The 72,089-nt window shown below is 42.5% G+C and overlaps 1 protein-coding gene across 1 annotated transcript; it reads right to left on the reverse strand.

Moving 5' to 3' along the window:
• Nucleotides 1-19,258: 19,258 nt before the first annotated feature.
• LOC129547371 (uncharacterized) lies at nucleotides 19,259-47,119 on the reverse strand. The gene is made up of 2 exons (XM_088830915.1): nucleotides 46,839-47,119; nucleotides 19,259-25,244 (listed from the first exon to the last, which is right to left on the reverse strand). Exons 1-2 carry the CDS (start codon nucleotides 46,912-46,914, stop codon nucleotides 24,850-24,852), a joined length of 471 nt encoding a protein of 156 aa, XP_088687041.1. The 5' UTR covers nucleotides 46,915-47,119; the 3' UTR covers nucleotides 19,259-24,849.
• Between the last annotated feature and the right edge of the window lie 24,970 nt (nucleotides 47,120-72,089).

The raw sequence follows: 72,089 nt of genomic DNA on the forward strand, positions 1-72,089 counted from the left end.
TATTCCATGACCACTGAGAGGGTGATCATAATAAATGATTTACAATAGGAAGATCTGAATATTTATTCAAAACTTCGCATTTTGTGATGTTACTACATTGGTTAATTTTTATAACTAATCAGGCTTGAAATACTCTTGACCTCAATGTGAAACAACTGGAGACCAAAATCCTTCCTGTTAACAAAGCTCTTTGTTAATCCCAAGTCCCACCTTGGTCCATTAATCCTAAATCCCACCTAGGTCCATTTTATTGTTGCAACAGCTCATTTGGGATGAAAATGAATGGGGAAGGGATAAAGGAGCATGTCTGTCTACAGGACTTCAGGCATCTTCTTTTTTTCACTTCACTAAAAAGTAGGCAAATTTCCATTCAATATAATAAAGAGCTTTTAAATATGCAGAGCTGTCTATCAATGGAATTAATTGCGTCAGCATATAGTAAGCTTTCTCATATGAGGAGTCTGCAAACTGTGGAAGATATGCAATAGCTACCATCCGAGGTGTCTTTCTATTCAGTAATGCTTTATTTCCTTTAAGCAGCTCTGGATGCAACAACTAATCTGTCTTGGGGAGAAATAAAGACAAACATTAATTGAAGACCTGTTTTGTGATAAGCATTGTGGTAGGCACGGACCAGGGATGACAACCACAGAGCCTCAGGCTTCAAGAGTATGACAAACAGCTGGGAAATTTTATTTTCCTCTTGATAAGCAGAGAGTGGGTACTAACCTTTCTTGACTTCTAGGATCCTTACCTTCTTCAGCAACTTCTGTCCACAGCTCTTATTTCATGTGTCACCAGGAATGCACCTGGTTTCGGTTCACAGCAGGCTACGTGCCTGAGTCTCAGCATCCAGCTGGTGCAGCAAGGGTCAAAGGGCACCAGACAAATTCATGTCAGCAGGAAGTAGCATCATCCTTTCAGAGTAAAAACTTAAAAACTACTTCACTGTAGGTCAAAGCACTTGTCCCAGTCAGGAAAGCCGGTCAATTTCCTCAACTCTGTTCCCTAGCAGAGTATTCTGGCCTTTGATTTTTCTCTCATGTTTGGGAAAAGACTGTGAGCTAACTTTCTGCTAACAACTGTGTTAATTCCTAGATGGCAATCTGGTCACAACCACAAATCCCTATGGTCTATCTTCTCCAGGCTCAAATGCATTTCTTTCTTTCTTGTTCATTTCCTTATATTTAAAATTTTAAGGTCCTGATATGTTAAGGCCCTGGCACCAAAGGAATCCAGTTTTAAAGAAAAGTCACTTATGTTTCAAGAGAAAATCTCATTCTTTAGCCAGAGAACCATTAATTTTTTCAATTAGCAGGAAAAAATAAGCCAAGACTGTTAATGCTTTACATTATTCCCCTAGGCTACAAAAAGATGATAACAAATTAATAAATAGTATTTATTGAACACTTATGTATGCCAAGTGTTCAACGGAATTAATTGCGTCAGCATATAGTAAGCTTTCTCATATGAGGAGTCTGCAAACTGTGGAATATAAATACTTACATTTATAAGTATTATTTCATTTAATCTTCATATCATTTGTATGATGTTGGGAGAATCCCCTGGAGAAGGGAAAGACTACCGACTCCAGTATTCTTGCCTAGAGAATTTCATAGACAGAGGAGCCTGGCAGATTACAGTCACAAATAATCGGACATGACTGAGTAACTAACATGCCCCATATATCTCTTTATTCTGGGAGTAATGGCTAGCTGGGATATACTCTTTTCACATGTGAGTTCAAGAGTGGAAAATGATGACCAGAAACCCCACAAAACAAAACATTTAAAGCCTCTGGCATGTATCTGTTCCTATCACATTAGCCAAGAATGTCATAAGAACAAGTTATAGTCTGTGGAGTGGGGATGTATGTTTTTCATTCAATAAACTAAAGCAGGCAAAGGGTGGGGAGAGGAAGAACTGTCAGTAAATATTACCAATCAATCCAGGGAAAAATGTGCTTTCCTTACAAGGTTGTGAAAGTCACAGAAGAAAAGTGCTTAGTTTAGTGCCTGGCACAGAGTGAGTGCTCAAAAACAGTGAACTAATAATATTAATTTGTTATTTTAACCTCCACGACAGAAAGGAAAAAAGGGACATTGACATTAACTTAGGGAAAACTTCATCTCTGCTTGACAAACTCTCTTTGCAAGAGGGAGCAGAAATATTTTATGCTATGTATGGTGGGCCAATGCCTTATTTTGTATGAAAGCAATTTGGTGATTTGTAATATGTTCACCCTTTGACACAGTTATTTTTAGAATCTTCTAGGAGACTATTTTAATAATATAGACAGAAATATAGGAAAATATTTATGTGTGAAGATGTTCATCAATGCCTTTTCAATCATAACAAAAATAAGAACAATATGCCCAGAAATAGAATATTTAAATCCACTTGAGGGAAGGAGAATTGCAAAGTTAACTTTCAAAGTGTCTAAGAAGATTTAATGAGATAGGAAAATGTACCTAAAATAAGGCTAAATGAATAAAGAAAAATATACAAATACACAATATAATCTTAGTTTTGTAAAACATTTGGATCTGTATCATTGAGAAATAACTGGATGAAAGTTTGAAAATTGCTAACACTGGCTAGATATAGACAATGGACAGATGATGTAGTCTGAGTACTTTTTATTTTCTTATTTTTTCCTTCTATATTTTCCAAATTTCCTACAGGAAACAAATAAACAAATGTTTTTAAGTTGCTAAGCTGATCATGGAGGTGCTTTGATGATGGAGGTTCCTAACCAAACTGCAGTAAGAGTTTGGATCATGTTTCCTAGAACTGAGATTCCTGGAAAGCTCTGCCTCGGTTCATTGCCATTTATCTTGTTGCCCTCTAATTATAAACAGTTGATGCAAATGACATCCACATCCATAGTTGAATCAATTCTTCTTCACTGACTACACTAAAGACTTTGACTGTGTGGGTCACCACTAACTAGAAAATTCTTCAAGAGATGGGAAAACCAGGCCATCTTACCTGCTTCCTGAGAAATCTGTATGAAGGTCAAAAAGCAATAGTTAGAACTGACCATGTTCTAAAATTGGAAAAGGAGCACATCAAGGCTGTATATTGTCAACCTGCTTATTTAACTCATATGCAGAGTACATCATTTGAAATGCTGGAGTGGATGAAGCACATACTATAATCACGATTTCAGGGAAAAATATCAATAAACTCAGATATGCAGATGGTATCACCCTTATGGGAACAAAGAGTGAACTAAAGAGCCTCTTGATGAAAGTGAAAGAGGAGACTGAAAAAGCTGGTTTAAAACTCAACATTCAAAAACCGAAGATCACAGCATCTGGTCCCATCACTTTGTGGCAAATAGGAAACAACAGAAATGCTGACAGACTATTTTGGGGTGCTCTGAAATCACTGCAGATGGTGAATGCAGCCATGAAATCAAGAAGAAAAGTTATGGCCAACCTAGACAGCTTATTAAAAAACAGAGACATTATTTCACCAACAAAGGTCTATCTACTCAAAGCTATGGTTTTCCATTAGTCATGTATGGAAGTGAGAGCTGCGCCATAAAGAAAGCTGAGTGCCAAAGAATTGATGCTTTTGAACTATGGTGCTGGAGAAGACTCTTGAGAGTCCCTTGGACTGCAAGGAGATCCAACCAGTCCATCCTAAAGGAGATCAGTCCTGAATATTCATTGGAAGGACTGATGCTGAAGCTGAAGCTCCAATACTTTGGCCACCTGATGCAAAGAACTGACTCATTTGAAAAGTCCCTGATCCTGGGAAAGCTTGAGGGGAGGAGGAGAAGGGGAGGATGGAGGATTAGATGGTGGATGACATCACTGACTCAATGGACCTGAGTCTGAGCAAGCTCTGGGTGTTAGTGATGGACAGGGGGGCCAGGCCTGCTGCCGTCCATGGGGTCGCAAAGAGTTGGACACGACTGAGTTACTGAACTGAACTGACCAGAAAAACACCTCTGACCCTACCAGCAGTATTAAAGAGGACAAGACTTCATTTCATTTGATTATTTCATAGACCTTGAAAATTACATCTGGAAAGGAATGTAGCTAATGTTACTGAGGTCTTTGGGAAATAGAGATAAAATATCTAATGTTGGAAAACTAGGGTTCTCTGTTTTGTTGCTGATTTATAATTCTAAATGATTATTTTAAGGCCTGCTTGACTTAGAAGAATGAATTTGGCTCATGACTTCGGAAAGACAGCCTTTAGAAGCCAGGCTCAAAAAATCCCTTCTAGTCACAAACTCACACACAGATCTTAGATATTTTGAGCTCTTCTTAGTGGGGAAGGCATCTAGTCCCTTACTCTCCAACAGTTATTGGAGTTATCTGCCCTCAGGATTCAACTCACCTATTGGTACCACCAGGTAAACAGTACCAGGCAAGTACTTTCTGGACAAAGTTTTCCCTAACTTCTCTCTCAACAGACTGGTTCCAAATAGGAAAAGGTGTACGTCAAGGTTGTATATTGTCACCTTGCTTATTTAACTTATATGCAGAGTACATCATGAGGAACGCTGGGCTGGAAGAAGCACAAGCTGGAATCAAGATTGCTGGGAGAAATATCAATAACCTCAGATATGCAGATGACACTACCCTTATGGCAGAAAGTGAAGAGGAACTCAAAAGCCTCTTGATGAAAGTGAAAGAGGAGAGTGAAAAGGTTGGCTTGAAGCTCAACATTCAGAAAACAAAGATCATGGCATCTGGTCCCATCACTTCATGGGAAATAGACGGAAAAACAGTGGAAACAGTGTCAGACTTTGTTTTTTTGGGCTCCAAAATCACTGCAGATGCTGATTGCAGCCATGAAATTAAAAGACGCTTGCTCCTTGGAAGGAAAGTTATGACCAACCTTGATAGTATATTAAAAAGCAGAGACATTACTTTGCCGACCAAGGTCCGTCTAGTCAAGGCAATGGTTTTTCCCGTGGTCATGTATGGATGTGAGAGTTGGACTGTGAAGAAAGCTGATCGCCGAAGAATCGATGCTTTTGAACTGTGGTGTTGGAGAAGACTCTTGAGAGTCCCTTATACTGCAAGGAGATCCAACCAGTCCATTCTAAAGGAGATCAATCCTGGATGTTCATTGGAGGGACTGATGCTAAAGCTGAAACTGCAATACTTTGGCCACCTCATGCGACGAGTTGACTCATTGGAAAAGACTCTGATGCTGGGAAAGGTTGGGGGCGGGAGGAGAAGGGGACGACGGAGAATGAGATGGCTGGATGGCATCACCGACTCTGTGGACATGAGTTTGAGTGTACTCCGGGAGTTGGTGATGGACAGGGAGGCCTGGCGTGCTGTGATTCATGGGGTCGCGGAGAGTCGGACACGACTGAGCGACTGAACTGAACTGAACTGAACTGAACTTCTCTCTCAGCACCAGCTTTCTTGCAGTCAAAATTGGACAGTTTATCTCAGCACTGGATTCATCAGCATGCCAAGAAGTTTCCCTTTACCACTCCCAAACTGATGTGAGTAAGTCTGCTCAAGTGCCCTTCCTAGACATAGATCTCCTATGCCAGGTTTCTGACTGGAGCACATTCTTATTTCCAGGTTACAAACTCCGAAATATTGGTTTCATATTGGAAAGGCTGACATAGTCTCAGTCATCGAGACTCAAGCAGTCTCCAACCAGCCTTATGTTGCCAAAAATATTTATTATCATTTCTTCATATAATCACTATTTCATACCAGTCATGGATTTCCCCAATGGCTCAGAGGGTAAAGAATCTGCCTGCAGGATGTGTGGGTTCAATCCCTGGGTCGGGAAGATCCCCTGGAGGAGGAAATGGCAACTTACTCCTGTATTCTTGCCTGAAAAATCCCATGGAGAGAGGAACCTACTGGGCTATAGTCCATGGGGTGGCAGAGTCAGACAGGACTGAGCGACTCACTTTCATTTTCCTTTGTACCAGAGCATTCCACTAAGGGCCAGGTTGGGTACTGTAAGCAGACACAGAAGAAAACTGGCCAATTGTCAGACACACAGAAGCCAACCAGCCTTCCTAGCCTGATTTTATCTTCAGTACAGTTCAGTCGCTCAGTCGTGTCCAACTCTCCGCGACCCCATGAATCACAGCATGCCAGGCCTCCCTGTCCATCGCCAACTCCCGGAGTTCACTCAAACTCATGTCCACAGAGTCGGTGATGCCATCCAGTCATCTCATTCTCCATCGTCCCCTTCTCCTCCCGCCCCCAAACTTTCCCAGCATCAGAGTCTTTTCCAGTGAGTCAACTCGTCGCATGAGGTGGGCAAAGTATTGCAGTATCAGCGTTAGCATCAGACCTTCCAATGAACACCCAGGAATGATCTCCTTTAGAATGGAAAGGTTGGATCTCCTGGCAGTCCGAGGGACTCTCAAGAGTCTTCTCCAACACCACAGTTTAAAAGCATAAATTCTTCGGCAATTAACTTTCTTCACTGTCCAACTCTCACATCCATACATGACCACGGAAAAAACCATAGCCTTGACTAGACGGACCTTGGTTGGCAAAGTAATGTCTCTGCTTTTTAATATACTCTCTAGGTTGGTCATAACTTTCCTTCCAAGGAGCAAGCGTCTTTTAATTTCATGGCTGCAATCAGCATCCGCTGTGATTTTGGAGCCCCTCCAAAATAAAGTCCGACACTATTTCCACTGTTTTTCCATCTATTTCCCATGGAGTGATGGGACCAGATGCCATGATCTTTGTTTTCTGAATGTTGAGCTTCAAGCCAACCTTTTCACTCTCCTCTTTCACTTTCATCAAGAGGCTTTTGAGTTCCTCTTCACTTTCTGCCATAAGGGTAGTGTCATCTGCATATCTGAGGTTATTGATATTTCTCCCAGCAATCTTGATTCCAGCTTGTGCTTCTTCCAGCCTAGCATTCCTCATGATGTACTCTGCATATAAGTTAAATAAGCAAGGTGACAACATACAGCCTTGACGTACTCCTTTTCCTATTTGGAACCAGTCTGTTGTTCCATGTACAGTTCTGACTGTTGCTTCCTGACCTGCATACAGGTTTCTCAACAGGCAGGTCAGGTGATCTGGTATTCCCATATCTTTCAGAATGTTCCACAGTTTATTGTGATCCACACAGTCAAAGGCTTTGGCATAGTCAATGAAGCAGAAATAGATGTTTTTCTGGAACTATCTTGCTTTCTCCATGATCCAGCAGATGTTGTCAATTTGATCTCTCCTTCCTCTGCCTTTTCTAAAACCAGCTTGAACATCTGGAAGTTCACAGCTCACATATTGCTGAAGCCTGGCTTGGAGAATTTTGAGCATGACTTTACTAGCATGTGAGATGAGTGCAATTGTGCGGTAGTTTGAGCATTCTTTGGCATTGCCTTTCTTTGGGATTGGAATAAAGACTGACCTTTTCCAGTCCTGTGGCCACTGCTGAGTTTTCCATTGCTGGCATATTGAGTGCAGCACTTTCACAGAATCATCTTTCAAGATTTAAAATAGCTCAACTGGAATTCCATCACCTCCACTAGCTTTGTTTGTAGTGAGGCTTTCTAAGGCCCACTTGACTTCACATTCCAAGATGTCTGGCTCTAGGTCAGTGATCACGTTATCGTGACTATCGTGGTCGTGAAGATCTTTTTTGTACAGTTCTTCTGTGTATTCTTGCCACCTCTTCTTAATATCTTCTGCTTCTGTTAGGTCCATACCATTTCTGTCCTTTTTAGAGCCCATCTTTGCATGAAATGTTCCCTTGATATCTCTAACTTTCTTGAAAAGATCTCTTGTTTTTCCTTTTCTGTTGTTTTCCTTTATTTCTTTGCATTGATCGCTGAGGAAGGCTTTCTTCTCTCTCCTTGCTATTCTTTGGAACTCTGTATTCAGATGCTTGTATCTTTCCTTTTCTCCTTTGCTTTTCACTTTTCTTCTTTCACAGCTATTTGTAAGGCCTCCTCAGACAGCCATTTTGCTTTTTTGCATTTCTTTTCCATGGGGATGGTCTTGGTCCCTGTCTCCTTTACAATGTCATGAACCTCTGTCCAGAGTTCATCAGGCACTCTATCTATCAGATCTAGTCCCTTAAATCTATTTCTCACTTCCACTGTATAATCATAAGGGATTTGATTTAGGTCATATCTGAATGGTCTAGTGGTTTTTCCTACTTTCTTCAATTTAAGTCTGAATTTGGCAATAAGGAGTTCATGATCTGAGCCACAGTCAGCTCCTGGTCTTATTTTTGCTAACTGTATACAGCTTGTCCATCTTTGGCTACAAAGAATATAATATTCCAATAACACAAGAGAAGACTCTACACATGGACATCACCAGATGGTCAACACCGAAATCAGATTGATTTTATCTTAGGAAATAGTAATAAGAACTATTATGTAAATTAAGCAGTTATTGAGGAATGGCCTCTGTGTCCTTTGCTGGAAAAAAAAAAAACTCTTTTGAAGCATAATTGATTTGTGAACAGAGCTGCTTTCCACAGATGGATGGGGTTGAGTCCTCATAGATCTCAACAGTAGTGATCAGGGGTCCCAGAAACACAAGTCACCTGTCTATTGATAGACTCGGGCTCCTGTGGTCCTTTAGGTGAAAAACAGACTGGGAGGTATACCCACCTCTCACACACTTCAGTGCCCCTGAGTCAGGACTATGAAAGAGAGGTTTTCATAAGCACACCAATGCTTCTTGACAACCAGCTAAGGCATCCATTCATTCCTGATAGAATTCTGCCCTGGCTCTTTGATTGTACTTGTCAGAGTCCTCTTGAACTGGAGCCATGTCTTAGTAATCCTTTAGTAACAAGGATAGTCCAGAGCACACTCCTTGAGTAGCCTGAGCCTTCTGCAGCTCCCATGGGGCACTGACCCAGGTACTCAGCAGTCTGTTAAGAAAACTTCAATACTGTCACTTCTGGGTTGCTTGTTTTGCAGGCCTCATTGTCAGAAAGTGGAGGAGTTGATCATTTTAGTTATATTCTTATATCCTCTCTTCAACCAAATTTCCCCTCAAGATGTTCAAACTGGCCACAACTCTGCCTTTTCTCAGCCCTTCTGCTACCTAAGCTGACTCTCAGTGAAATTATGAAGTTGACCATATTTGTCTCTTATCTCTCAGATCTCCCCTTCCCATCTAAGTCTCTAACTCCTGCTCTAAATTCCAGAAAGAATCTGATGCCTATTAGAGCTCAGTGTGGAGAAGTTTCAGTAGAGCCTTACATCCCGGTGCCTACAAATCCAGCAACTTAAATATCACTCCCTGTCTGCACTCACCTCTTGTGGTAAACTCAGAATAGAGTGTCCTCATGTTGCTTGAGCCTGGATTTCTCCCCTTTCTTCATGGTAGCTTTTACCTGATCCAGATCACGTATTCAAAATATACAGTAATTCACCAAGCAGCAGTCCTGTGGGAGGTATGGGGATTCTGCAGCTCTGTACCTAATAGGCTAAAATCACAACTTGTCAAAGGGAAAGAAGAATCAGGTTGACAGGTAAGCCCCATTGAAAGTGAAAGTTGCTCAGTCGTGTCAGACTCTTTGTGATCCCATGGACTATACAGTCCACGGAATTTTACAGGCCAGAATACTGGAGTGGGTAGCCATTCCCTTCGCCAGGGTAATCTCCCCAACTAAGGGATTGAACCCAGGTCTCCTGCATTGCAGGCCGATTCTTTACCAGCTGAGTCATAAGGGAAGCCCAAGAATACTGGAGTGGGTAGCCAATCCCTTCTCCAGCAGATCTTCCTGACCCAGGAATCAAACTGGGGTCTCCTGCATTGCAGGCAGAATCTTTACCAACTGAGCTACTAAGGAACCCCTAGAGCAACACAATTTATTTTCAGAAATTTTATAATTTCTGTTCAGAAGATGGTCAGAAGCTTGCTGCTACCTTGCCTTGACACATGTAGGCTGCCAAACTCATTGGTTTTTATTTTTTTAAAATTCCCTGAAGTTTCCATCATATTCTAGTGACCTTTCCAAAGTGTCTTAAAAGCATTTTGTGCAAATGTATCTCAAAGCCCCTTTGAAGCAATCTCCCACCACCCATGCAGTAAAAGTGCCAAACAGAAAAACACCAAAGTAGAAGACAGGTGGCTATTTCCAAGTGATGGCTTCCATAACTTGGAATCTCATGTTTCACTCTTTGTTTTCTGCTATTACCATAGTATTATCTGCATATCTGAGGTTGTTGATATTTCTTCTGGCTATCTTGATTTCAGCTTGTGAATAATGCAGCCCAGCTTTTCATGTGATGTACTCTGCGTAAAATTTAAGTAAGCAGCGTGACAATATACATCTTCTTGACCTGCATACATGTTCCTCGGAAGACAGATAAGGTGGTCTGGTATTCTCATCTCTTTAAGAATTTCCCAGTTTGCTGTGATCCAAGCAGTCAAAGGCTTTAACATAATCAATGAAGCACAAATAGATGTGTTTTTTTTGTCTTTTTTTTTAAATTCCCTTGCTTTCTCTATGATCCAATGAATGTTAGCAATTTGATCTCTGGTTCCTCTACCTTATATAAACCCAGCTTGTACACTGGGAAGGTCTTGGTTCACATACAGCTGAGGCCTAGCTTGAAGGACTTTGAGCATAACCATGCTAGCATGTGAAAATAGTTCAATTGTGCAGTAATTTTAAGCATTCTTTGGCATTGGCCTTCTTTGGGATTGGAAAGAAAACTGACCATTTCCTGTCCTGTGGCCACTGCTGAGTTTTCCAAATTTGCTGGCATATTGAGTGCAGCACTTTCACAGCATCATCTTTTAGGACTTGAAGTAGCTCAGCTGGAATCCCAGCACTTCCACTAGCTTTGCTCATAGTAATTCTTCCTAAGGACCATTTGACTTCACACTCTCGGATGTCTGGCTCTGGTGAGTGATCACACCATTGTGGTCATCCAGGTAATTAAGACCTTTCTTTGTGTAGTTATTCTTTGTATACTTGCCATATCTTCTTAACCTCTTCTGCTTCTGTTAGGTCCTTAGAGTTTCTGTCCTTTATCATGCCCATCCTTGCATGAAATATTCCCTTGATATTTCCAATTTACTTGAAGAGATCTCTAGTCTTTCCCATTCTATTGTTTTCCTCTATTTCTTTGCATTGTTCACTTAAGAAGGCTTTCTTATCTCTCCTTATTCTCTGGAACTCTGCATTCAGTTGTGTATATCTTTTCCTTTCTCCATTTCTTTTTGATTTTTTTCTTTCTTCAACTATTTGTAAAGCCTCCTCAGACAACCATTTTGTTTGCTTGCATTTCTTTTACTTTGGGATGGTTTTGGTCACCACCTCTTGTACACTGTTATGAACTTCCATCCGTAGTTCTTCAAGCACTCTATCTACCAGATCTAATCCCTTGAATCTGTCACCTCCACTGTATAATAAGGGATTTGATTTACGTCATACCTGAAAAGTCTAATGGTTTTCCCTACTTTCTTCAATTTAAGTCTGGATTTTGCAATAAGAAGCTCATGATCTGAGCCACAGTCAAATCCAGGTCTTGCTTTTGTTTTTGCTGACTGTATACAGCTTCTCTATGTTCACTCTTGCCATCTCCTGTTTGACCACTTCCAATTTGCCTTGATTCATGGACCTAACATTCCAGGTTCCTATGCAATATTGCTCTTTACAGCACCGGACCTTGCCTCTATCACTGGTCACATACACAACTGGGTATTGGTTTTGCTTTTGCTCCATCCCTTCAATCCTTCTATAGTTATTTCTTCAGTGATCTCCAGTAGCATACTGGGCACCTACCAACCTGGGGAATTCCTCATTCAGTATCCTATCATTTTGCCTTTTGATAATGTTCATGGGGTTCTCAAGGCAAGTATACTGAAGTGATTTGCCATTCCCTTCTCCAGTGGACCACATTCGGCTGTGGTCCATGTGATCAGATCGACTAGTTTCCTGTGATTATGATTTCAGTGTGTCTGCCCTCTGATGCCCCCTTGCAATACCTATCATCTTATTTGGGTTTCTTTTACCTTGGGTGTGGGATATCTCTTCACAGCTGCTCCAAGAAAGCGCAGTCGCTGCACCTTACCTTGGATGAGGGGTATCTCCTCAAGGCCGCCCCTCCTGACCTTGAACATGGAGTAGCTGGAATCAGTGAATTAAAATGGACTGGAATGGGTGAATTTAACTCAGATGACCATTATATCTACTACTGTGGGCAGGAATCCCTTAGAAGAAATGGATTAGCCATAATTATCAACAAAACAGTCCAAAATGTAGTACTTGGATGCAATCTTAAAAATGACAGAATGATTTCTGATTGTTTCCAAGGCAAACCATTCAATATTACAGTAATTCAAGTCTATGCCCCAACCAGTAATGCTGAAGAAGCCAAAGTTGAACAGTTCTATGAAGACCTACAAGACCTTTTAGAACTAACACTGAAAAAAGATGTCCTTTTCATTATAGGGGAATGGAATGCAAAAGTAGGCAGTCAAGAAACACCTGGAGTAACAGGCAAATTTGGCCTTGGAGCACGGAATGAAGCAGGACAAAGACTAATAGAGTTTTGTCAAGGGAACGCACTGGTCATAGCAAACCCCTCTTCCAACAACACAAGAGAAGACCCTACACATGGACATCACCAGATGGTCCACACCGAAATCAGATTGATTATATTCTTTGCAGCCAAAGATGGAGAAGCTGTATACAGTTAGCAAAGACAAGACCAGGAGCTGACTGTGGCTCAGATCATGAACTCCTAATTGCCAAATTCACACTTAATTGAAGAAAGTAGGGAAAACCACTAGACCATTCATATATGACCTAAATCAAATCCCTCATGATTATACAGTGGAAGTGAGAAATAGATTTAAGCGACTAGATCTGATAGATAGAGTGCCTGATGAACTCTGGACGGAGGTTCGTGACATTGTAAAGGAGACAGGGACCAAGACCATCCCCATGGAAAAGAAATGCAAAAGAGCAAAATGGTTGTCTGAGGAGGCCTTACAAATAGCTGTGAAATGATTAGAAGCAAAAAGTAAAGGAGAAAAGGAAAGATATAAGCATCTGAATGCAGAATTCCCAAGAAGAGCAAGTAGAGATAAGAAAGCCTTCGTCAGCAATCAATGGAAAGAAATAGAGGAAAATAACAGAATAGGAAAAACAAGAGATCTCTTCAAGAAAATTAGAGATACCAAGGGAACATTTCATGCAAAGATGGGCTCTAAAAAGGACAGAAATGGTATGGACCTAACAGAAGCAGAAGATATAAGAAGAGGTGGCAAGAATACACAGAAGAACTGTACAAAAAAGATCTTCACGACCACGATAGTCACGATAACGTGATCACTGACCTAGAGCCAGATATCTTGGAATGTGAAGTCAAGTGGGCCTTGGAAAGCCTCACTACAAACAAAGCTAGTGGAGGTGATGGAATTCCAATTGAGCTATTTCAAATCTTGAAAGATGATGCTGTGAAAGTGCTGCACTCCATATGCCAGCAAATTGGAAAACTCAGCAGTGGCCACAGGACTGGAAAAAGTCAGCCTTCATTCCAATCCCAAAGAAAGGCAATGCCAAAGAATGCTCAAACTACCACACAGTTTCACTCATCTCACATGCTAGTAAAGTCATGCTCAAAATTCTCCAAGCCAGGCTTCAGCAATATGTGAACCATGAACTCCCAGATGTTCAAGCAGGTTTTAGGAAAGGCAGAGGAAGGAGAGATCAAATTGACAACATCCGCTGGATTATGGAGAAAGCAAGAGAGTTCCAGAGAAACATCTATTTCTGCTTCATTGACTATGCCAAAGTTTTTGACTGTGTGGATCACAATAAACTGTGGAAAATTCTGAAAGACATGGGAATACCAGACCACCTGACCTGCCTGTTGAGAAACCTGTATGCAGGTCAGGAAGCAACAGTTAGAACTATACATGGAACAACAAACTGGTTCCAAATAGGAAAAGGAGTACATCACGGCTGTGTATTGTCACCTTGCTTATTTAACTTCTATGCAGAGTACATCATGAGGAACGCTGGGCTGGAAGAAGCACAAACTGGAATCAAGATTGCCGGGAGAAATATCAATAACCTCAGATATGCAGATGACACTACCCTTATGGCAGAAAGTGAAAAGGAATTCAAAAGCCTCTTGATGAAATTGAAAGAGGAGAGTGAAAATGTTGGCTTGAAGCTCAACATTCAGAAAACGAAGATCATGGCATCTGGTCCCATCACTTCATGGGAAATAGATGGGGAAACAGTGGAAACAATGTCAGACTTTATTTTTGGGGGCTCCAAAATCACTGCAGATGCTGATTGCAGCCAGGAAATTAAAAGACGCTTACTCCTTGGAAGGAAAGTTATAACCAACCTTGATAGTATATTAAAAAGCAGAGACATTACTGTACCAACCAAGGTCTGTCTAGTCAAGGCTATGGTTTTTCCCGTGGTCATGTATGGATGTGAGAGTTGGACTGTGAAGAAAGCTGATCGCCGAAGAATCGATGCTTTTGAACTGTGGTGTTGGAGAAGACTCTTGAGAGTCCCTTGGATTTCAAGGAGATCCAACCAGTCCATTCTAGAGGAGATCAGTCCTGGGTGTTCATTGGAAGGACTGATGCTATAGCTGAAAGTGCAATACTTTGGCTACCTCATGCGACGAGTTGACTCACTGAAAAAGATTCTGATGCTGTGAAAGGTTGGGGGCTGGAGGAGAAGGGGACGACCGAGAATGAGATGGCTGGATGGCATCCCCGACTCTGTGGACATGAGTTTGAGTGAACTCCGGAAGTTGGTGATGGACAGGGATGCCTGGCGTGCTGTGATTCATGGGGTCACGGAGATTCGAACATGACTGAGCGACTGAACTGAACTGATACAGCTTTTTTATCTTTGGCTGCAAAGAATATAATCAACCTGATTTCAGTATTCACCATCTGGTGATGTCCATGTGTAGAGTCATCTCTTGTGTTGTTGGAAGAGGGCATTTAGTATGACCAGTGTGTTCTCTTGGCAAAACTCTGTTAACCTTTGCCCTGCTTCATTTTGTACTCCAAGGACAAACTTGCCTTTTACTCCAGGTATCTCTTGACTTCCTACTTTTGCATTCCAATCCCATATGATGAATGTTAGGTGTTAGTTCTAGAAGATCTTATAGGTCTTCAAAGAACACTTCAATTTCAGCTTCTTTAGCATTACTATTTGGGGGCAGACTTGGATTACTGTGATTTTGAATAGGTTGTCTTGGAAACTAACCAAGGTCCCTCAGTTGTTTTAAAGATTACACCCAAGTACTGCATTTTGGCCTCTTTTGTTGAGTATGAGTATTCACTATGTTGTGAAGTAGGCTGATATCCTTAAAGAATAGGGTCCTTTCACTGGGATTTCTCCTCAAGATATTGGTTGGAAGGAGCATCTTCCAAGTTGTGTTCAGACAATGAATTAATGTATATTAGGCTGTGTTGGAGAAGACTCTTGAGAGTCCCTTGTACTACAAGGAGATCCAACCAGTCCATTCTAAAGGAGATCAGTCCTGGGTGTTCATTGGAAGGACTGATGCTAAAGTTGAAACTGCAATACTTTGGCCACCTCATGCGACGAGTTGACTCACTGGAAAAGACTCTGATGCTGGGAAAGGTTGGGGGCGGGAGGAGAAGGGGATGACAGAGAATGAGATGGCTGGATGGCATCACCGACTCTGTGGACATGTTTGAGTGAACTCTGGGAGTTGGTGATGGACAGGGAGGCCTGACGTGCTGTGATTCATGGAGTCGCGGAGAGTCGGACACGACTGAGCGACTGAACTGAACAGAGGCTGACTTCTAGTTGTGCTCCTCTGTTTGTTTCCTAGAAGGTCAAGAGCCATGTGCGTTGAGAAAGGCTTAAAGTGGGTCAGTTTTCTTACATTTTCTTAACTCAGATGCTAGGAGTACTGCCTATGTAAACCTTTGCCTTGGGTCATGAATGACTGACGTATAAGAGAAGAGTTTTAATGCCTCAAGCTCACCTCTAGTACAAAAGTCTCTAACCCTCTGAGGTGGCTCTGAGCACAACACTCCACTATATCCCTATGAGTGGAATATTGTTAAAGAGAAGGAAATGGCCTCAGGTTAATGACAGTGTTTGCCAAAGACCACAGTGCCAGCTAATAGGAGAGGTGGGATTGAGCTACATGTAGGACTCATTCCATTCAGTTTTGAAGGAACAAAAATGAAAGGAAAAAAGAAGAGGCTTGAAGGCAGGCCAAGGGAAGGTAACATACAGGCATTATTAGGGAGCGTGAGTGAATGAACTGTTCAGCTAGATTGGAGAAGGGGTGCTTTAACTGGATAATGGAAGAACTGGTAGCAAAATTGCATTATATATGTATACACACATACATCATAGGGAGCATGAAGCAGGCATTGCCTTAGCTAGGCAAATGGATTCCCCAATAGTACAGAAACTGCCTTCACCCAAGGAACACAGTCTCCCAACTCTAGCTTTTCTCATTGATTCTATTTGCCTTTCAGCAAGTATCAGACATCTGTTTAACATTATGCAAGTATTGCTATCAATGAGAGATGCTTGAGCCTGCCAGAGGGGCTGCCTCATGGGAAACAGGAAGCAAAACTTGAGCCTCAAAAATAGAGCTCTCTACTGGTGGAGTTCTCTGCTATTGCCATGACCATTTAGTCACAGCGGGAATGGAACACTGCTAGCAAGGTCATGAGATAGTCAGTATACAAGCACTGAGGCAGGCCTTCAGCATGTGTGCCCTCAACCCCAGACCTATGTGGGCCCCATAAGAAGAGGGTGGCTGGGTGTTCTTGTGCCTATCTTTACCCACAAATCACGTGTTTGCTTTTATTATGCTGGGTACCAGTCTGGTCCTGAAGTTCACTGCTTGCACAGACAACACTCATTCCTTCATTCATTCAGACACTGCTGCTGCTGCTAAGTCACTTCAGTCATGTCTGACTCTGTGTGACCCCATAGATGGCAGCCCACCAGGCTCCCCTATCCCTGGGATTCTCCAGGCAAGAACACCGGAGTGGGTTGCCATTGCCTTCTCCTCATTCAGACACAAATGAGATCAATTCTTACCCAGCTCATAGATCAATAAGATTTGGCAACTCCTCAGAGTCTTAAAGATTACATTATTTTTAAAACTGAAGAGTTAAAAACAAGAGTCCAAAATTAGGGGTACTATTTGACTGTCAAACAGATGTCCCTTCCCTTACGCCATTGCCCTTGTGTCTGCCTGCTTTGAGTTCTCCTGGCAATTTACTTCTCAGGTCTCCACTTTCCAGACACTACAGGGTCTTCCTGTGAACTACAGGGTTTAGAGCCTAGTGTTCTCAGTTGCTCCTCCTCCTCTCCATCCCAGAATTTGACACATGTTTGGGATTCCATGAAACCCAAACAGGGAAAAGAGCAATCAGGAAGCCACATACCTAAGCTGGGAGCCTGCACAGAGTGGTTTTTCCTTCTGACCACTTATGTCCAGGAAAGAAAGAGCAGCAGACCCCTTCCCCAATGCCCTGAGTCCAGAGCTTGTCCCTTCAGAAAAACGGAGCTGCCCTCTTTTGCCCCTTGTCTCTCCTCTAGGTGCCTCTAGACCCTTTCTTGCACTGTTGTGGGCTTGTCTATGGCTCCTGGGGGCAGGCACAGGGAGCAGCAGCATGCTCTCCACCCACACTTGCTGCATTGAGCTTAGTGGTCCCTTTATTTAAAACTTGGTAGGAAGTCAAGAAACACCTGGAGTAACTGGCAAATTTGGCCTTGGAGCACGGAATGAAGCAGGGCAAAGGCTAATAGAGTTTTGTCAAGAGAATGCACTGGTCATAGCAAACACCCTCTTCCAACAACACAAGAGAAGACTCTACACATGGACATCACCAGATGGTCAACACCGAAATCAGATTGATTATATTCTTTGCAACCAAAGATGGAGAAGCTGTATACAGTTAGCGAAAACAAGACCAGGAGCTGACTATGGCTCAGATCATGAACTCCTTATTGCGAAGTTCAGACTTAAATTGAAGAAAGTCGGGAAAACCACTAGACCATTGAGATATGACCTCAATCAAATCCCTTATGATTATGCAGTGGAAGTGAGAAATAGATTTAAGGGACTAGATCTGATTGACAGAGTGCCTGATGAACTCTGGACGGAGGTTCGTGACATTGTACAGGAGACAGGGACCAAGACCATCCCCATGGAAAAGAAATGCAAAAGAGCGAAATGGCTGTCTGAGGAGGCCTTACAAATAGCTGTAAAAAGAAGAGAGGCGAAAAGCAAAGGAGAAAAGGAAAGATATAAGCATCTGAATGCAAAGTTCCAAAGAATAGCAAGGAGAGATAAGAAAGCCTTCCTCAGTGATCAATGCAAAGAAATAGAGGAAAACAACAGAATAGGAAAAACAAGAGACCTCTTCAAGAAAATTAGAGATTCCAAGGGAACATTTCATGCAAAGATGGGCTCGATAAAGGACAGAAATGGTATGGACCTAACAGAAGCAGAAGATATTAAGAAGAGGTGGCAGGAATACACAGAAGAACTGTACAAAAAAGATCTTCACGACCAAGATAGTCACGATAATGTGATCACTGACCTAGAGCCAGACATCTTGGAATGTGAAGTCAAGTGGGCCTTAGAAAGCATCACTACGAACAAAGCTAGTGGAGGTGATGGAATTCCAGTTGAGCTATTTCAAGTCTTGAAAGATGATGCTGTGAAAGTGCTGCACTCAATATGCCAGCAGATTTGGAAAACTCAGCGCTGACCACAGGACTGGAAAAGGTCAGTCTTCATTCTAATCCCAAAGAAAGGCAATGCCAAAGAATGCTCAAACTACCGCACAATTGCACTCATCTCACACGCTAGTAAAGTCATGCTCAAAATTCTCCAAGCCAGGCTTCAGCAGTATGTAAACCGTGAACTCCCAGATGTTCAAGCAGGTTTTAGAAAAGGCAGAGGCACCAGAGATCAAATTGCCAACATCCGCTGGATCATGGAGAAAGCAAGAGAGTTCCAGAAAAACATCTATTTCTGCTTCATTGACTATGCCAAAGCCTTTGACTGTGTGGATCACAATAAACAGTGGAACATTCTGAAAGAGATGGGAATCCCAGACCACCTGACCTGCCTCTTGAGAAACCTGTATGCAGGTCAGGAAGCAACAGTTAGAACCGGTCATGGAACAACAGACTGGTTCCAAATAGGAAAAGGTGTACGTCAAGGTTGTATATTGTCACCTTGCTTATTTAACTTATATGCAGAGTACATCATGAGGAACGCTGGGCTTGAAGAAGCACAAGCTGGAATCAAGATTGCTGGGAGAAATATCAATAACCTCAGATATGCAGATGACACTACCCTTATGGCAGAAAGTGAAGAGGAACTCAAAAGCCTCTTGATGAAAGTGAAAGAGGAGAGTGAAAAGGTTGGCTTGAAGCTCAACATTCAGAAAACAAAGATCATGGCATCTGGTCCCATCACTTCATGGGAAATAGATGGAAAAACAGTGGAAACAGTGTCAGACTTTGTTTTTTTGGGCTCCAAAATCACTGCAGATGCTGATTGCAGCCATGAAATTAAAAGACGCTTGCTCCTTGGAAGGAAAGTTATGACCAACCTTGATAGTATATTAAAAAGCAGAGACATTACTTTGCCGAACAAGGTCCGTCTAGTCAAGGCAATGGTTTTTCCCGTGGTCATGTATGGATGTGAGAGTTGGACTGTGAAGAAAGCTGATCGCCAAAGAATCGATGCTTTTGAACTGTGGTGTTGGAGAAGACTCTTGAGAGTCCCTTATACTGCAAGGAGATCCAACCAGTCCATTCTAAAGGAGATCAATCCTGGATGTTCATTGGAGGGACTGATGCTAAAGCTGAAACTGCAATACTTTGGCCACCTCATGCGATGAGTTGACTCATTGGAAAAGACTCTGATGCTGGGAAAGGTTGGGGGTGGGAGGAGAAGGGGACGACGGAGAATGAGATGGCTGGATGGCATCACCGACTCTGTGGACATGAGTTTGAGTGTACTCCGGGAGTTGGTGATGGATAGGGAGGCCTGGCGTGCTGTGATTCATGGGGTCGCGGAGAGTCGGACACGACTGAGTGACTGAACTGAACTGAACTGAACTGATATAGAAGGGGTGGGTGCCAGGCCCCAAATTAAACTTAAAACAGAAGAGTCCATTTTCACATTGCAAATCTTTTGTGGGGGAAGTTGGGAAGGAAACAGAAAGTATGTGAGGAGGTGGCTACTTTGAAGCGAAACAATATTTCAGAACAATTAATAATCATGCTTCCCCAGAAACAAGCTGTAGAGGAGGCAATGGAGCTGAAATTGCTTCCTTCATTGTTTTCCTTTTCATGGGTATCAGACTGGAACCCTCTGGGCAACTTCTCAACTCAGCATGTCTTGCTCATCTATTAAGCTGAATATTAATCCTTAGCAGAACTCATCTTTGTTCCCTGAATTTAATTTCATTAGTTATAATTTCTTTCCCTGTTTATAATCTCTGATGCCTTTGCTTGAAAGGTAAATGAGCATCAGCCCTGCCCCTCACCTCTTCTCGAAACTTTCCTTGTAATAGCAGAGATGATTTTCAAAATAACCAGTTTAGGCTATCTGGTTCTTGAGGTAGCCAGAATCAAGTCATGTTTTTAATGGACTCTAAGGAACTTTCTCTACGGCAATCAAGGATACTGTGGTTTTGTAGCAATGACCAGGGCATCTGAGCTCTGAGCTCCATTGCATATGGAAATGCACAGAATATGCCATTGAAAGTCTATAAGCAAGGGGGCCTCAAGTTTATATAACAGCCATATGTCTCAAATTCAGCCTTAACTGTCCACTTTTACCACCCACTTGGTCTCAAAACCTCACCATACTAACAAAATCTTGGCCTCTGTACACTGGCACTGAATCAAAACAATATACACAGAGTTTGGGTAAAAAAGAAAGGGTTAGCTTTATTTCTTTGTCAGGCAAAGAAAGCCACAGCAACTTGGTGCCCTCAAGACTGTGTCCTCCCTAAAAGGGTTCAGTAAGTAAAGCTTACAGGGTTAGCTCAAAATAGGATTCTTGAAAATGGTTAGGGCAGGTGCAGGATATGCACTCTTCTCTTCTCATGGAACATTTCAAATCCATCAGGGCTGGTGTTGGGAGGTCTAGAGATGGGCCCTGGTGGTCTCTGGGGTTATCACACCATGACCTTCTCTTCTGGAATGAAGTGAAGTGAAGTGAAAGTCGCTCAGTTGTGTCCAACTCTTTGTGACCCCATGGACTATACTGTCCATAGAATTCTCCAGGCCAGAATACTGTAGTGGGTAGCCTTTCCCTTCGCCAGGGGATCTCCCCAACTCAGGGATCAAACCAAGGTCTCCCACATTGCAGACAGATCCTTTAACAGCTGAGTCACAAGGGAAGCTCAAGAGTACTGGAGTGGGTAGCCTATCCTTTCTCCAGGGATTTTTCCCAGCCCAGGAATTGAACGTGGGTCTCCCAAATTGAAGGCAGATCCTTTACCATCTGAGCTATCAGGGAAGCCCATGATTTAGTTCAGTTCAGTTCAGTTCAGTCGCTCAGTCGTGTCCGACTCTTAGCGACCCCATGAATCACAGCACGCCAGGTCTACCTGTCCATCACCAACTCCCGGAGTTCACTCAAACTCATGTCATTCGAGTCGGTGATGCCATCCAGTCACCTCATTCTCTGTCGTACCCGTCTCCTCCTACCCCCAATCGCTCCCAGCATCAGAGTCTTTTCCAGTGAGTCAACTCGTCGCATGAGGTGGCCAAAGTATTGGTGTTTCAGCTTTAGCATCAGTCCTTCCAATGAACACCCAGGAGAGATCTCCTCTAGAATGGACTGGTTGGATCTCCTTGCAGTATAAGGGACTCTCAAGAGTCTTCTCCAGCACCACAGTTCAAAAGCATCAATTCTTCGGCGATCAGTTTTCTTCACAGTCCAACTCTCACATCATACGTGACCACGGGAAAAACCATAGCCTTGACTAGACGGACCTTGGTTGGCAAAGTAATGTCTCTGCTTTTTAATATGCTATCTAGGCTGGTCATAACTTTCCTTCCAAGGAGTAAGAGTCTTCTAATTTCCTGGCTGCAATCAGCATCTGCAGTGATTTTGGAGCCCCCAAAAATAAAGTCTGACACTGTTTCCACTGTTTCCCCATCTATTTCCCAAGAAGTGATGGGACCAGATGCCATGATCTTCGTTTTCTGAATGTTAAGCTTCAAGCCAACCTTTTCACTCTCCTCTTTCACTTTCATCAATAGGCCTTTGAGTTCCTCTTCACTTTCTGCCATAAGGGTGGTGTCATCTGCATATCTGAGTTTATTGATATTTCTCCCTGCAATCTTGATTCCAGTTTGTGCTTCTTCCAGCCCAGCGTTCCTCATGATGTACTCTGCATAGAAGTTAAATAAGCAGGGTGACAATATACAACCTTGACGTTCTCCTTTTCCTATTTGGAACCAGTCTGTTGTTCCATGTCCAGTTCTAACTGTTGCTTCCTGACCTGCATACAGGTTTCTCAACAGGCAGGTCAGGTGGTCTGGGATTCCCATCTCTTTCAGAATTTTCCACAGTTTATTGTGGTCCACACAGCCAAAGGCCTTGGCATAGTCAACAAAGCAGAAATAGATGTTTTTCTGGAACTCTCTTGCTTTCTCCATAATCCAGCGGATGTTGGCAATTTGATCTCTGGTTCCTCTGCCTTTTCTAAAACCTGCTTGAACATCTGAAAGTTCACGATTCACATATTGCTGAAGCCTAGCTTGGAGAATTTTGAGCATGACTTTACTAGCGTGTGAGATGAGTGCAATTGTGCTGTAGTTTGAGCATTCTTTGGCATTGCCTTTCTTTGTGATTGGAATGAAGACTGATCTTTTCCAGTCCTGTGGCCATTGCTGAGTTTTCCAATTTGCTGGTATATTGAGTTCACCACTTTCACAGCATCATCTTTTAGAATTTGAAATAGCTCAATTGGAATTCCATCACCTCCACTGGCTTTGTTTGTAGTGATGCTCTCTAAGGCCCACTTGACTTCACATTCCAAGATGTCTGGTTCCAGGTGAGTGATCACGCCATCGTGGTTATCTTCGTCGTGAACATCTTTTTTGTACAGTTCTTCTGTGTATTCTTGCCACCTCTTCTTAATATCTTCTGCTTCTGTTAGGTCTATACCATTTCTGTCCTTTATCGAGCCCATCTTTGCATGAAATGTTCCCTTGATATCTCTATTTTTCTTGAAAAGATCTCTTGTTTTTCCTATTCTTTTGTTTTCCTCTATTTCTTTGCCTTGATCGCTGAGGAAGGCTTTCTTATCTCTCCTAGCTTTTCTTTGGAACTCTGCATTCAGATGCTTATATCTTTCCTTTCCTCCTTTACTTTTCGTTTCTCTTCTTTTCACAGCTATTTGTAAGGCCTCCTCAGACAGCCATTTGGCTTTTTTGCACTTCTTTTCCATGGGGATGGTTTTGGTCTCTGTCTCCTGTACAATGTCACGAACTTCCGTCTAGAGTTCATCAGGCACTCTCTCAGATCTAGACCCTTAAATCTATTTCTTACTTCCACTGTATAATCATAAGGGATTTGATTTAGGTAATATCTGAATGGTCTAGTGGTTTTCCCTACTTTCTTCAATTTCAGTTTGAATTTGGCAATAAGGAGTTCATGATCTGAGCCAGAGTCAGCTCCTGGTCTTGTTTTTGCTAACTGTATAGAGCGTCTCCATGTTTGGCTGCAAATAATATAATCAATCTGATTTCGGTATTGACCATCTGGTGATGTCCATGTGTAGAGTCTTCTCTTGTGTTGTTGGAGGAGGGTGTTTGCTATGACCAGTGCATTCTCTTGACAAAACTCTATTAGCCTTTGCCCTGCTTCATTTTGTGTTCCAAGGCCAAATTTGCCTGTTACTCCAGGTGTTTCTTGACTTCCTACTTTTGCATTCCAGTCCCCTATAATGAAAAGGACATCTTGTTTGGGTGTTAGTTCTAAAAGGTCTTGTAGGTCTTCATAGAACTATTCAACTTCGGCTTCTTCAGCATTACTGGTTGAGGCATAGACTTGGATTACTATAATATTGAATGGTTTGCCTTGGAAACGAACAGAAATCATTGTGTCAATTTTAAGATTGCATCCAAGTACTACATTTTTGACTCTTTTGTTGACCATGATGGCTACTCCATTTCTTCTAAGGGATTCCTGCCCGCAGTAGTAGATATAATGGTCATCTGAGTTAAATTCACCCATTCCAGTCAATTTTAGTTCACTGATTCCTAGAATGTGGACATTCACTCTTGCCATCTCCTGTTTGATCACTTTCAATTTGCCTTGATTCATGGACCTAACATTCCAGGTTCCTATACAACATTGCTCTTTACAGCATTGGACCTTGCTTCCAGCATCAGTCACATCCACAACTGGGTACTTGTTTTTCTTTGGCTCCATCCCTTCATTCTTTCTGGAGTTATTTCTCCACTAATCTCCAGTAGCATACTGGGCACCTACCGACCTAGGGAATTCCTCATTCACTATCCTATCATTCTGCCTTTTGATACTGTTCATGGGGTTCTCAAGGCAAGTATACTGAAGTGGTTTGCCATTCCCTTCTCCAGTGGACCACGTTCTGTCAGACCTCTCCACCATGACCCGTCCGTCTTGGGTGGCCCCACACTGCATGGCTTAGCTTCATTGAGTTAGACAAGACTGTGGTCCATATGTTCAGATCAACTAGATTTTTGTGATTATGATTTCAATGTGTCTCCCCTCTAATGCCCCCTCCCAATACCTACCCTCTTATTTGGATTTCACTTACCTTGGTCATGGAGTATCTCTTCACAGCTGCTCCAGCAAAGTGTAGCTGCTGTACCTTACCTTGGACGAGGGGTATCTCCTCAAGGCCGCCCCTCCTGACCTTGAGTGTGGAGTAGCTCCTCTCGGCTCTCCTGTGCCCAAGCAGCCACCGCCTCTTGGACTTGGGCAGCTCCTCTCGGCCAGCGCCCTAACCTTGGGCGTGGGGTAGCTCCTCTTGTCCACGATTCTGCACGTGGCCGGTTGCGCCGGAGCCGGCGTCTCTCGCGTCTGCGCCGCCGGAGCCGGCGTCTCTCGCGTCTGCGCCGCCGGAGCCGGCGTCTCTCGCGTCTGCGCCGCCGGAGCCGGCGTCTCTCGCGTCTGCGCCGCCGGAGCCGGCGTCTCTCGCGTCTGCGCCGCCGGAGCCGGCGTCTCTCGCGTCTGCGCCGCCGGAGCCGGCGTCTCTCGCGTCTGCGCCGCCGGAGCCGGCGTCTTAGCTCTTCCTCAAAGAAAGAGTGTTAGGGAATGTTTCTGAGGAAAAACACCAAGTACCTAATGTAATTTTAGCTAATGAGTAAGTTGTTTTCAGTGATTAGACACAAATGAATCATTAATGGAAGAAAGAAAACTATATATGGGAAAGTGGATGTGCTAGTGAAGCATAAGGTGACCTGGCTGGTCCAATCAGTTTTAGTTTTAACAACCACAATTCTCCTGGCCTGCAAGTGTTTACTAACTAGTCTCCTTGCCTCTAGTCTTGTTTCCTCACCCAGAGACTGAAACTGCTTGAGTTCAGGGATTGTATTTTATCTATAGCCACATCACCTACCCAAAGTTATGATACCTAATGCTGCTTGGTAAATGTTTGCTAAGTTAGCAAATGAATTAATGAAGGATAAAAACGGGATGAGTCTGAAAGCAACACCCAAAGGAGTGTAAGGAAGTGTAAACAAGCTTTGGTTGACCCCACACTTTGGACCCAGACAGTGACTAGGACACTGCAGGGGACTGATGCTGCTGGAGCCCAGCAGGGAAAGCCTCACAAGACGATGGTCTTGGAGAGAGGCATTTCTTCATCCACCCTCTGGTCCAGCCCTGATCTGTGCTACTCTGCACTAGGCTCTACTTTGGGTGTCACAGGTTTTCAAAATTGTCTAAAGCAAGTTTCCCTGCCTCTCTTCTTACCTCCCTGTAAGAAACATTTGAGTGCCTACTGCATACTAGGTCCTGTGCCAGGTGTAGGTATCAAATAACAAGGTTACCAACAACAGTGAGGTCCCTTCCCTCAGGAGTCCCCCCACCTAGTGATGTGACCACTGTAAACACACTATACCTACACCTACAGCTCTCTAGATCCACACTTATAATGGAGCAGGACCCTGTGGGCCTTCCCGGGATGGACCCCTCCCCCATAGCCTCTGTTATAGCTCTTCTTTGAAGTACTTAAGTGATAGTACCTGACATATTTCCCATTTTTCCAATTCTAAAACCACCACCAAATGGGAGAAATTAACTACAGGATGATTACAAGCATGTAGCTCCCAAGCCTTCTGGAGCGTAAGGGTTGATAATGCTACCCACTCTGTTACCTCACTATCCACCAATCAAAGGATAGTGTGGGAGCTAATCACATACCCTGCAACACTCTTCCTCTCTCTAAAAATGCTTTACTGAAGGTTTTGGGGAATTATAGGGTTTTGAGCATGAGTCACCTGTATCTCCTTGCTCAGCGCTGCAATAAACTTTCTCTGTTCCAACTCTGACCATTTCAATTTGGCCTCACTGTGTGTCTGTCACACAAATGTCTTTGGTAACACATTCTATTCAGTGCTTGAACAGAAAAGCAGAGAGAGCTTGAGAAAGAAAAACTGTAGGATAATAATCACATCAGGTTTGAAGAAGTGAGGAAAGAATGCTCACCACAGGTGTGTGTGAGAGAGGGGTAGATGGGGCCAATTACCTCACAGCTTTGGAAGAAAGGGGGCTCTGTTATGATCCTGACACTTTAGTCTTTCCTATAGATTTTAAAAGGTGTTCCAAAGATCCACTAAGTGGCACCATAGGATAACATATTGTTCAGATCAGTGCACCAGCATCCAGGATTTGTATAATTAAGGGCAACTTAGAACTCTAGGTGGGGTAAAAGCTCCTTTAGACAGGAGGCCTATGGCTAGAAGTCCAGAAACAGATTCTAGCCTAGTTCAGCCCTTCTGTTTTTTACTTTTTCCAGCACCTCTTAATCCCTGGGACCCGGGGCCTCACATGTAAAAGGAACAGGTGAACAAAAATTGTCCATTTTCTGTTGCAAGACCTGGTCTTGAAGCTCTGGGTGTAATCATGTCCATGGAGCAGTAGTTTCCCTCCTCTAAGGAAACTCCTGTTCTAAGTCTCCGGGTACTATTTGCTCCAGTGGATTTAGAGACTTGTGGCACTGGGTCTGTAAACACACTGTACCTACACCTACAGCTCTCTAGATCCACACTTGCTTACAATTTAACCTATGGTTTTAAAAAGAGTCTGGAGCATCACTGATATCCTTTCCTCTTACTCTCTTACTCAGCTCTTAGCCTCACCTTGTGTTGCATGCATGCTAAGTTCTTTATTTGTGACCCTATGGACTGTAACCTTCCAGGATCATCTACCCATGGGATTCTCCAGGCAAGAATGCCAGATGGGGTTGCCATGCCCTCCTCCAGGGGATCTTCCCAACTCATGGATTGAACCTGTCTTTTATGTCACCTGCATCGGCGGGTAGGTTCTTTATCATTTAGCGCCACCTGAGAAGTCCTAACTTTGCCTTATCTTCTCTCTAATTTCATTCCTTCTCCACATGATGGTGAGTGGGAGGACACTGCTCAGGGGCCCAGAGCCTGGATTTCAGATCTAGGCTTTGCCAGGGACTCACCGTGGGACACTTTGGGCAGGTGTCTCTCAAGAGGACTTCAAACTCCCATGTGAAAGCATCAGCAAAACAAGCTCTGACCCAGTCTATGGGCTGCAGTCTGCCTCAGGCAGAAAATGGTCCAAGTTCACGCTCCTACCCCCAGGAGGCCACCAAGAGTTTATTCCAAGTTACACTTCTTATCCCCAGTTGAAATTCTGCAGCTGCCCAAAAGCTTGACCCAAAGTTTTCTGATTAGAAAGCTAATCTTAATTTGAAAACGAGTTAGTGGAGAGGAGAAGTTATTTTCTGCAGAGTGATCCATCCCCACCCAACCCCCCCATCACAATTATCCTTTGGCAGGTTGCCCACCAGTCACTGTGACCTGACTGTGTCCTTTGGACACTGTCCTTTGGATGAAAGGTTGGTTACACTCATTTACAAGAGGGAATTAATTCATGTGGGGGGGAGGCATACAGAGCCAGTTTAAAGGGGCATTTTGACAAAAGCATTTGTTCTCCTCTTTTGGGGTGCAATTAAGCATGACCATCAAAGAAGAAAGTCTTTCAGGAGTTATGGAGTGGCCTTTCCTTGTCTCTGAGTGTTAAGACAGATCAGCCCACTCTCTGAGGACTGAGGTGGTCGGGTCAGGAAAGACCCTATATGGTAAACTGCACAGTGGAGAGTTGTTTGGCACTTGAGATGTGCCTGATGTGTGGATGCTAAAAAAGAAACGAAAGAACTGAAGGGCAGGCACATCAAGGATAGCGACTCAGTGCTCTCTTTGCTCTTTGTTGATTTCACCACATCAGTCAACATTTCTTGGGAGTCTGCCACAGACTAAGTACATTGTAGGAGCCCTTAAACAAGGTCCTTTAAGGGGATCACAAAAGACAAGAGCTCTTTTTGTTATGAATGGTAGAAACCAAATTCACACTGATGTGGGGAAACAAAAAGAAAAATGCCTTGATTCATGCATAGTGCTGTCACTTTGCAGGGTTTGACTGCGAGCACTGACAGATCTGTATGTGAAAAGGGGCCAGAAATCTGATTTCATGGCTTCCCTCTGCTTCCCCAGAAGGTGATCTTATGTTCAGCAGGATTTCTTTTATTACAGCAAGTTACCCCTGATCCCCATCCAAAAATAAACCTATATTTCCCAATACTTCAAGTCCAAATCTGTAGACCAACCCTTCTTTGACATTTGTGTCACTTGCCCAACTGTTAACTGCAGTCATGAAGTTAAATAAGATTGGTCAGATTCATGCAATATGCTATTGATGGGGATGGAAGGTCAATTCCATCCAAACTGCATGAACTGAGACTGGTGAAGGCAAGATTTCTCAAAATACAATAAGAATGTCATGAACAGGATGTGTACATGTGAATTCTAGATCATTCACAACAACAGTTTCTCTAGACATACAACCATGGAGTATTGAGGGACACATCTGCTTTTACAAAATGAAAGCTCAATGAAGGGAGGGGTCAGTGACAGGGGGGAAAACAAGAAAAAATTGTAGATACAAATAGGCAAAGGGATGCTTGAGTTAAAATGAAAAAGAGCGCAGGTCCAGCAGCTTGAGGGAGAAGGCGTCAATGCAGACACTAGTTTGCGCAAAGACCTAGATACTCATACAAATGCAAAGAGTCAGCTCTGTGGCTATAATGCTTAGCTAAATGTATTACACACTTCTTCCATTTTAATTACCACAGCAACCCTAAAAGAGAGCTCAGATTTTATGGGTCTGGGATGGAGCTTGATAATCTGCATTTTTAACAAGTTCTTTGGTGATGCTGATACTGCTGGTATGAGGCCCAAAATGAATCAGATAGTGGGCCGAATCAGCAAATCTGCAGATTCTTTCTTTATATTGAGAGCTTGAACTCAAATGTAAATGCAGAGTTAAATACTGGGGCTTAACTACACTGTGAGAACTCAGGGCCCTATCCTTAAACTTAGGGAACAAGCTGTATTTCTGAGAAGACTTAAGATCCAGAAATCTGAACAAAACCTTGAGATGTGTTCAGACTAGATGATATGAAAATATGTTGCCCCAACTGCTTAGTGTAAATCATAAGGTCACTGGTTTTATAACCGGTGATCCCAATGTCATGTCTTTTGAAAAACTATCAAAATACCATCACATTCCCCTGCCCTGTTACTGGGCTGCATCACAATTAATGAAGTGAAAGTCATATTCGACTCTGTGACCCCATGGACTATACAGTCCATGGAATTCTCCAGGCAAGAATACTAGAGTGGGTTGCCTTTCCATTCTCCAGGGGATCTTCCCAATCCAGGGATAGAATCTAGGTCTCTTTCATTGCAGGTGGATTTTTTACCAGCTGAGCCACAAGGGACGTCACCCCTGCATAATCTGCCATTAAGCTACCCCTGTGGAATATGCACTGCTGCTGCTGCTAAGTCACTTCAGTCGTGTCCGACTCTGTGTGACCCCATAGACGGAAGCCCACCAGGCTCTCCCGTCCCTGGGATTCTCCAGGCAAGAACACTGGAGTGGGTTGCCATTTCCTTCTCCAATGTGTGAAAGTGGAAAGTGAAAAGTGAAAGTGAAGTCGCTCAGTCGTGTCCGACCCTCAGCGACCCCACGGACTGCAGCCTACCAGGCTCCTCCATCCATGGGATTTTCTAGGCAATAGTACTGGAGTGGCTTGCCATTGCCTTCTCCGGTGGAATATGCACAGAAGGGCTCAAATACTATTCTTTCCAAAGCCTACAGCAGCCTTTTCTGGGAGACTGTACAAAGCTCATCACCACATTTTCTCTCTTCTAATTCATCTCATTTACTCCCTTACACCACTCCTCACATCTTCTCTGCCCCAAATCTGTGTCATCTTGGAGTCAAACATCACCAATAGTCAAAACATACTTCTGGGAGTCCATGTGGCAGTTACTAATCTCCTGCCACCAAACATTACTAAGATGCCCTAGGTCAGTGAGAGCCTGGATACTGTTCCATAAACATGGAAAGCAAGCACCCTGTCCAGAGGCAGGCTTTCTGTTTTATTAGTCCAGGTTCCATTGCAGGAAACAGAAACCATTCGAGCTAATTCAGGCAGAAATGGGTTTAATACTAGAAATAAAGTGCTTGCAAAATCCTTGGAAATCCTGGGTCTCTACAGGATTTGTGAGACTGAGACCAAGTCCATCACCGTAGAAGTGACCTCAAAATGAATTGCTTGCTACTTTCATCACATTCAGGCAGGGTTATATCATGTCTCTGTCCCAACTCCAGGTTCTACAACTTTGACACTTGGACAGTGATGTGGGAACTAAGAAGACTCTACAACTGCTATCTTACACAAGTTAAACAAACAAACAAACAGTCTCTTTTTCCATTTAACCTGGTTGCAATCAAGTCTTTTTTTTTTTTTAAAGTTGTAGCACTTATATGCTTTTATTGATGGAAAACTTAGAATTAGTGTGACGTGACAAATCTGTCCCATTAGAAATATGTCAATTAATCATGCTGATTGATAACCCCAAGTATTGTTTCTTTTTTTTTAATTGGAGGCAAATTACTTTACATTAATATATTGGTTGGTTTTGCCATACATTGACACGAATCCGCCCCGGGTGTACATGTGTTCCCCCTCTTGAACCCCCCTCCCACCTCCCTCTTCCCCATATCCTCCCTCCAGGTCATCCCCGTACACCAGCCCCAAGCATCCTGTATCATGCGTCAAACCTGGACTGGTGATTCATTTCACATATGATAATATACATGCTACAATGCCATTCTCCCAAATCATCCCACCTTCACCCTCTCCCACAGAGTCCCAAAGACTGTTCTATATACCTATGTCTCTTTTGCTGTCTCGTATATAGGGTTAAGGTTACCATCTTTCTAAATTCCATATATATGCGTTGCTGCTGCTGCTGCTAAGTCACTTCAGTCGTGTCTGACTCTGTGTGACCACATAGATGTTACTATACTGTATTGGTGTTTTTCTTTCAGGCTGACTTCACTCTGTATAATAGGCTCCAATTTCATCCACCTTATTAGAAGTGATTCAAATGCATTCTTTTTGATGGCTGAAAAATACTCCATGTGTATATGTACCAAAGCTTTCTTATCCATTCATCTGAAGATGGACATCTAGGTTGCTTCCATGTCCTCGCTATTATAAACAGTTCTGTAATGAATATTGGAGTACATTGTTTCTTTCAATTCTGGTTTCTTTGGTGTGTACGCCCAGGAGTGAGATTGTTGGATCATATGGCAGTTCTATTTCCAGTTTTTTGAGGAATCTCCGCACTGTTCTCCATAGTGGCTGTACTAGTTTGCATTCCCACCAACAGTGTAAGAGGGTTCCCTTTTCTCCACACCCTCTCCAGCATTTATTGCATGTAGACTTTTTGATAGCAGCCATTCTGACTGGTGTGAAATGGTATCTCATTGTGGTTTTGATTTGCATTTCTCTGATTATGAGGGATGTTGAACATCTTTTCATGTGTTTGTTAGCCATCTTTATGTCTTCTTTGGAGAAATGTCTGTTTAGTTCTTTGGCCCATTTGTTGATTGGGTTGTTTATTTTTCTGGAATTGAGCTGCAGGAGCTGCTTGTATATTTTTGAGATTAATTCTTTGTCAGTTGTTTCATTTGCTATTAATTTCTCCAATTCTGAAGACTGCTTTTTTACCTTGCTTATAGTTTCCTTTGCTGTGCAGAAGCTTTTAATTTTAATTAGGTCCCATTTGTTCATTTTTGCTTTTATTTCCAATATTCTGGAAGCTGGGTCTTGGAGGATCCTGCTGTGATTTATGTCGGAGAGTGTTTTGCCTACATTCTCCTCTAGGAGTTTTATAGTTTCTGGTCTTACATTTAGCTCTCTAATCCATTTTGAGTTTATTTTGGTGTGCAATCAAGTCTTATAGGAATGCTGCTGACTGATAAAACTTAAATCACATACAAGTTTCTAGTTATAAGAACTCTTTGACTTGGAAATACTAGCTCCTTCTTCCTCTTCCTGCAGTAAAGGAAAACCTACTAGAAAGAGAATGGAAGAGATGTTGAATAAACCAACCTACTGTATTCCCCACTGAGACCCAGTATCTCAAACTATGAGTACTGAAAGTGAAAGAAAATACACCATAAACTTGCCAAGAGTAGAGGGAATTTATTGCCTTACATAACTGTAAAACAGGTGTGTTTTGATCCAGTGACTCAAAAAAAAAAAAAAAAACAAAAACCAAACCTGTCTACTTTCCTCCCTCATGTTTCTCATGTTTTATTTTCAGACTCCACCTGGTGGTTATAGGACTCTTAAATGCTCCACCCTCACATTCTCCTAGCATCAAATCTAGTGGGAAAGAAGCTGCTATTCACAATAGCTCCTGGGTGCTATTCTCATTGGATCAGCTGGCATCACAAGATGTGCCACGAATGAAACATCATGTCTAGGGCATTTGAGGGGCAACTGTCCAGGGTTGAGTCACATGAATGCCCTGGAACCAGAGGACCCTGGAGTCTAACTGGGGGCACATAAACTAAAAGTAGGAGTGGAAGTAAGTGATTTCCTGGAATAATATGCGTATATATTGGAGGCAGAACAACACAACAAAAAGAATAGCTGTTTACCTCTTCTGGGATCTTGGACAAGTCTTTCCAGCTTTCTGATGTGCTCTTGTTTATATATAATGAGACGATTTGATCACTAGATATCTAAATGCTTCTGACAGACTCAAGTTGCTTACATCTATGTTTCTTCCCCAGAAGTCCTCCCATGTTGCTTTTATAATTTCTTAGAAAATCCTTAAGTCTCGAGTAATTAATCCATCCTCTTAGGTGTGAAAATTATCTTATCACCTCCTCTTTTGCATTTTTCCAGCTGTTACCATGTTTTTTCCAGCTGTTACCTCAACTATCTCATGTATTTGTATTGTTTGCTTTTCTTTTCTTATCTTTAACCACACCTTCCAGGGCAGCATCTGGTCTCATCAGCAGATGGATTAAGATTGATAAGAAAGTTAAATGATGACACAGATAACCAACTTCCACACAGTTTCAGGAGACATCACTCCAATCCCTGAAGGGAAATAACTTGAGTTCCATTTGCAACCATTTAATTCTGAAATGCATTATAATAGTCACCAATAATTGCCTACTACATAGCATACAGTGTGATGAACACTTTTTGTTCATTATCTTTAATCCTCCCAACACCCCAAAGGGTGTACATCTTTTATTGTTCCTATTAAAAAGCAAGATTTGTGACTCAAGCAACATTATCAAACAGCAACTGACTACTGAGAACCGAAATGCCCATTGCTGCCAGACACTGAAGGAATGAATAGGAGACACAACTCCTGCTTCCACAGAAAACAATCTGGGGAGGCAAATTTAGACAACAAAGATGAAATAGTCAAGGAGACATCCACTGAAATCCCAAAACGCAGAATATCTGACCCTTTGGCAAGCTGGCTCAGCGAACACTTCATGGAGGTAGTGTGACTTCTTTCGGGGCTCAGAGGCATTCCTTGCAAATATCACAACAAAGTTCAAACACAGTTTATGAGAAGCGCTCATTCTTACTTTAATGTGATTATTATATCAGGAAAAGAACAAAAATGTGGGCCTTAGCTTCTCCACAGAAGTTCATTTGAGAACCCCACATCTGCAACTACACATGCCATCTCTCCCCTTCTTACAAGACCTTGCATAATTGGCTTCTGCTTCAAGGCTCTGGGTCAGCAACTTTTTCAGGTTATATTTAGAAAAAGTAACAAAATGGGTTTCCTTGCAGGCTTTACTAATTGGATGGTGTTATTTTAAATTAAATGCAGAGGACAAGAAAATAAACCAAATTACCCACTTCTGAAAAAAAAAAAGCACACAAATTATTCACAGTGTCTGTTCCAGACTGCTCACAACCTGCCTCAATCCAACTGCATTTGGGGTATCTTGGTCCTTGGTGATTCCCTGAAGTCTCACAGTGTGTAGTGTGAGGCCAGGCTGCAACTGCTGCTGTTTAATGCAAGATCTACAAAAATAACCTGTTTTGAAATTCTGATCTACACTTAGCAGTTCTGTGACTGAGAATGTCAGTTAACCTCTCTCTGCCTCTTACTCACTTACAAAGTTAAAAAGACAGAAATTTCTGTGTTTATGTTATGATAAAGTGATATAATGCACTTGAGTGCTTGTGTGGTGCCTGGTACATAATAAGAGTTTGGGAAATGGTAATGATCATGATTATTGATGGTCACTCATCTTGCTATTTGATTTTCCTAGGCCAACCACTGTTTAATAAAACACAAATACACTGTCTCTGTCTAAACAGAGAGGAAACAGGAGCAATGAGATTAGCACTCAGCATGAAGGACTCTTGTCCTGGTGGAAACAGGCTGTTGAAGAAACATCTCTGGGGGAAAATAAACCTTGAATCTAATATGTAACCTGGACATGGAACAACGGAGTGGTTCCAAAATTGGAAAGGAGTACATCAAGGCTGTATATTGTCACCCTGCTTATTTAATTCATATGCAGAGTAAATCATGTGACATACAGGGCTGGATGAAGCACAAGCTGGAATCAAGATTGTCAGGAGAAATATCAATAACCTCAGATATGCAGATGACATCACCCTTATGGTAGGAAGCTAAGAGTAACTGAAGAGCCTCTTGATGAAAGTGAAAGAAAAGAGTGAAAAAGTTGGCATAAAATTCAACATTCAGAAAACTAAGATCATGGCATCTGGTCCCACCACATCATGGCGAATTGTTAGGGAAACAATGGAAACAGTGAGAGACTTTATTTTCTCGGTTTCCAAAATCACTGCAGATGGTGATTGTGCCCATGAAATTAAAAGATGCTTGCTCCTTGGAAAAAAAGCTAAGACCAACATATGCAGCATATTCAAAAGCAGAGACATTATTTTGCCAACAAAGGTCCATCTAGTCAAACCTATGGTTTTTCCAGTAGTCAGGTATGGATGTGAGAGTTGCACCATAAAGAAAGCTGAGTGCCAAAGAATTGATGCTTTTGAACTGTGGTGTTGGAGAAGACTCTTGAGAGTCCCTTAGACTGCAAGGAGATCCAACCAGTCCATCCTAAAGGGAATCAGTCCTGCACATTCATTAGAAGGACTGATACTGAAGGTGAAGCTCCAACACTTTGGCCACCTGATAGGAAGAACTGACTCATTGGAAAAGCTCCTGATGCTGGAAAAGATTGAAGGCAGGAGGAGAAGGGGATAGCAGAGGATGAGGTAGTTGATGGAATCACCAACTCGTTGGACATGAGTTTGAACAAGTTCTGGGAGTTGGTGATGGACAGGGAAGCCTGGTATGCTACAGTCCATGGGGACGCAGTGTTGGACATGACTGAGCAACTGAACAGAACTGAACTGAATATGTAACCCACACTGCCTGCTGTCCTCTATGAAGAACTCTTAAAGAGACTGAGGTGGGGATAGTAAGGTTGATTTCTCTGACAAATTTTCCTTTAGTACTGAGAGATAACCAGTCCAAATTTCTTGGCAATGGGAACCATCCTGCGGGAGAAGAGGTAACACAAATCACGTTTAGGGTGTCCTTCTCCATGTGCTTCCATAATGTTCTTCTAAAATAGAAGCAAGAAGATTATAGAACCTAGGAAAAAAAACGCAGTATGCTGATTATTAATTCTTTAAAATCCAAATGTTCACAAAGGTGTTAGTATATTTTTCTGTAACATAACTTTTGCCTAATAGCTAATCCAGATAAATTTAATCCAGAAATTTTCTCCCCAGAGTGGTATTTAAATATGAAAGACTCATCTAATTTTGAAATATTAATTTTGAGAAGTAGGGGGTTTATTTTTGGGCAGCCTATGCCAAGACTGACATCTATAATGCTGTCTGGTTTTTATTGAGCTTCAGTCTTTGTATTCACACTCTGAATGCCCAAGGTTCTGTTAACAAGGTCTATTTAAGGAACTTTCTTATCCTTCCAGTATTGAGATACTTCAGTGACTGCTCACTTGTGAGCTATGAGAGACTACTGTCTGCCCCATGCTGGGCTGTAAGGGAGGTGCAGTCTGCATAGACCTGGGTTGTAGGGAATAGAATGTGTGCACAGTCCAGGCCAGTGAGGGATTATGATGTCTGCTCAGTCCTGTGAAGGACAACAATATTGGCACCATCCTGGGTTATATGGGACTATGATATTCGCACTGTCGTAGATGAATTTATAATATTATTAAAGTTTCATATGTATATCATTGCATACACTGTAAGAGTGCTCACCACCAAAATTTTATTTTCTATTAGAGAATATCTTGGTTCAGTTCAGTTCAGTTTAGTCACTCAGTCATGTCTGACTCTGTGACCCCATGGACTGCAGCATGCAAGGCTTCCCTGTCCATATCCAGCTTCCAGAGCTTGCTCAAACTCATGTCCATCGAGTCACTGATGCCACCCAACCATCTCATCTTCTGTCGTCCCCTTCTCCTGCCCTCAATCTTGCCCATCATCAGGGTCTTTTCAAGTAAATCAAACAATGCTGGAGGATTATCCCTGGTATCAAATAGTTGGAAACAACTTCAAAGTGTTCTGTTTAGAAATGGCTGAAATAAATTATAGTACAGTGTGATATTCTTCAGATATCTATCTCTTTCTATTCTATGAAAGGGTGTAGTTAAAGAATAATAAAATTTAATAAAATGCCACATGCATGCCTGCATGCTCAGTCCTGTCCAACTCTTTGTGACCCTGCAGACTATAACCTGCCAGATTCCTTTGTCCATGGGATTCTCCAGGCTCCTCTGTCCATGGAATTCTCCAGGCAAGAATACTGGAATGGGCTGCCATTTCCTCCTCTAGGGTCTTCCTGATCCAGGGATTGAACTTGCATCTCCTGCATTGCAGGTGGATTCTTTACTGCTGAGCCAACAGGGAAGCCCATGGAATGCCATACAGTAGATGTTAAGCAAAAAGAAGCATATTGAAAAACAACTCCCATAGTGCAGTCCCAAATCTGATGATGACTTTTACCTCATCTCTCATCTGCCTCCTGCTTTACTCATGCCTGGCCTCACTGCCCTTCCTCTTTCCCACCAAATGCCTTTCTCAAAAAAGTATCTAGAGATATTTTGTAAAAGATAAATTGTATCATTTAATCACCTTGTTTAAAATCCTCCAATGGCTTTCCATTGCATTTATTTTTTAAATTTTTTCAAAAACAATTTTAAGAATCTTTACTTAAAGACAACTTTATCTTAAAATGGAGTAACTTTGGTTTTACGAGCAGCAAGCAAAGTACAGAAGCAAAAATGCATTACAGGAGCATTAATTTCTACATTAGGTCACAGCGTCTAATCTGAAATCACACCCATAATATCATTTTTCAGGATATCTGGGAAATAGTTATTTCCCAGGATGTCTGAACCATAGTTACTCTATTTTGACTTTTTTGTGTGTGTGTGTGTGTATTTTGACTTTTAATTGTAAAAAAAAAAAATTTTTTAATAGCCAAAGCAGATTTCACCATTAATGACGTCAGTGTTTTTTTAGGTATGAGAAGATGAAAGAATTGGAACTCATAAAACCTTTTTGTGAAAAGATCTAACTATCTGAAGGCCTGTTCTGCCAGTTTTTTTTTTTTTCTTTCAGAGCACAGAGTGCCTCATTCCTGATTTTCACCCTGAACTTCTTTCAGGGGGTGTTGAAGGTCAGCAGCTTGCAATGGCCATGATGTAATCTTTGTAGAGGCAGCTGGCAAGTACCAACTTCCAGTCAGCAGGGTCCCTTCATAGCCACATATCTGACCATGTGACACCATTTCATGGCCATTGTGTCCCACGGAACTGGGAAGGCTCATTCCCAGGTCTAGGGAAGTGATGGGCCACTCAGTGTGCTAAAATTGGACCAGGCCTTGCAAGTAGCAAAAGTATCTGGACCATTGTCTTACTAGCCTCCTGGTCCAGGAAAATATTTCCTCTTGTTGCTTTTTCCCATACCCAGAGTCACATTATTACAATTATTGATCTCATATGGAACTGTCAGTTCAGCATTATATCACAGGCTCAGTGAAACAAGTGACATAGAAAACAATATATCCATAGCTAGCAGTTATTAGTAAAATAAGCATTATAAGTCAAGAACTTTCATTAGATAAAGCCTGGTATACCCCAAGTCACCTGACTTCATTTGTTAAATGATTATAGTCTGGTGTTAATCTCCTGGTTGTACATTATGGAGCATCCGACCTTTATCTGAAGATTGGTTACTGAGATAAGCCTTAGAAACTAATTAGAATCAAATAGAAATGCCTTACTAAATCCTTACTATGACCCCATTGGTCTAGGCCCTCTTACCTCTTTGGATTTCTCTCTGTCTCCTCTCTTTCTGGGTCCTGGTCAGTATGTTCCTGTCACACTGGCCATCTTTCTGTCTGTTAAATTTTCCCAGACACTACCACTAAATTTTCCCTACCGCTTTAGGGCCTTTGCAGTAGCTACTCCCTCATTCGGAATGCTTTCCCTGTAGAGAAGGGTTAATAAACTATGACTCATAGTTTGTTTTTGTACAGCCATGAGATAAAAATTTATTTTTATAATTTTAAAGGTTTTTTTTTTTTTAAGAAAAAGATATGACAGATCACATGGAGCCCACAAAGGCTAAAACCTTTACCATATTGCACTATACACAAAAAGTTTGTCAATCCCTGACCTAGATCTTTGTTTGGGTGTCTCTTACTTGTCATTTTGGATTTAGTTCAATTGCTGACATTCTACAGAGAACTTTCTTAACCTCCTTCAACCTAAAGTGACCACCTTCTCCTTACTTGATACACATCAGTTCAGTTCAGTTCAGTTCAGTTGCTCAGTAGTGTCTGACGCTTTGCGACCCCATGAACTGCAGCATGCCAGGCCTCCGTGTCCATCACCAACTCCCAGAGTCCACCCAAGCCCATGTCCATTGTGTCAGTGATGCCATCCAACCATCTCATCCTCTGTCATCCCCTTCTTCTCTGGCCCTCAATCTTTCCCAGCATCAAAGTATTTCAACTGAGTCAACTCTTCGCATCAGGTGGCCAAAGTATAGGAGTTTCAGCCTCAACATCAGTCCTTCCAATGAACACCCAGGACTGATCTCCTTTAGGATGGACTGGTTGGATCTCCTTGCAGTCCAAGGAACTCACAAGAGTCTTCTCCAACACCACAGTTCAAAAGCATCAATTTGTCAGCGCTCAGCTTTCTTATAGTCCAACTCTCACATCCATACATAACCACTGGAAAAACTACAGCCTTGACTAAACAGATCTTTGTTGGCAAAGCAATGTCTCTGCTTTTTAATATGCTGTCTAGGTTGGTCATAGCTTTCCTTCCAAGGAGCAAGCGTCTTTTAATTTTATGGCTGCAATCACCATCTGCAGTGATTTTGGAGCCCCCAAAAATAAAGTCAACCACAAGTTTCCCCATTTTTTCCCATGAAGTTATGGGACCAGATGCCATGATATTAGTTTTCTGAATGTTAAGCCAAGTTTCTCACTCTCCTCTTTCACTTTCATCAAGAGGCTCTTTATTTCTTCTTCGCTTTCTGCCATAGGGGTGGTGTCATCTGCATAGCTGAGGTTACTGATATTTCTCCCAGAAATCTTGATTCCAGCTTGTGCTTCATCCAGCCCAGCGTTTCTCATGATGTACTCTGCATATAAGTTAAATAAGTAAGGGAACAATATACAGCCTTGAGTACTCCTTTTCCTATTTGGAACCAGTCTGTTGTTCCATGTCCAGTTCTAATTGTTGCTTCCTGACCTGTATATAGGTTTCTCAAGAGGCAGGTCAACTGGTCTGGTATTCCAATCTCTTTAAGAATTTTGATACACGTACTCTTCATCAAAAACAATAAAAATCATTATCAAGTGTTTACAATATGCCAAGGAATTTACTAGTTTCCTTAGACTTGGCAGTCATGGGGATTGCAGGTTGGGGGTGGGAAACAAACAAATAAGGACGAAGAAGAACAGTGAATGAGGGAAGAGCTCTTGTCCTGTCCATAAACTTGTCAGGAAAAGCCTTTCTGAAAAGGCGTGGAAACAAGACCTGATATAATGAGGATGGGAGTGTTTCATGGTAGATTGAGCAACCAAATAATTGTACAAAAGACAAGTAAAGCCAAGAGCTTGATGCTGGGGAAGGAGGGGGTACATTGGAAACAACAGATGAAAGTCACTCATTTAATTAAATATGAAGATTATATTTCACAAACTCCTGTTGTTTTAATATAGGATGGTTTCCAGCCTTAAGACATAAAATGCTCCCTTAAGATCAATTCAGTTCAGCTGTTCAGTTGTTTCAGACTCTTTCTGACACCATGGACTGCAGCATGGCAGGCCTCCCTGTTAATCGCCAATTCCAGGACTTTACTCAAAATCATGTCCATTAAGTCAGTGATGCCATTCAACCATCTCATCTTCTGTCGTGCCCTTCTCCTCTCGCCTTCAATCTTTCCCAGCATCAGAGTCGTTTCCAATGAGTCAGTTCTTTATGTCAGGTGGCCAAAGTATTGGAGTTTCAGCTTCAGTATCAGTATCAGTCCTTCCAATGAATAATCAGGATAGATTTCCTTTAAGATGGACTGGTTGGATCTCCTTGCAGTCCAAGTGTCTCTCAAGAGTTTTCTCCAACACCACAGTTCAAAAGCATCAATTCTTTGGCAATTGGGTTTCTTTATAGTCCAACTATGAATCCATATATGACTACCGGAACAACCATAGATTTGACTAGACAGATCTTTGTTGGCAAAGTAATGTCTCTGCTTTTCAATATGTTGTCTAGGTTGGTCATAACTTTTCTTCCAAGGAGCAAGCATCTTTTAATTTCATGGCTGCAGTTACCATCTGCAGTGATTTTGGAGCCCCCCAAAATAAAGTCTGTCACTGTTTCACTGTTTCCCCATCTATTTGGCATGAAATGATGGGACCAGATGCCATGATCTTAGTTTTCTTAATGTTTAATTTTAAGTCAATTTCTTCACTCTCCTCTTTCACTTTCATCAAGCGGCTCATTAGTTCTTCACTTGCTGCCATAAGAGTGGTGTCATCTGCATATGTAAAGTTATTGATATTTCTCCTGGCAATCTTGATTCCAGCTTGTGCTTCTTCCAGCCCAGCGTTCTTCATGATGTACTCTGCATATAAGTTAAATAAACAGCGTGACAATATACAACCTTTGACATACTCCTTTCCCTATTTGGAACTAGTCTGTTGTTCCACGTCCAGTTCTAAGTGTTGCTTCCTGACCTGCATATAGATTTCTCAAGAGGCAGGTCAAGTGGTCTGGTATTCCTCTCTCTTTCATAATTTTCCAAGTTTGTTGTGATCCACACAGTCATAGGCTTTGGCATAGTCAATAAAGCAGAAGTAGATATTTTTTCTGGAACTCTCTTGTTTTTTTGATGGTCCAAGAGATGTTGGCAATTTGATCTCTGGTTCCTCTGCCTTTTCTAAAATCAGCTTGAACATCTGGAATTTTACAGTTCACATACTGTTGAAGCCTGGCTTGGGGAATTTTTGGGCATTACTTTACTAGAGTGTGAGATGAGTGCAATTGTGTGGTAGTTTGAGCATTCTTTGGCATTGCCTTTCTTTGGGATTGGAATGAAAACTGACTTTTTACAGTCCTGTGGCCACTGCTGACTTTTCCAAATTTGATGAAACATTTTGTCCAGCACATTCACAGCATCATCTTTTAGGATTTGAAATAGCTCAATTGGAATTCTATCACATCCACTAACTTTGTTCGTACTGATGCTCTCTAAGGCCCACTTGACTTCACATTCCAAGATGTCTGGCTCTAGGTCAGTGATCATGCCATTGTGATTATCTTGGTCGTGAAGATCTTTTTTGTACAGTTCTTCTGTGTATTCTTGTCACCTCTTCTTAATATCTTCTGCTTCTGTTAGGTCCATACCATTTCTGTCCTTTATCGAGCCCATCTTTGCATGAAATATTCCCTTGATATCTCTAATTTTCTTGAAAAGATCTCTTGTTTTCCCTATTCTGTTTTTTTCTTCTATTTCTTTGCATTGATCGCTGAGGAAGACTTTCTTATCTTTCCTTGCTATTCTTTGGAACTGTGAGTTCAGATGCTTATATCTTTCCTTTTCTCCTTTGCTTTTCGCTTCTCTTCTTTGCACAGTTCTTTTTAAGACCTCTTCAGACAGCCATTTTGCTTTTTTGCATTTCTTTTCCATGGCGATGGTCTTGGTCCCTGTCTCCTGTACAATGTCACGAACCTCTGTCCAGAGTTCATCAGGCACTCTATCAGATCTAGTCCCTTTAATCTATTTCTTACTTCCACTGTACAATCATAAGAGATTTGATTTATGTCATATCTGAATAGTCTAATGGTTGAAGTTAATTATTCTCAAATCTTGAGTTAACGAATGCATTTTTTCTTATGGAAGTGTTTGTCTTAATCTATGTTAATAAACTATGCATTTATCCCAGACTTTAATGGCTCAGAACCTACTTGACTAACCAGTATGTTATACTCAGACATTGTTTCCCTCATCTATGTAAATGAAACTTTGTATGGCAATCTGCCTTTCTATAAGATTCAAGTCAATCTTTTTTGGCCCATGATGACTCGTCTGGTGCTAAGATTATCCCAAAATACATCTTATGGATGAAGGGCCTGGTGCCATTCTCTGAGTTTTAAGACATTCCTTTCTTTCATTAACAGACTGCTAGAAGACACTTGAGAGTCCCTTGTACCGCAAGGAGATCCAACCAGTCCATTCTAAGGGAGATCGATCCTAGGTGTTCATTGGAAGGACTGATGCTGAAGCTGAAACTGCAATACTTTGGCCACCTCAAGTGATGAGTTGACTCACTGGAAAAGACTCTGATGCTGGGAAAGTTTGGGGGTGGGAGAAGAAGGGGATAACCGAGAATGAGATGGCTGGATGGCATCACAGACTCTGTGAACATGAGTTTGAGTGAGCTCCGAGAGTTGGTGATGGACAGGGAGGCCTGGCATGCTGTGATTCATGGGGTCGCGGAGAGTCGGACACGACTGAGCGACTGAACTGAACTGAACTGAGTGAGTATATAACATCCAGCTAAAAAATAGCAGGGGGGTACTCTTTCTGCCCCCTTCTGATGTCTACGTTAGAAGTTTTCTCTATCTCCTTTATACTTTAATAAAACTTTATACACAAAAGCCCTGAGCGATCAAGCCTCGTCTCTGGCCCTGGTTTGAATTCTCCTCCAGAGGCCAAGAATCCCGGTGTCTTTTCGTGTTTCAGCAACAACCTTTCAGTTTCTCATCTGCGGTTGCCCTAAGATAAAGCCTGCACCATTCTGGTCCCAGACACTGTTTCTAGCACAGTGCCAGGCACAAAGCTTATACTCAGGAGATACTGGGTGAATGGGTGTGGAGAGGTGTATGTGGCTGACTCTTCCCAGAACACAACACCACACACTGGGTGTGCTGGTTCAGGTAGTCTGGCCCGGCAGCTGGGGATTGGTGGGAAATGACTTCAGACACACCACTGCCCCCTACCCTGCATCCCATGTTGCCCTAACATGTTAGATAATCAGCAGGGTCATGCCCTCCCCAGAATGCTATGAAGGAGGAAACCTGTCCTTGTATAATCCTCTCCTCTCAAAATCAGCTTTATTCAAGTCAGCATTGTGTTTCTATTGCAAGAAATTGGGTGGAAATGCTTATCACTCAGAGCTATTTTTCAGACAGAAGGACACATATCAGCAGCATTGGTAGAGCCGGCAGTTCACTGTTAAAGGAACAACTCTGTCAGGTGTTTCCTGGCACTCACCATGGCTTAAGAAATTTGGCCCCTGTCCGTGAGGCAGTAAGCTTGGGAGTGCTCAAAGGCCTGAGAATCCCCTTTGGGCGACGGCCAGGCTTCGGGCCAAGTGATCTATCTCAAGTTTTCCATGCAATCCTCACAAGCCTGAGAAAGTTTTCACACAACCTCATTCTCACTTGCAGATAACAGATCCCTAAATCATCAAACCAATATATATAACACCTAACAATCATGAAGTATTTCCTAAGAGCTTACACTCTACTTCACTACCTCCTCCAGAGGGAGATGAAGGTGAGGCAAGAGTGCCACCCAGGAGGCAAAGTTTGAGACATTAATTCTCAGGGTCCTGAAGCTGCAGAGTTGGTCTCCTTCCATTTTGCTCTTCAGGCATTGTTTTCTGCCTGACCTTAGCACCTTCCATTTCATGTGAAACAGTCTTGCAAGGTAAAGATTATTTTGCTCGTTTATTGAGGAGGCAGAGCATTTCAGAGAGGTGACTTTGCTTACTTGAGGAACACAAAGAAAGCAGAACCTGGAGCTGGGCTGAAAGCTTGCTGTTGGGCCATGAAATATGCCAGGATTCTTGGCCTCTGGAGGAGAGGAATTCAATCTGGGGCCAGTGACAAGGCTTGATCACTCAAAACTTTTGTATGATAAAGTTTTATTAAAATATAAAAGAGATAGAGAAAGCTTTTGACATAGATATCAGAAGGGGGCAGAAAGAGTGCCCCACTACTAGTCTTTAGCCGGATGTTATATAGCTACTAGCAGGCTGCTAATTAGAGAAAGGGAATGTCTCAAAACTCAGAGACTGGCACCAGGCCCCTCACCCACAACACGCATTTTGAGATAACATTGGCACAAAGTGAGTCATTCTAGGCTATAAAACGATTGACATGAATCTTGAAGAAAGGCAGGTTTCCAAACAGATACATAGTCTCATTAACATAGATGAGAAGAATAATTGTATGAGCAAAACATACTGGTTTGTTGAGCCATTATCAGTTCTGAGTCTTGGGTGGAACAGACTTGAAGAAAGACAGAGTTTAGGGCAAATACATAGTTCATTAGCATAGCTTAAGAAAGACATTTCTGTAAGAAAGACACACTGGTTAGCTCAAGGTTTGAGAAAAGTTAAGTTCAGGTGAAACCAGATGTCATCATGGCAACCCAGAATTTTAAAAGGATCCTCATTTTAATTTTGTATAGAGAAGGGAAACAAAAAAAATCTGACACTTATAGTTTGTTTCCTCCCTCCCCTTAAGAGAGAGATAAAAAATGTATGACACTTGCAGCCCATTTCCTCCATTTGGGGACCCCTAGCCTTCCTGCCTGTCACCATCATACAGCTCAAGGTCATACTGCTAATGTATAATGGTGCTGATGACAACCATAGAGCCCCTCTATTGCGTACCTTGCTCTCATATATTCTCCTCTCATATATTTGCTCCACTTTATCCTGACAAATTCTATAATGCAGTCAAATTGAAGAAAATTATCAGATCAGCCTCTTACTTAACCACTCAGCCAAGACCATTCAGTCCCCTGCAATGGAGCCACATCAGCATCTTTCAGCCAAGCCCCGGGTATTCCTTGATTTTTTTCCCAATCGAGCCCCCCTACCCATTAGCTTTCCACTGGGTGGGTAATTCCCCTGGCATCTTTCATCCAGCTGCCCATCCAGTATCTTTTGATTGGGTGGGAATTTCTCAGTATCTTTCAACTGAGTCCCAGTCCTATCTAGACCATGAGTAGGTGTTGTAGCCACACGTTATGGGAAACAAACTCACTCAGAAGGACAATGCAGATAGTGGAGTGCAGTTTATTACACCAGGGGCCCCAAGGCAGAGTCTCCTCTTAGCCAAGGACACCAACCAGCATTTGTGAAAATCTTTTATACCCCATGTGTACATGTCCGAACCTATCACACCAAATTCCTTGAGACTTACATAAACAAAGGAAGGGTAAATACAATCACAATAACTCCATCATTCATGTGTTAGGTGTTCAAACAGTTAATAATCAATAAGCCTGTGGTTACACTCCGATAGATACAGAAAGAATTTATGACCTGTCCGGAGGCAGGAGTGATTAGAGTATGTTTTCTCTTAGGTGATGAGTGACCTGGATGTGATCTTCAACATTCCCCTGTCCAGAGTGGGTCTTATCCTTCTATTGTAGTTTCCATAGGCACTAAGCACAGAGTTCAGAGTCCATTGGAGAGGTGGCCAAGCATGATCAGCGTGAACAGGCCTAAGATGGAGTCCAGGCCCTATGAATTCCTTCTTCATAGGTATTCCCTGGATGTTTCACCTGCCGCCTCCCAATATCTTTCCTAACAGGAGGGGGCAGGTAACCCTCTCCACCGCCAAATAAAACTCAGGATCTCAACCAATACAGGAGATTCAAGAACCAGGAGAGACTTACCCAAATTCGTCTGCATTCCCCAAGGAGGCGGTGGGTGCAAGGGGTAACTGCCGGTACCAAAGCTTTGGTTCCTCATGGAGTCCAGTCGAATGAAGAAAGTCCACTCTCGGTCACTTCATTGGTCGCCATAACTGTCAACTAAAAAGGATGTACAACTTGAGAGTTATGAGGTAAGTTTTATTTAGGGCAATATGAGGACTGCTGCCCAGGAGGCAGCATGTCAGATAGTTCTGAGAGACTGCTCCAAAGCAACAGTGGGGGAAGATCATATATGATTTTGGTGAAGGGGGAGTCTAATACCACTAAGCACTCAGTTTACAAAATTTTTTTTGCTAGTCATGAGAATCTGATGTCACCATAAAGGGATTTAGTGCTTCTCTAGACATGAAGAGATGCAAGGATTGAGATCATAAGATCTGTTCCTAAAAATAGCCAATTATCTAAAGACCTGTCCCACCAGCTTTCCTGGAGCACAGAGTGCCTCACTCCACCCTGAATTCCCTCAAGGGTTGTTGAAGGTCAACAGCTATAGCAGCACAGGTTTCAATCTCTGTAGAGGCAGATGACAAATGCCTTTGTTGTTAAATCACTGGCAATGCTCTTGGTAAGTGCCAATTTGTAGTTGACAACTATTTGATTATATTTAGATCAAAAAGCTTAAACGTTAATACTAGGTACTAATTTAATATTAAATACTTTCCTAGTTCACATGAACCTCAAACTCACTTAATTTAGTTTCTTTTGTATTTATAATTGGTTGGTTTGTACATGTTTACTTTTTATTTAAGCCAATTAAATAAAGCTCCTTTACAAATCAACCTCGGCAACATTGTCCAAAGACAATGATGCAAGCAGACAGAGAGTCCTCAGTTCTTACTTCAAGATTTTAGTCCTGAGTCAGGTATAGCAATATGAAACACAACAGTGTACAAAAGAAGTTGGGTTTTCCACAGACAGACAAGCCAAGATCTCTTGGCTAGATGGCTAAATATTATTTGCAGAAAAAGCAATTTCTAATTACCTTGGACATGCCAGCTTCTAAATTACTTTTTCTTTTCTAAAATTTTCCTTAAAAGACAGCAGAAATAAGGCTTCTAAGAAGACTAGCGAGGACATTTACATATCAAAGATACAGGCAAGTTCTTCCTATGATGACTCTGTTTCCCCTTTGCTTAACATTTACAAACTTCTTAAGATAAACAAGGAAGATTTTTGGGGTGGTAAAAGGATTTTTGGAGTCAACCTTCTGGTCCTATGAAGACTACATTTGTAAAAAAACAAAAAAGGACACTTCTGTTTTTCCTTCTCTTTTTCTTTTAAAGGATTGGGTGGCTACCTCAGCAAAATTGAAGGACTGACATACCCACCCACCCATGCTGGAAAACTTCATCCCTCCTCTTCTAGCCTAGGGGAGAAGGACTCTTAGGAAAGACTCAGAAGTTACATCCAGGCTCCTGCAAATCAATCTGGGCTGAGGAGGAAAGAGGTGACAGCAACATGAAAGATAGGGAAGATAGGTTGAGGAATCTGCCTTGTAATTCTGCTGGGAAGGCAGCAGCCAGGGGAACTGGCCTCTGTTTTGTTTGAATCAATATGTTTCTGAGTTGCAAGGGAGTTATCTTGCTGGAGTGGATTAAATTTCTGATATGCTCTGTGACTCCCCTTATCCAATCACAGGAATCTTCAAGTTGCTGTAATGGCTTTTTAGTGTCTGACCCATGCCCCTGTGATATTAATTGGCCTTGTCCACAGCTTAAAGGAAGAAGAGAATAGGAGAGCTCTGTCCACTTGGATAGCAGTTATTGAGGCACAGTGGGCTGTGGGCCTTTAGAATTCACCAGAGAGAAACTTTGGTCAGAGTTCCTCAATACTTCCACAGCCACTTGCCTTTTTGCAGAGAGTTCAAGAAGAAAGAAATGAGAAATCGTAGAGGAAGCCTAGAATAAATAGTATCAAATATCTATCAGAACAAACAAAATCTAGCCAGCAGCAAAATAACATTAACAAGAATTCCCAGTCCCATTAAACCTGTGAAATTTGTCCAAAATGTCAGAGTTTTCAGTTATAGGGGGAGCTCCCCAAACTGGCATTGAAGGTCCAGTTAAAATTACCTGTGACTCCTGTAGGGAAATTTACAAAAAGCAGATGCCTCAAGTCCAATGGAGTCCCCAGGACTCTTCACTTATTATCAAGTGTTCATCTCCTTTGTAAATTGATTCTACATGCCAGATTGTTTAATTGTGAACCATTGAAGGGCCATTATTCTTGTGATCTTAATATATCTAATATGTACCCCAAAGATCTTTTCTTTGGGGTTAGATGAAATATTTCCCACTTTTATAAGTTTGAAAAATCAGTTCAATTCAGTTCAGTTGAGTTCAGTTGCTCAGTCCTGTCAGACTCTCCGCGACCCCATGAATCACAGGACGCCAGACCTCCCTGTCCATCACCAACTCCTGGAGTTCACTCAAACTCATGTCCACAGAGTCGGTGATGCCATCCAGCCATCTGATCCTCTGTCGTCCCCTTCTCCTCCCGCCCCAAACCCTTCCGAGCATCAGAGTATTTTCCAGTGAGTCAACTCGTCACATGAGGTGGCCAAAGTATTGGAGTTTCAGCTTTAGCATCAGTCCTTCCAATGAACACCCAGGATAGATCTCCTCTAGAATGGACTGGTTGGATCTCCTTGCAGTCCAAGGGACTCTCAAGAGTCTTCTCCAGCACCACAGTTCAAAAGCATCAATTCTTCGGCGATCAGTTTTCTTCACAGTCCAACTCTCACATCCATACATGACCACGGGAAAAACCATAGCCTTGACTAGACGGACCTTGGTTGGCAAAGTAATGTCTCTGCTTTTTAATATACTATCTAGGTTGGTCATAACTTTCTTTCCAAGGAGTAAGCGTCTTTTAATTTCCTGGCTGCAATCAGCATCTGCAGTGATTTCGGAGCCCCCCAAAAATAAAGTCTGACATTGTTTCCACTGTTTTTCCATCTATTTCCCATGAAGTGATGGGACCAGATGCCATGATCTTTGTTTACTGAATGTTGAGCTTCAAGCCAACCTTTTCACTCTCCTCTTTCACTTTCATCAAGAGGCTTCTTAGTTCCTCTTCATTTTCTGCCATAAGGGTGGTGTCATCTGCATATCTGAGGTTATTGATATTTCTCCCAGCAATCTTGATTCCAGCTTGTGCTTCTTCCAGCCCAGGGTTCCTCATGATGTACTCTGCATATAAGTTAAATAAGCAAGGTGACAACATACAGCCTTGATGTACTCCTTTTCCTATTTGGAACCAATCTGTTGTTCCATGTACAGTTCTGACTGTTGCTTCCTGACCTGCATACGGGTTTCTCAAGAGGCAGGTCAGGTGGTCTGGGATTCCATCTCTTTCAGAATTTTCAACAGTTTATTGTGATCCAGACAGTCAAAGGCCTTGGCATAGTCAATGAAGCAGAAATAGATGTTTTTCTGGAACTCTCTTGCTTTCTCCATAATCCAGCGGATGTTGGCAATTTGATCTCTGGTGCCTCTGCCTTTTCTAAAACCTGCTTGAACATCTGGGAGTTCATGGTTCACATATTGCTGAAGCCTGGCTTGGAGAATTTTGAGCATGACTTTACTAGCATGTGAGATGAGTGCAATTGTGCGGTAATTTGAGCATTCTTTGGCATTGCCTTTCTTTGGGATTGGAATGAAGACTGACCTTTTCCAGTCCTGTGGCCACTGCTGAGTTTTCCAAATGTGATGGCATATTGAGTGCAGCACTTTCACAGCATCATCTTTCAGGATTTGAAATAGCTCAACTGGAATCCCATCACCTCCACTTGCTTTGTTCGTAGTGATGCTTTCTAAGGCCCACTTGACTTCACATTCCAAGATGTCTGGCTCTAGGTCAGTGATCACGTTATCGTGACTATCTTGGTCATGAAGATCTTTTTTGTACAGTTTTTCTGTGTATTCTTGCCACCTCTTCTTAATATCTTCTGCTTCTGTTAGGGCCATACTATTTCTGTCCTTTATCGAGCCCATCTTTGCATGAAATGTTCCCTTGATATCTCTAATTTTCTTGAAAAGATGTCTTGTTTTTCCTCTTCTGTTGTTTTCCTCTATTTCTTTGCCTTCTTATCCCTCCGTGCTGTAAGAAAAGATGCTTATATCTTTCCTTTTCTCCTTTGCTTTTTGCTTCTCTTCTTTTCACAGCTATTTGTAAGGCCTCCTCAGACAGCCATTTTGCTTTTTTGCATTTCTTTTCCATGGGGATGGTCTTGGTCCCTGTCTCCTGTACAATGTCACGAACCACCGTCCAGAGTTCATCAGGCACTGTATCAGATCTAGTCCCTTAAATCTATTTCTCACTTCCAGTGTATAATCATAAGGGATTTGATTTAGGTCATATCTGAATGGTCTAGTGGTTTTCCCTACTTTCTTCAATTTCAGTCTGAATTTGCCAATAAAGAGTTCATGATCTCAGTCACAGTCAGCTCCTGGTCTTGTTTTTGCTAACTGTATACAGTTTCTCCATCTTTGGCTGCAAAGAATATAATCAATCTGATTTTGGTGTTGACCATCTGGTGATGTCTATGTGTAGGGTCTTCTCTTGTGTTGTTGGAAGAGCGTGTTTGTTACCACCAGTGCATTCTCTTGACAAAACTCTATTAGCCTTTGTCCTGCTTCATTCCATGCTCCAAGGCCACATTTGCCTGTTACTCCAGGTGTTTCTTGACTTCCTACTTTTGCATTCCTGTCCCCTATAATGAAAAGGACCTCTTTTTTCGGTGTTAGTTCTAGAAGGTCTTGGAGGTCTTCATAGAACCATTCAACTTCGGCTTCTTCAGCGTTACTGGTTGGGGCATAGGCCTGGATTACTGTAATATTGAATGGTTTGCCTTGGAAACGAACAGGAATCATTCTGTCATTTTTAAGATTGCATCCAAGTACTGCATTTCGGACTCTTTTGTTGACCATGATGGCTACTTCATTTCTTCTAAGGGATTCCTGCCCACAGTAGTAGATATAATGGTCATCTGAGTTAAATTCACCCATTCCAGTCTATTTTAATTCACTGATTCCTAGAATATCTATGTTCACTCTTGCCATCTCCTGTTCGACCACTTCCAATTTGCCTTGATTCATGGACCAACATTCCAGGTTCCTATGCAATATTGTTTTTTACAGCACTGGACCTTGCTTCTGTCACCAGTCACATCCACAACTGGGTATTGGTTTTGCTTTGCCTCCATCCCTTCATTCCTTCTAGAGTTATTTCTCCACTGATCTCCAGTAGAATACTGGGCACCTACCGACCTGGGAATTCCTCATTCAGTATCCTATCATTTTGCCCTTTGATACTGTTCATGGGGTTCTTAAGGCAAGTATAGTGAAGTGGTTTGCCATTCCCTTCTCCCTTCGGCTGTGGTCCATGTGATCATTTCAACTAATTTCCTGTGATTATGATTTCAGTGTGTCTGTCCTCTGATGCCCCCTCGCAATACCTACCATCTTATTTGGGTTTATGTTACCTTGGGCGTGGGATATCTCTTTACAGCTGCTACAAGAAAACGCAGCCGCTGCTCATTCCCTTGGATGAGGGGTATCTCCTCAAGGCCGCCCCTCCTGACCTTGAACTTGGAGTAGCTCCTCTTGGCCCTCCTGTGCCCACACAGCCACCGCCTATTGGACGTGGGGTAGCTCCTCTCGGCCGTGCTTCTTTGCATGGTCAGTTGCGCCAGGGCCAGCGTCTCTCGCGTCTGCACCACTGGGGCCAGCGTCTCTCGCATCTGCGCCGCCGGTTCGCTGCCGGGGCCACAAAAGGTGCAGGCAAACTTCAACAAAATTGTCACAAATTCCAGCAATGTTGTGTAGATGAACTGATTTCCAACTTAGGTAAGTAAATTTACCCTACAAAAATGAACTAGTTCCAACTAGGATAGGCTTACCCACAAAAGAACGAATTCCCAATGAACAAGTTCTAACTCAAAAAAAGTCCAACAACACTTTTCCCCTCCAACAGGGTCTCAGTCTTGGTCTCAGTAGTGTCTCTCAGTCTTCTCCAGCTCTTTGCAACCTCGTGGACTGCAGGATGCCTGGCTTCCCTGTCAATCGCCAACTCCCAGAGCTTCCTCAAACTCATATCCATCAAGTGAGTGATGCCATTCAACCATCTCATCCTCTGTCGTCCCCTTCTCCTCATGTCTTCAATCTTTCCCAGCGTCAAGGAGCTTCAGCTTCAACATCAATTTTTCCAATGAATATTCAGGACTGATTTCCTTTAGGATTGACTGGTTGAATCTCCTTGTAGTCCAAGGGACTCTCAAGAGTCTTCTACAACACCATAGTTCAAAAACATCAGTTCTTTGGCACTCAGCTTTCTTTATAGTCCAACTCTCACACCCAAACATGACTACTGGAAAAGCCTTTGCTTTGACTATGTGGACATTTGTCACCAAAGTAATGTCTCTGCTTTAAAATATGCTGTCAAGCCTGGTCATAGCTTTTCTTCCAAGGAGAAATTGTCTTTTAATTTCATGGCTGCAGTCACCATCTGCAGTGATTTTGGAGCCCAAGAAAATAAAGTCTGTTTCTGTTTCCATTGTTTTTCCATCTATTTGCCATGAAGTCATGAAGTGATGGAACCACATGCCATGATCTTTGTTTTATGAATATTCAATTTTAAGCCAGGTTTTCACTCTCCTCTTTCACTTTCACCAAGAGACCCTAAGTTCTTCTTTGATTTCTGCCATAAGGGTGGTTTCATCTGCATATCTGAACTTATTGATAATTCTCCCAGCAATTGCATTCCAGCTTGTGCTTAATAAATCTGGCATTTCACATGATATACTCTGCATATAAGTTAAATAAGCAGGATGATATATACAGCATTGACGTACTACTTTCCCAATTTGGAACCAGTTCATTGTTCCATGTCCAGTTTTAGCAGCCACTTCTTGACCTGCATACAGATTTCTCAAGAGGCAGGTAAGGTCATCTGGTATTCCCATCTCTTTAAGATTTTCCCACAGTTTGTTCTGATCCTCACAGTTGAAGGCTGTAGTGTAGTCAATGAAGCAGAAGTATATTTTTCCGTAATTCTTTGGACTTATCTATGATCCAACAGGTAGGCAATTTGATCTCTCATTCCTCTGCCTTTTCTAAAATCAGCTTGAATATCTGATAGTTCTGGGTTCATGTACGTCTGAAACCTGGCTTGGAGAATTTTGAAGAAAACTCTGCTAACATGTGAGATGAGTGTAATTGTGCAGTAGTTTGAGCATTCCTTAGCATTGCCTTTCTCCTGGGGCCACTGCTGAGTTTTCCAAATTTAATGACATATTGAGTTCAGCACTTTCACAGCATCATCTTTTAGAATTTGAAATAGCTCAACTGGAATTCCATCACCTCCACTAGCTTTGTTCGTAGTGATGCTTCCTAAGGCCCATTTGACTTCACATTCCAAGATGTCTGGTTCTATGTGACTGATCACACTATTATGTTTAAGTGGGTTATTAAGACCTTTTTTGTAAGGTTCTTCTGTGTATCCTTGCCACCTCTTCTTAATATCTTCTGCTTCTGTTAGTTCCATACCATTTCTATCCTTTATCCAGCCCAACTTTGCATGAAGTGTTCCCTTGGTATCTCTAATTTTATTGAAGAGATCTCTAGTCTTTCCCATTCTATTGTTTTCCTCTATTTCTTTGCATTGATCTCTGAGGAAGGCTTTCTTATCGCTCTTTGCTCTTCTTTGGAACTATGCATTCAGATGCTTATATCTTTCCTTTTCTCCTTTGCTTTTCACTTCTCTTCTTTTCACAGCTATTTGTAATGCCTCCCCAGACAGTTATTTTGCCTTTTTGCATTTATTTTTATTGGGTATGGTCTTGATCACTGTCTCCTGTACAATGTCATGAACCTCTGTCCATAGTTCATCAGGCACTCTGTCTATCAGATCTAGCCCCTTAAATCTATTTCTCACTTCCACTGTACAATCGTAAGGGATTTGATTTAGGTCATACCTGAATGGTCTAGTGGTTTTCCGTACTTTCTTCAATTGAAGTCTGAATTTGTCAATAAGGAGTTCATGATCTGAGCCACAGTCAGCTCCCAGTCTTGTTTTTGCCGATGGTGTAGAGCTTCTCCATTTTTTGCTGCAAAGAATATAATCAACCTGATTTCAGTATTGACCATCTGATGATGTCCATGTGTAGAGTCTTCTCTCGTGCTGTTGGAAGAGAGTGCTTGCTATGACCAGTGAATTCTCTTGGCAAAACTCTATTAGCCTTTGCCCTGCTTCATTTCGTGCCCCAAGGCCAAATTTGCCTGTTACTCCAGGTGTTTCTTGACTTCCTACTTTTGCTTTCCAGTCCCCTATAATGAAAAGGACCTCTTTTTTGGGCCAATTCCAATTTTCCTTGATTCATAGACCTAACATTTCGAGTTCCTATGCAATAATGTTCATTACAGTATCAGACATTACTTCTATCACCAGTCACATCCACAAATTGATGTTTCTTTTTCTTCTTCTTTTCTTTCTTTTTTTTTCCTTTGGCCAAGTCTCTTCTTTCCTTCTGGAGTAATTTCTCCACTCTTCTCCAGTAGCATGTTGGCCCCCTATCAACCTGGGGAGTTCATCTTTCAGTGTCATATCTTTTTGCCTTTTTATACTGTTCATGGGGTTCTGAAGGCAAGAATACTGAAGTTGTTTTCCATTCCCTTCTTCAGTGGGCAACATTTTGTCATAACTCTCCATGACCCATCCATCTTGGGTGGCCCTACACAGCATGGCTCATAGTTTCACTGAATTAGACCAGGTTGTGACCCAAGTGATTAGTTTGGTTACTTTTCTGTGATTGTGATTTTCATTCTGTCTGTCCTCCGATAGAAAAGGATAAGAGACTTGTGGACGATTCCTAATGGGAAGGGCTGACTGTGGTGCAATCTTGGTCTTGTTCTGGTGGGTGGGGCCATGCTCAGTTAATCTTTGATTCAATTTTCTGTTGATGGGTGTGGCTGTTTTCCCTCCCTATACTTTGGCTGCAGGCCACACTATGGTAGGAGTGATGGTGGAAACGGCAACCTCTTTCAAAAGGACTTATGCCCGCATGCTCCACAGCTCCTCTGTTGTAGTCAGTGCCCCTGACCCCACAGTAGGCCACTGTTGACCAACACCTCCACAAGGGACTCCTGGAGACTCACAAGCGAGTCTGATTCAGTTTCTTGAAGGGTCAATGTTCATTTCTCCCGAGTCCTGGTGCACACAATGTTTTCTTTGTACCGTCCAAGAGTCTGTATCCCCAGTCCTGCAGAAGTTCTGTAATCACATCCAGCTGGCCTTCAATGTCAATTTCCCTTAGCAATGTCAGTCCCTTTGCCAGATCTCCAGGTTGTTGGATCTGTATGGGCCCTAGAACTTTTGCAACTATGTGAGAATTTCTTTGTTATAATTGCATCTCGGTTTGTGGGTCATCTGCTCAGTGGCTTTATGGTGGGGTTATTGCCAACCTCCTCATAGCTTTGTTCATAGTGATGCTTCCTAAGCCCCACTTGACTTCACATTCCAGGATGTCTGGTTCTAGGTGAGTGATCACACCATCAAGGTTATTTGGGTCATGAAGACTTTTTTAATATAGTTCTCTGTATTCTTGCCACCTCTTTTTAATATCACCTGCTTCTGTTAAGTCCATACCATTTCTATCCTTCATTTTGCCCATCTTTGCATGAAATGTTCCCTTGGTGTCTCTAATTTTCTTGAAGAGATCTCTAGTCTTTCCCATTTTATACAGTTCAGTCCAGTTCAGTCACTCAGTCATGTCTAACTCTTTGTGAATTCATGGACTGAAGCACACCAGACCTCCCTGTCCATCACCAACTCCTGCAGTTTACTCAAACTCATGTCCATTGAGTTGGTGATGCCATCGAACCATCTCATCCTCTGTCGTCCCCTTCTCCTCTCGCCTTCAATCTTTCCTAGCATCACATTGTTTTCAAATGAGTCAGTTCTTCGCATCAGGTGGCCAAAGAGTTTCAGCTTCAACATCAGTCCATCCAGTAAATATTCAGGACTTTTTCCCTTTAGGATGGGCTAGCTGGATCTTCTCTCAGACCAAGGGGCTCTCAAGAGTCTTCTCCAACACCACAGTTCAAAATCACCAATCCTTCCGTGCTCAGCTTTCTTTACAGTCCAACTCCCACATCCATACAAGACTCCTGGAAAAACCATGGTTTTGACTACATGGACCTTTGTTGACAAAGTAATGTCTCTGCTTTTTGATATGTTGTCTAGTTTGATTATAGCTTTCCTTCCAAGGAGCAAGCGTCTTTTAATTTCATGGCTGCAGTCACCAGCTGCAGTGATTTTGAAGCCCCCAAAATAAAGTCTGTCACTGTTTCCACTGTTGCCCCATCTACGTGCCATGAAGTGATGGGACCAGATGCCATGATTTTAGTTTTCTGAATGTTGAGTTTTAAGCCAACCATTTTGTTGTTTTCTTCTATTTCTTTACATTGATCACCAAGGAAGGTTTTCTTATCTCTCCTTGCTTTTCTTTGGAACTCTGCACTGAAATAGGTATATATTTCCTTTTATCCTTTGCCTTTCAATTATTTTCTTTTCACAGATAATTGTAAGACCTCCTTAGTCAACCATTGTGCCCTTGTGTATTTCTTTTTCCTGGAGATGGTCTTGATCCCTGCCTCCTGTATAATGTCACGAACTTCTGTCCATAGTTCTTCAGGCACTTTGCCTATCAGATCTATCCCCTGAATCTATTTCTCACTTCTACTGTATAATCATAAGGAATTTGATTTAGGTCATACCTGAATGGTCTAGTGGTTTTCCCCACTTTCTTCAGTTTAGTTCTAATTTGGTCCAAAATCACTGCAGATGCTGATTGCAGCCAGGAAATTAAAATACGCTTACTCCTTGGGAGGAAAGTTATGAACAACCTAGATAGCATATTAAAAAGCAGAGACATTACTTTGTCAACCAAGGTCCGTCTAGTCAAAGCTATGGTTTTTCCCGTGGTCATGTATGGATGTGAGAGTTGGACTGTGAAGAAAGCTGATCGCTGAAGCGTTGATGCTTTTGAACTGTGGTGCTGGAGAAGACTCTTGAGAGTTCCTTGGACTGCAAGGAGATCCAAACAGTTCATTCTAAAGGAGATCAGTCCTGGGTGTTCATTGGAGGGTCTGATGCTAAAGCTGAAACTGCAATACTTTGGCCACCTCATGCAACGAGTTGACTCACTGGAAACGAGTCTGATGCTAGGAGGGATTGGGGGTGGGAGGAGACGGGGACGACAGAGAATGAGATGGCTGGATGGCATCACCGCCTCAACGAACATGAGTTTGAGTGAACTCCGGGAAGTGGTGATGGACAGGGAGGCCTGGCGTGCTGTGATTCATGGGGTCGCGGAGAGTCTGACAGGACTGAGCAACTGAACTCAACTCAACTGAACTGAACTGGCAATAAGGGGTTCATGATCTGAGCCACAGGCAGCGCCCAGTCTTGTTTGTGATGAGTGTATAGAGTTTCTCCATCTTTGGCTGCAAAGAATATAACCAACCTGATTTCAGTATTGACCATCTGGTGATGTCCATGTGTAGAGTCTTCTCTTGTGCTGTTGGAAGGGGGTGTTTGCTATGACCACTGAATTCTTTTGGCAAAACTCTATTAGCCTTTGCCCTGTTTCTTTCTGTACCCCAAGGCCAAATTTGCTTGTTACTCCAGGTATTTCTTGACTTCCTACTTTTGCATTCCTGTCCCCTATAATGAAAAGAACATTTTTTTAGGGGGGATGTTAATTCTAGAAAGTCTTGTAGGTCTTCATAGAACCATTCAACTTCAGCATTACTGGTCAGGGCATAGACTTGCATTACTGTGATATTGAATGATTTGCCTTGGAAATGAAGAGAGATCATTCTGTCGTTTTTGAGACTGCATCTAAGTACTGCATTTCAGACTTTTTTATTGACTATGATGGTTATCCATTTCTTCTAAGAGATTCTCACCCACATTAGTAGGTATAATGGTCTTCTGAGTTACATTCACCCATTCCAGTTCATTTTAGTTCGCTGATCCCTAAAATGTCAATGTTCACTCTTGCCATAGCCTATTTGACCACTTCCAATTTGCCTTGATTCATGGACCTAACATTCCAGGTTCCTATGCATTATTGCTCTTTACAACATCGGACTTTACTTCCATCACCAGTCACATCAACAACTAGGTATTGATATTGTTTTGGCACCTGGGATTACACGTCCACAGCCCAGGGTGACCCTCTTCCTGTTCCTGCACCTGGGGTTACATGTCCACAGTCTCCATGCTGAAGCCCCTCTTCAGAAGGTTTACCTGGTGTCATATGGCCACAGTTTCCTTGATGAAACCCCTCACAGTCCCTATATGGGGAATCACATGACCAGTCTCCAGGATGACCTCACCTCACCAGAACTTGTACCTGAGGTCAACATAAACAGTCTCCAGGGTGACCCCCTTCCAGATGCTGCACTGGGGGTTAAAAATCCAGGCTCCATGCTGACACCCCTCTTTGTATCCATTACCTGGTGTCACATGGCCACAGTCTCCCTGGTGAATGCCTTCACAGACCCTGCACATGGGAACACATGTTCACGTTCTCCAGGGTAAACACCCTCCAGACCTTGAACCTGGAGTCACATGTTCACAGTCTCCAAGGTGACCCCGCTCCAGATCCTGCACCTAGGTTCTCACATCCACAGTCTCCAGGGTGATGCAGTCTCACCAGAACTTGTACCTGGATTCACATATCCACAGTTTCCTATGATCTTGTTTTCCAAGGTCTGGTTTCCCACCAGACCTTGATTCACAAGTCCACATTCTCCAGGGTGACAGCCTCCCAGAACCTGTACCAGTGATATCATGGCCAGTCTCCTTGGTGAGCCCTCTCTCCAGACCTGCCACCTGGGATGACACGAGCACAATTTCCTGGGTAACCTTAAGCCCCAACCCGTTACCTGGGGTACATGTCCACAGTCTCCAGGGTAACCTCACCTCCTAAACCCTATACCTGGAGTTGCACATCCAGTCTCCATGGTTATCCCCTTCCAGATCATGCACCTGGGATCACACATCCACAGTATCCAGGGAGAACCCCCTCCCCAGACCCTGCACTTTGGGTCACGTGTCCACAGTTCTCAGGGTGAACTCACCACCCAGACCCAGAAACAAGAATATCATGCACACAATCTCCATGGTAACCCCACCTCTCAGACCCTATACCTGGAATTTCACGTACACAGTCTCCATGGTGAACCCTTCCCAGACCATGTACCTGGGATCATACATCCACAGTTTCCAGGGTAACTTCCGCCCTGTACTGGGGATTACATGACCATAGTTTCCACACTGACACCCCACTTCAGATCCTTTACCAGGTGTCATATGGCCACAGTTTCCCTGGTGAACTCCTTCGTAGACCCTGTACATGAGGACACATGTCCACAGTCTCCAGGGTGAACACCCTCCCATACCCTGCACCTGGGTTCACATGGCCACAGTCTCCATGGTGACCTCACCTCCCAGACATTTCACCTGGGTCACACATCTATAGGCTCTAGGGTCAGTCTCTACAACAGACATTGCATTTTGGGTCACATGTCTCCTATCTCCAGGGAGAAAACACCTCACAGAGCCGTCACCTGGGGGTCACACACCCACAGTCTCCAGGGAAAGCCTTCTCCCCAGACCCTTTACCTGGTGTCAGATGTAAACAGTCCAGGGTGACCCCTACTTCCAGACCCTTCACAGGCTAAAGGGTGACCCCTTTAAAATACCTTCACCTGGGATCAAATGTCCACAGTCTCCTTGGTGATGCCTCGCTCAAACCCTGTACCTGAGGTCACATTTCCAGTTTTCAGGGTAACCTCCTCTTCCAGGCCCTACACCTGGGGTCACATGTCCACATTATCCATGGTGATCCCACCTCATCAGACCTTTTACTTCTGGTCAACGTCCACAATCTCCAGGGTGACCCCACCTTTCCAAAAGTTGTACCTGTTGTCATATGTCCAGTTTCTAGGCTGACCCCACATCATCCGACCTTTTACCTGTGGACACGTCCACAGTCTCCAGTATGCCCACCACTTCCAGACCCTGAACCTTTTGTTACTCGACCACAGTCTCCAGGGATCTGTACCGTGGTCACATGACCACAGTCTTCAGGGAGATGCCACCACACCAGACCGATCACCTGGGGTCACGTGTCCAGTCTCCAGGGTGACACCCTCCCAGATCCTGTACCTGAGTTCACATGTGTAGACATGTCCCCAGGGTGACCCCTCCCAGACCCTGTAACTTGTGTCACATGCCCACAGTCTGAAGGGTGACACTCTCCCAGACCCTATACCTATGGTCACATATCTGCAGTTCCCTGTGTGACCCTCCCAGACACTGTAACTTTAGTCACACGTCCACAGTCTCCAGGGTGACTCCTTCCCAAGCCCTGAAACTGGGCTTACAAGTCCACAATCTCCAGGGTGACCTCTTCCCAACCATTCACTTGGGTTCACATATCCACATTCTCCAGGGTAATCACCCCAGGCCCTGAACCTGGGGTCATATGTCCAGTCTCCAGGGTGACACACTCCTAAACCCTGAAACTGGTGTCACATGTCCACAGTCTCCTGGGTAGCACCCCCTCCAAGTGCCTCCACCTGAGGTCAAGCTTCCACATTCTCCAGGTTAACATCCCTCCCAGATCCTGTACCTGGGGTCACACATCCACAATCTTCAGGGTGACTCCCCGTCCAAGACCCTGTACCTAGGGTCACACGTCCACAGTCTCCAGAGTGACCCCACCCTCCAGCCCTGTACCTGGGGCCACAGATTTCCAGTCTTGACGGCGAGCCCCCTCCCTAGACCTTGCAACTGGGATCACACATCCACAGTCTCCAGGGTGGCCCCACACTCAAGACTCTGAATGTGGGTTCACATGTCCATAGTCTCCAGGGTGATCCCACCACGCAGATCCTGCACCTAGGGTCTCATGCCCACAGTCTCCAGGGTGACAAATATTCCAGACTCTGAACCAAGGGTCACATCTCTTCAGTCTCCAAGGTGATAACCCCTTGCAGTGTCTACACCTGGGGTCAAATTTCCAGTCTCCATGGTTACCCTCTCCCAGACCCTGTACTTGCAGACACACGTCCACAGTCTCCAGGGTGATGCCACACTCCAGACCCTATACCTGGGGTCACATGTCCACAGTCTCCACAGGTTCACCGTCTTGATGGTGAGGCCCCTCCTTAGACCCTGAAACTGGGATCACACATCCAATCTCCAGGGTGGCCCCACACTCAGGACCCTGTATGTGGTTTCACATGTCCACAGTCTCCAGGGTGACCCCACCAGCCAGATCCTGCACCCAGGGTCTCATGTCCACAGTCTCCAGGGTGAGACTCTGAACCTGAACCCTCCCAGGCTCTGAACCTGGTGTCACACATCCTCAGTCTCCTGGATGACAACCCCTCCAAGTATCTACATCTGGGGTCAAATTTCCAGTCTCCAGAGTTACCCCCTCCCAGACTCAGTACTTGAAGACACACATCCACAGTTTTCAGGGCGATGCCACACTCCAGACACTTTTCCTGGGTTCACACATCCACAGTCTCAAAGGTGAAACCCTTCCCCAGGTCCTGTACCTGAGATCACACGTCCACAGTCTCCAGAGTTAACCCACCCTGAAGATTCTATACCTGGCTTCACATATCCACAATCCCTGGTGATCCCACCTCCAAGATGCTGTACCTAGGCTCACACATCCAGTCTCCAGGGTAACCCCACATCTCAGACCCTGTACTTGGAGTCATATATCCACAGTCTCCAGGTTCACCTCACCTCCCATACACTGTTCCTGGGGTCACATGTACACAGTCTTCATGGTGAACCCACCTCCTAGATCCTGCATCTGGGAAGAGGCTACAACAGACAATGCAGAAATGCCAAGGATTATAATAGACTCTTATGAGTGATTATATTGCAATAAAATCGATAAATGGAAGAAAAGGACAGATTCTTAGAAAAGTTCAATCCTACAAGACTGAACGAAGAAGAAATAGAAATTATGAACAACTCAATTACAAACACTGAAACTGTGATCAGAAACCTCCCAAAGAACAAAAGCCCAAGACCAGATGGCTTCATAGAATTCTGTCAAACATTCAGATAAGAGCTAATGCCTATCCTTATAAAACTCTTTCAAAAAATTGCAGAAGGAATACTTCCAAACTCATTCTACGAGGCCACCAGCATGCTGATACCAAAACCAGACAAATACAATGCAAAAAATGAAAAGTACAGGCCAATATCACTAATGAATATAGATGCAAAAATCCTCAACACAATTTTAGCAAACAGATTTCAAAAACACATGCAAAAGCTCATACACCATACCAAGTAGCGTTTATTTCAGAGAGGCAAGGATTATTCAACAAATGTTAATCAATCAATGTAATACACCATGATAACAAATTGAAAGATAAAAACTATATGATAATCTCAATAGATGGTGGAAAAGTCTTTGACAAAATTCAGCACCCATTTCTGATTAAAACTTTTCAAAAACTGGTCATAGAAGGAACCTACCTCACCATCAGTTCAGTTCAGTTCAGTCGCTCAGTCTTGTCCAACTCTTTGTGACCCCATGAATCACAGCACGCCAGGCCTCCATGTCCATCACCAACTCCTGGAGTTCACTCAAACTCACGTCTTGAGTCGGTGATGTCATCCAGCCATCTTATTCTCTGTCGTCCCCTTCTCCATCTGTCCCCAATCCCTCCCAGCATCAGAGTCGTTTCCAGTGAGTCAACTCATCGCATGTGGCCAAAGTATTGGAGTTTCAGCTTTAGCATCAGTCCTTCCAATGAACACCCAGGATTGATTTCCTCTAGAATGGACTGGTTGGATCTCCCTGCAGTCCAAGGGACTCTCAAGAGTCTTTTCCAGCAACAGAGTTCAAAAGCATCGATTTTTCGGCGATCAGCTTTCTTCACAGTCCAACTCTCACATCCATACATGACCACTGGAAAAATCATAGCCTTGACTAGATGGACCTTGGTTGGCAAAGTAATGTCTCTGCTTTTTAATATGCTATCTAGGTTGGTCATAACTTCCCTTCCAAGGTGTAAGCGTCTTTTAATTTCATGGCTGCAGTCAGCATCTGCAGTGATTTTGGAGCCCAAAAATGTACAGTCTGACATTGCTTCCACTGTTTCCCCCTCTATTTCCCATGAAGTGATGGGACCAGATGCCATGATCTTTGTTGTCTGAATGTTGAGCTTCAAGCCAACATTTTCACTCTCCTCTTTCACTTTCATCAAGAGGCTTCTTAGTTCCTCTTCACTTTCTGCCATAAGGGTGTTGTCATCTGCATAGCTGAGGTTACTGATATTTCCCCCAGCAATCTTGATTCTTGCTTGTGCTTCTTCCAGCCCAGTGTTCCTCATGATGTACTCTGCGTAGAAGTTAAATAAGCAGGGTGACAATATACAACCTTGACGTCCTCCTTTTCCTATTTGGAACCAGTCTGCTGTTCCATGTCCAGTTCTAACTGTTGCTTCCTGACCTGCATACAGGGTTATCAAAAGGCAATTCAGGTGGTCTGGTATTCCCATCTCTTTCAGAATTTTCCACAATTTATTGTGATCCACACAGTCAAAGGTTTTGGCATGGTCAATGAAGCAGAAAGAGATGTTTTTTTGGAACTCTCTTGCTTTCTCCATGATCCAGAGGATGTTGGCAATATGATCTCTGGTGCCTCTGCCTTTTCTAAAATCAGCTTGAACATCTAGAAGTTCACAGTTCACATATTGCTGAAGCCTGGCTTGGAGAATTTTGAACATGACTACTAGAGTGTGAGACGAGTGCAATTGTGCTGGAGTTTGAGCATTCTTTGGCATTCACTTTCTTTGGGATTGGAATGAAGACTGAACTTTTCCAGTCCTGTGGCCACTGCTGAGGTTTCCAAATTTGCTGGCATAATGAGTGCAGTGCTTTCACAGCATCATCTTACAGGATTTGAGATAGCTCAACTGGAATTCCATCACCTCCACTAGCTTTGTTGTAGTGATGTTTTCCAAGACCCACTTGACTTCACATTCCAAGAGGTCTGACTCTAGGTCAGTGATCACACCATCGTGATTATCTTGGTCGTGAAGATCTTTTTTGTACAGTTCTTCTGTGTATTCTTGCCACCGCTTCTTAATATCTTCTGCTTCTGTTAGGTCCATACAATTTCTGTCCCTTATCAAGCCCATATTGACATGAAATATTCCCTTGGTATCTCTAATTTTCTTGAAGAGATCTCTTGTTTTTCCTATTCTGTGTTTTTCCCTCTATTTCTTTCCATTGATCACTGAGGAAGGCTTTCTTGTCTCTCCTTGCTATTCTTTGGAACTCTGCATTCATATGCTTATATCTTTCCTTTTCTCCTTTGCTTTTCAATTCTCTTCTTTGCACAGCTATTTGTAAGCCCTCCTCAGACAGCCATTTTGCTTTTTTTGCATTTCTTTTCCATGGGGATGGTCTTGGTCCCTGTCTCCTGTACAATGTCACGAACCTCCGAGGTCATATATGATACCCCTACAGCAAACATTATTCTCAATGTTGAAAAACTGAAAACATTCTCATTAAGATCAGGAACAAGAAAATGGTGTCCATATTCACCACTATTATTCAACATAGTTTTGAAATGTCCTAGCTACAGCAATCAGAGAAGAAAAAGAAATAGAAGTAATCCCGATCAGAAAAGAAGAAATAAGTTCTCACTGTTTGCAAATGATATGATACTGTACATTCAATTCAGTCGCTCAGTCAAGTCAGACTCTTTGCGACCCCATGAATCACAGCATGCCAGGCCTCCCTATCCATCTCCAACTCCCGGAGTTCACTCAAACTCATGTCCGTCGAGTCGGTGTTGCCATCTAGCCATCACATTCTCTGTCGTCCTCTTCTCCTCCTTCCCCCAGTCACTCCCAGCATCAGAGTATTTTCCAGTGAGTTAACTCGTCGCATTATGTGGCCAAAGCATTGGAGTTTCAGCTTTAGCATCAGTCCTTCTGGTGAACACCCAGGAATGATCTCCTTTAGAATGGACTGGTTGGATCTCCTTGTAGTCCAAGGGACTCTCAAGAGTCTTTTCCGACATCACAGTCCAAAAGCATCAATTCTTCGGCAGTCAGCTTTCTTCACAGTCCAATTCTCACATCCATACGTGACCACTGGAAAACCACGGCCTTGACTATGCGGACCTTTGTTGGCAAAGTAATGTCTCTGCTTTTTTAATATGCTATCTAGGTTGGTCATAACTTTCCTTCCAAGGATTAGGCGTCTTTTAATTTCATGGCTGCATTCACCATCTGCAGTGATTTTGGATTCTCCAAAAAGCCACTGTTTCCAGTGTTTCCCCATCTATTTGCCATGAAGTACTGGGACTGGATGCCATGATCTTAGTTTTTTTTGAATGTCGGATTTGGTTCTATTTGCCCATTTTTGTTTTTTATTTTCATTGAGAGAGATATCTAAATAGAGTTATTGCTTCAATTTATGTTCTACTTTGGTTTTACTCCAGGATTTATAGTATCTAGCATTTTACCTAGATATTTGATCCATTTTACCTTTATTTTTGTATATGATATTAAATATTATTCTACTTTTTTTCTTTCCCATACAGTTGTCCAGTTTTCCCAGCACCACGATTGAAGATCTTGTCTTTTCTTCATTGTATATTCTTGCCTTCTTTTCATAGATCAATTGGAAATAAGTATGTGAGTTTATGTCTGGGTTCCCATTCTGCATCATTGATCTATATGTCTGTTTTTATGCCAGTATCTTATAGTTTTGATGACTCTAGCTTTGTAGCATAGTTTGAAGTGAGGAAGCTTGATTCCTTCAGCTCCATTTTTCTCTCTCAAGGCTGACTTGCATATTTGGGGTCTTTTGTGTTTCAATACAAACTGTAAAACAATTTTGTTCTAGTTTTGAGAAAAATGTCACTGGTCATTTGATAGGGATTGCGTTGAAACTGCAAATTGCTTTGGGTAGTAGAGTAATTTTGACAGCATTGATTCTTCCAATTCGTAAACATGTTATATTTCTTCATCTGTACCGTCTTTGATTTCTTACAAAGTATCTCATAGTTTTCTGAGTATATGTCTTTTGTCTCATTCGATAAGTTTATTCCTACCAGTTGAATTCTTTTTGATGTGATGGTAAAGAAAATTGTTACCTTAATTTTTTCAGACCTTTCAATTTTGTGTATAGGAATGCAAGAGAAATATGTGTATTAATTGTGTATATTAAAAATTTACTCAGTTCATTGTTTAGCTCTTGTAGTTTTCTGAAGTGTCTTTAGTATTTTCTATGTATAGAATTAGGCTTTACCAAATTCTTTACCTTGTTGGTGCTAGTGGTAAAGAACCTGCTGCTAATGCAGGAGATGTAAAAGAGGTGGGTTCAGTCCCTAGGTTGGGAACATTCCTTGGAGAAGGGTTCAGCAACCCACCCCAGAATTCTTGCTTGGAGAATCCCACGAGACTGGCAGGATACGGTCCACAGGCTTCAAGAGATCTAGTACACAGACATGTATAGTATGATGTCATCTAAAAATAATGATAGTTTTCTTTTTTCATCTCTGAATGCCATAACTAGAACTTCTAAAACTTCTTAAAAAAATCAGTGAGAATGGATATTATTGACTTGTTTCTGATCTTAGAGGAAATGCCTTTAAATTGTCACCATTGAGGATGATGCTTGCTGTGAGTTTGTTGTATACGATCCTAATGTTTACGTAGGTTCTCCCATGTCCACTTATTGGAGCATTCTGTTTTATTTATTTATTTTTTACTGTAAGTGGCTGTTGAATTTTGTTAGAAAGCTCCCCCTTCTCCATCTATTGAGATAATCATACTGCTTTGATCCTTCAATTTGCTAATGTGGTGTATTACAATGATTGAGCTGTTGGTGTTGAAAAATTCTTGCATCCCTAAGATAAATCTCACTTGACCATGGTGCCTGGTTGTTTTAATTTGTTGCTGAGTTTGGTTTTCTAGTATTTTGTTGAGATTTCTCTGTCTATGTTCATCAGGGTTATTGGACTGTAATTTTATTTTTTGGGTGTGTGGTATCTTTTCTGATTTTGATGTCAAGGTGATGGTGGAATTCAGGTTGAGTTTGGAAGTGTTCCTTCTACTGAAATTTTTTGGAATAGTTTCAGAAATATAGGTGTTACCTCTATCGAATTTGGTAGTATTCACCCATGACACCATCTTGTCCTGGACTATTATAATTTCAGAGTTTTAAAATTACTGATTTGACTTCATTACTGGTAATTGGTCTGTTAATAGTTTTTGTTTCTTACGGGTTTAGTTTTGGGAGATGGTACATTTTCAAGAATTTGTCCATTTTTTCTAGGCCTTCCATTTGAATGCTGTAGTTACTTGCAGAAGTCTCTTCTAGTCCACTGTATTTCTGTGGTATCTATTGTACTGCCTCCTTTCTCATTTCTGATTTTATTCATTAGGACCTCCTCCATTTTTTTCTTAATGAGTCTGGCTTCAGTTCAGTTCAGTAGCTCAGTCACGTCTGACACTTAGCTACCCCATGCATCACAGCACACCAGGCCTCCCTGTCCATCACCAACTCCCGGAGTTCACTCAAACTCATGTCCATCGAGTCGGTGATGCCATCCAGCCATCTTATTCTCTGTCGTCCCCTTCTCCTCCTGCCCCCAATCCTTCCCAGCATCAGAGTCTTTTCCAGTGAGTCAACTCGACGCATGAGGTGGCCAAAGTATTGGAGTTTCAGCTTTAGCATCAGTCCTTCCAATGAGCACCCGGGACTAATCTCCCCCAGAATGAACTGGTTGGATCACCTTGAAGTCCATGGGACTCCAAAGAGTCTTCTCCAGCACCACAGTTCAAAAGCATCCATTCTTTGGCAATCAGCTTTCTTCACAGTCCAAATCTCACATCCGTACATGACCACTGGAAAAACCATGGCTTTGTCTAGACGGACCTTTGTTGGCAAAGTAATGTCTCTGCTTTTTAATATGCTCCTTTCTTCCAAGGAATAAGCGTCTTTTAATTTCATGGCTGCAGTCAGCATCCACAGTGATTTTGGAGTCTCCAAAAATAAAGTCTGACACTGTTTCCACTGTTTCTCCATCTATTTCCCATGAAGTGATGGGACCAGATGCCATGATCTTCGTTTTCTGAATGTTGAGCTTCAAGCCAACGTTTTCATTCACCTCTTTAACTTTTATCAAGAGGCTTTTTAGTTCCTCTTCACTTTCTGCCATAAGGGTGGTGTCATCCACATATCTGAGTTTATTGATATTTCTCCCAGCAAACGTGATTCCAGCTTGTGCTTCTTCCAGCCCAGCATTCCTCATGATGTACTCTGTATATAAGTGAAATAAGCAGGGTGACAATATACAACCTTGACGTACACCTTTTTCTATTTGGAACCAGTGCATTGTTCCATGTCCAGTTCTAACTGTTGCTTCCTGACCTGCATACAGGTTTCTCAAGAGGCAGATCAAGTGGTCTGGTATTTCCATCTCTTCAGTTCAGTTCAGTTCAGTTGCTCAGTCGTGTCCAACTCTTTGCGATCCCATGAATCACAGCACGCCAGGCCTCCCTGTCCATCACCAGCTCCCGGAGTTCCCTCAAACTCATTTCCATTGAGTTGGTGATGCCATCCAGCCATCTCATTCTCTGCCGTTCCCTTCTCCTCCCGCCCCCAATCCTTCCCAGCATCAGAGTCTTTCCCAGTGAGTCAACTTGTCACATGAGGTGGAGTTTCAGCTTTATCAGCAGTCCTTCCAATAGGGTTTGCCAATTCTGCTTAGCCTTTGAAAGGATCAGGTATTAGCTTTTAATATCTAGGATTTTAACAAAAATAAGTTTAGTGTTTTAGTGTGACAGAAGTTAAATTTTATTGCCAGATAACATTAACTAGATGATTTTAATGTGTATATATTTCTTCACACTGTAACCCACTGCTACCCATTTTTATGTGTTGAACTTATAGAATCTAACATTTGTATTTGACAAAGCATAATCTCTTATAACTTCATCAGATTTACCATTTCCCTTATATCAATATTTTTAATATTTATTTCTGTTTATATATCAGAAATATTTAGTGTGTTCCTATATTGTGCACATACATTGTGTAGCATCATGTCCACTGTCGTATCAGGCATCTAACAAGTGCTTGGATGACTGAACCGTTTGTGTAGTTGTCTGGGTTCACATGTTATTGACTTACACACAAGTAAGAAATATATTAGGAAATGCTGAGGTAAAATTTGGCACTTTTTTGTGGTTACCATAAACAGAAAGTTGAGGAGATCATAAAGAAAACAATTGGCAAACGTTTCTTTTAAATAAAAGTTCAGTTCAATTCAGTTCAGTTCAGTCGCTCAGTCGTGTCTGACTCTCCGCGACCCCATGAATCACAGCACTCCAGGCCTCCCTGTCCATCACCAACTCCCGGAGCTCACTCAAACTCATGTCCACAGAGTCGGTGATGCCATCCAGCCATCTCATTCTCGGTCGTCCCCTTCTTCTCCCGCCCCCAACCTTTCCCAGCATCAGAGTCTTTTCCAGTAAATAAAAGTACTCTACAGTAAAATAATTAAGTCGGCTTGTGAATGGTGAAAATTATTTAAAAATCATCAATATCATTTATATATTATTAAATACTCTGAATATTTTAGAAATAAAAGACACTATTGCACACCCATGAAAGGGAAAGCCCTCAGCTAGATTCTATGTGTCATTTAACTCCTTTATTCATTGGTATATTTCACAGCTGTAGAAATAGATTTAAGGGACTAGATATTATAAATAGAGTGCCTGATGAACTATGGACGGAGGTTCTTGACACTGTATGGGAAAGAGTCATCAAGACCATCCCCCAGAAAAATAAATGCTAAAGGGCAAAATGGCTGTCTGAGGAGGCCTTACAAATAGCTGTGAAAAGAAGAGAAGTGAAAAGCAAAGGAGAAAAGAAATGATATAGTGATTTCAATGCAGTGTCTCAAAGAATAGCAGGGAGAGATAAGAAAGCCTTCGTCAGTGATCAGTGCAAAGAAATAGAGGAAAACAATAGAATGGGAAAACTAGAAACCTCTTAAATAAAATTAGAGTTACCAAGGGAATATTTCATGCAAAGATGGGCTCGATAAAGGACAGGAATTGTATGGACCTAACAGAAGTAGAAGATATTAAGAAGAGGTGGCAAGAATACACAGAAGAATTGTACAAAAAAGATATTCATGACCCAAATAATCATGGTGATGTGATCAGTCACCTAGAGCCAGAAATCCTGTAATGTGAAGTCAAATGGGCCTTAGAAAACATCACTACGAACAAAGCTAGTGGAGGTGATGGAATTCCAGTAGAGCTATTTCAAATCCTAAAAGATGATGCTGTGAAAGTGCTGCACTCGATATGCCAGCAAATTTGGAAAACTCAGCAGTGGCCACAGGACTGGAAAACGTCAGTCTTCATTCCAATCCCAAAGAAAGGCAATGCCAAAGAATGTTCAAACTACCGCACAATTGCACTCATCTCACATGCTAGTAAAGTCATGCTCAAAATTCTCCAAATCAGGCTTCAGCAATACGTGAACCGTGAACTTCCAGATGTTCAAGCTGGTTTCAGAAAAGGCAGAGACACCAGAGATCAAATTGCCAACATCTGCTGGATCATAGAAAAAGCAAAAGAGTTCCAGAGAAACATCAACCCTGCTTCATTGACTATGCCAAAGCCTTTGACTGTGTGGATCACAATAAACTGTGGAAAATCCTGAAAGGGATGGGAATACCAGACCACCTGACCTGCCTCTTGAGAAACCTGTATGCAGGTCAGGAAGCAACAGTTAGAACTGGTCCTGGAACACCAGACAGGGTCCAAATAGGAAAAGGAGTACGTCAAGGTTGTATTTTATCACCCTGCTTATTTAACTTCTATGCAGAGTATATCATGAGGAATGCTGGGCTGGAAGAAGCACAAGCTGTAATCAAGATTGCCGGGAGAAATATCATTAACCTCAGATATGCAGATGACACCACCCTTATGGCAGAAAGTGAAGAAGATCTAACGCGCCTCTTGATGAAAGTGAAAGAGGAGAGTGAAAGAGTTGGCTTAAAATTCAACATTAAGAAAACTAAGATCATGGCATCCAGTCCCATCACTTCATGGCAAATAG

This window comes from Moschus berezovskii, chromosome 22 (genome assembly GCF_049115385.1).
Source record: "Moschus berezovskii isolate FMDL1 chromosome 22, NW_MosBer_1.0, whole genome shotgun sequence".
Lineage (NCBI taxonomy): Eukaryota > Metazoa > Chordata > Mammalia > Artiodactyla > Moschidae > Moschus > Moschus berezovskii.

Bases quoted from the DNA above. Each gene is read 5' to 3' on its own strand.
- LOC129547371 (XM_088830915.1), bottom strand. From the start codon at position 46,914: ATGAGGAACCAAAGCTTTGGTACCGGCAGTTACCCCTTGCACCCACCG. The intron at 25,245-46,838 runs GTAAGTCTCTCC...TCTTTGAGGAAG, and splicing joins GGGAATGCAGACGAATTTGG to AGCTAAGACGCCGGCTCCGG.